At 34.3% G+C, this 61417-nt stretch overlaps 5 protein-coding genes across 6 annotated transcripts; 2 read left to right on the top strand and 3 right to left on the bottom strand.

Moving 5' to 3' along the window:
• Window positions 1–1004: 1004 nt before the first annotated feature.
• Window positions 1005–4839, bottom strand: LOC113230856 (ejaculatory bulb-specific protein 3-like). 2 transcript variants are annotated; one of them, XM_026464958.1, is made up of 2 exons: window positions 4747–4839; window positions 1005–1523 (listed from the first exon to the last, which is right to left on the bottom strand). In XM_026464958.1, the coding sequence occupies exon 2, from the start codon at window positions 1518–1520 to the stop codon at window positions 1137–1139; it is 384 nt and encodes a 127-aa protein (XP_026320743.1). In that variant the 5' UTR covers window positions 1521–1523; window positions 4747–4839; the 3' UTR covers window positions 1005–1136. The 2 variants fall into 2 exon arrangements, with proteins under 2 accessions (XP_026320743.1, XP_026320742.1); XM_026464957.1 differs by lacking the exon at window positions 4747–4839 and adding an exon at window positions 2364–2665.
• A 13060-nt stretch (window positions 4840–17899) lies between these two features.
• Window positions 17900–19274, top strand: LOC113231014 (ejaculatory bulb-specific protein 3-like). The gene is made up of 3 exons (XM_026465154.1): window positions 17900–17945; window positions 18387–18576; window positions 18984–19274. Exons 1-3 carry the CDS (start codon window positions 17943–17945, stop codon window positions 19190–19192), a joined length of 402 nt encoding a protein of 133 aa, XP_026320939.1. The 5' UTR covers window positions 17900–17942; the 3' UTR covers window positions 19193–19274.
• A 10552-nt stretch (window positions 19275–29826) lies between these two features.
• LOC113231017 (ejaculatory bulb-specific protein 3-like) lies at window positions 29827–31549 on the top strand. Its single transcript, XM_026465157.1, has 2 exons — window positions 29827–30028; window positions 31194–31549. The coding sequence occupies exons 1-2, from the start codon at window positions 29845–29847 to the stop codon at window positions 31379–31381; spliced, it is 372 nt and encodes a 123-aa protein (XP_026320942.1). The 5' UTR covers window positions 29827–29844; the 3' UTR covers window positions 31382–31549.
• A 2157-nt stretch (window positions 31550–33706) lies between these two features.
• LOC113231016 (ejaculatory bulb-specific protein 3-like) lies at window positions 33707–35225 on the bottom strand. Its single transcript, XM_026465156.1, has 3 exons — window positions 35101–35225; window positions 34508–34707; window positions 33707–33913 (listed from the first exon to the last, which is right to left on the bottom strand). Exons 2-3 carry the CDS (start codon window positions 34695–34697, stop codon window positions 33723–33725), a joined length of 381 nt encoding a protein of 126 aa, XP_026320941.1. The 5' UTR covers window positions 34698–34707; window positions 35101–35225; the 3' UTR covers window positions 33707–33722.
• Window positions 35226–44090: 8865 nt separating this feature from the next.
• LOC113231015 (ejaculatory bulb-specific protein 3-like) lies at window positions 44091–46744 on the bottom strand. The gene is made up of 3 exons (XM_026465155.1): window positions 46516–46744; window positions 45704–45897; window positions 44091–44654 (listed from the first exon to the last, which is right to left on the bottom strand). The coding sequence occupies exons 2-3, from the start codon at window positions 45894–45896 to the stop codon at window positions 44464–44466; spliced, it is 384 nt and encodes a 127-aa protein (XP_026320940.1). The 5' UTR covers window position 45897; window positions 46516–46744; the 3' UTR covers window positions 44091–44463.
• Between the last annotated feature and the right edge of the window lie 14673 nt (window positions 46745–61417).

Raw genomic sequence — 61417 nt, 5'->3', positions numbered from 1 at the left:
AGTCTCGCAATTTTATTTTAACACTTTTTCTCTATGGTCTTTTCTTTTGCTCTATTTGTACCAACACAAAATTTGTAATTTATAATTAATTGACAGAAACTTTCAAAACATGCTGTACGTACACGCTCCTGGTTGGCATTCTGGTCCAAATTTAGTTTTAAGCAAATTTATTTGTTAAATCTTTCTTGAATGTCGACTGTTGTGTTCGTCTAATAAATAAATATAAAAAAAACTACACCATATTTCATTATAAAAAGTGTCACTTAAAAAATCAATCTTATAATGTTAACACACATAAATTAAAGAACAGGGCTAATATGTGTACTTCAACTTTCAAATAAAGTTCTATACAGTTCCTAGTGAAAGAATTCGTGAAGGGAAGTACTGCCTTACCTATTTCTGCAGTCAAGCAGTAATGTAGCATTATTGCGTTCCAGATTTTAAGGATGAAGGTGCTGCTGAAATTACAGGCACATGAGACTTCTCAACTTATGTCTCAGGGTAAGACATAAGTTGACAACGCATTGCGCCGTTGGCAGTGCCCCTCAGATGTTTGCGATTTAAAATTCTGAGTGGCAGTGTAACTGTCATAGACAAGCGTGTCGCCTTGATATCATAAACAGCAAAGGGAACTTTTAAATTAGTAAATTCCACCGAAATGATAAGTGGTTCTTATGTAGGTAAGCATACAAAACTTCTATAGTAATCTACATTAATGAGAAGTACTTGGAGTTGATTTAATTTCAATAACCTATTCTCCTGTTACTCCTAACTTTTTACTTGTAGGAAACAAGCATAAGTGGAAAAATCGATATTGAATGAGTTCCAAATGCTTCGGCCTTGATCTATTTGTAAGTAAATGGAACTTATGTCCACTTACACTAAAGTAAGTCTTACACCAGTGCTTGCAATGCAATAAGCATTGGTTTAAGTAGTACTTATGTTTAGTGCAAGTGGACATTAGTGTTGGATGTTAGTATTTATTTTTATCAAGTTGTTAAAATAATAACCAAGGGCGTTTGTATTTAATGGTTGTATTTAGTAGTGTAATCTCTACAAAACCGCCTTTAATGGAACTAATACACACAAATTCAATTTCCCTAGACATTACCTAAGAACATTCTTGTTACTTCCTTTTATGCCTTAGCAGCATTAATTTTGTCCTTGTACCTTTCCTGGTAAATATTCTCAGGGTCAAACTTCTGAGAAAGTTCCTTCCATAGGTCTGGGCGTCTGTTGACTAGGTGTTTTATGACTTTATCCGAACCTTCCTTTTGTTTTTTCGTACATTTCGAACACTCATGTTCGAGGGCGTCTGGTAAAGTGGTCTTAAGTTCTTTACCGTCAGGTGTGCATCGTCCTCTGTCTAAAAGACAATCGACGTAACCTTTAAGCAGGCGATCGGATTCTAAGATTTCATCTACATTGATGTGATCCCATTTGTCAGTGTATGTGGAGCCAGGTTTGGCCCACGTTGCTGCTATACAGCATGTGAGAGCTATTACGACGAAGAGCTTCATTATCTGAAACAAGAACGCTTTTTAACATTTTCATTTTTACTGTTTTCAACTTGATGGAGAAAATTTAAAACGTTCTAACGTTCGGTTAGGGTAAGAATGATATAGAGTTAAATTTGCTGTCCATCAATAAGGCCACTATAGTACATAGTGTTATACGTATTGTTTCTATGTGTATTTTGTTTTTCTTTACGGAATGTTTTTGTATTACCTTCCTTCAAGTTGAAGTTGCAGTTAAGTTATGTTGGACAGTTACAGTTCTATATAAAATTTTCAGTTACATTTTTGGTTCAATAATAAATTATATTACACACTAACATAAAAAAATGAAGGCAAAGATTTTTCGTCCACCCCTTGCCATATTCCCATGTTCTATTATGCTTTGATCGTGGTATTATTATAGAAAACGTATCGTGGTTTAATAAGTGATTAAAATTAAAATTTTTACAAAGAGTTCTAACATATAACATTAATTCTAAAATGGGTAAATGACTACAGTAACAATTTATACATTTATGCTAATAATGTTGATTACATTAAAGAATTGACTCGATGGCGAGCTCAGGCAACTTAATGCACCTCGAGTGTGACCGAGGGCAGTATACAGAATTGGTGGCCAACCTTCTTCACTAGCTGAAAAGGCATTACAAGAAGAAGACAAGAGTCTTTCCAAACAATAATATTTTTTTTCCGTTGCGAATTTTTTTTTATGATACCAAGTGACGGGACAAACAAATCGTGCTCCTGGTGGAAAGCGACACGCCTGTCCATAATAGTTGCAGTGCCACTCAGAGCTTTAAATCGCAAAGATCTGAGGGGCACTGCCTGGCAGCTTATTCGCCTCACCTTGACACATAGTTGAAAAGTCCCCTGTGGCTGTATTTCACGAGCTCCCTTACCCATCAAAACCGGATCGCAGTAACGCCAACATAACTGCTTTGGCGGCAGAAATAGGTAAAGTGGCAGTACTACCCTGAATGAACTCTTTCACAAGAAGCTCTACTGCTACTAAGCTAAATATAACCGTAATGAAAACTACATTGAATACTGTAAATCAAAGCCACTCATCGAGACAAATGGTTTGAGTACGAATCAGCCCTACTTGTAATAAACAACGCATTTGCATTTTGGTAACTTTCGAGATATTGGCACCTAAAGTTTTATTCTCACCTAAAAAATGTCAATTACGCTGATTTCGCTTAACAATAAAACTGGAACTAAATAAGATATAATAAAACCTTATAGACGGTTGTAGATCTCGTTTCGCTGATTCCAGACGGCACAAATTATATAGGTACATATTATTATATTGGTATTTTTAGGTACTTTGTTTTATGAACAAATTTTGAAGCATAAAAGCAGGCAAGTATAAAAATACAATCGTATACTTATTGTTACTACATTTGAGAACTGGTATTAGAAAAAAATATACTTGCGAGATGACGCACGAATAAACAAGAAATAACGAGTTGCAGGAACGAGCTGAAGGATCGGTAAATAATTTACACAGGTTGATTCTAAAACTCCGAAGTATAATTATGTGTATTATAGTCAGATTATATGATATATTCTATAGCAAAAGCTTTTAAGAAACAAATTCAAGTTATCGTAGTAGTAAATTTTATTTAGTCTTCAGGATAGGCTAAGGCGACTAATACTGCCAGATCTTGGATTTTAATTTTGCGTTTAATTGTGGCCTTTTTCAAACTTTGAAAATCATCGCCGCAAAATTTTGTTTTTTATTCGGTTGTACAAATTCGTGACTGAGCTTCAGATCATCGAAGAAACACTACTACTGTCAATTTTATACCTAAACACATTTATTATTATATATAATAAAACAAACACGTTTCTACTAGGAAATGTGCAATTCCCACAGATGACCGAGGGTCACTGGTTTATAATTGTACCCTTCCATGTGACGCTGACTCCTTCATCATTATTAATTACCATCATTACCATTGTCTCATTGTTTTTATCATACACAATGATTGTATTGTCGTTTGGTAGGTCTAGTGTACGTAATTTGCATGGAAGTAACTTCATTAACATCTCTTGAACTTCTTATAACAATCAAGTGATATTTCATATAGGGTTACTTTTGTACATGGGTACAGGTGGAAGGTTTAGTTGTGGATGAAATCAAAATATTCGTAAAGAAAAGAGGTAAGAAGTAAAAAAATATTTTCATATTGTTTCCAGCAACCGAAAATTTTATATTTTATATCTCTAACAAAAACATTAATTACCTGTACCGTGATGGTAGGAAAATAATAATTATGAGAGTACAGCTTAATACAATTCTGAACTGTAATTATAAACATATTTAAATTTAAATTAAAACAAGTTAATTAAAAAACTGATAATAATTGGGGCTGTGGATAAAAAAATATAATCAATTTCATCTAGTGACAAAATAATTTTCTGAAGAAATGACGTAAAGAAATGTAATCGTGCAAGGGCTCATTAGGAATTCAAATGGGAATACCATTGAGATCACCAAGTGTAACAAAACCCGCACTGTTACACCTAAGTACCATAATCTACCCAGTTCATGGCCGTTGAAGAACATGTGTGTCAGTGCAAAGATACTAATAAAGGCACGTGTTGCTTTGGCCTGTAATTTAAACGTTACACAGCACTTTATGCTAATTTCTACGGCGAACCTAAGAGGCAGTTTCTGCTAGTCTAGTGTTCGTAGTGAACTACTTTAGGGCTAGAATTGTATTCTGTTTATTTGCAGTGACGTCACTTGAGAATGAAATAAAACTATGGTAAGTGCAAGACGTTACGGTTGAAGGTACTCAAAATCAACAGATCTGTGTTCGTTATATTCAAAGTCAACAAATCTGTGTTCGTTACGCGATTACAACCAAATAATTAAGAATGCAAAAACGATTTTACTACTCAATCATAAGTTTAGTTAAGTAAAATTAAACTACATTATCACTGTGTCGTTAACTTGAAAAATCAATTCGAAAGATAACTACAAACGATGATTATGTTATCTGAAATCCTAAAATATTCTAAGATAACATTCTTTGAATGACTCATAACACAATTTCTTTAATAAGTCTACATGTAATTAAAGCATAGTTCTATAGATTGCTTATTATTTATTGACAAAAACTCTAATATATTTATTAGTAGATAAGGTAAACATCTGTCGATAAGTATTGTTGTCGCAAATGAAAATAATCGATATTTCAATAATCTCGCCGTCACTCACCGTTATTTTCCTGTGCACGGTGCGACCCTCGTCAGTGCTATGACAATCTTAGAAGCGCCAGGACCATTTTATACTAGCTGCAATTAACATTGCACTATTGTATGACGTTACATGACCTGCAATCAGGACATATCGATTCTCTAAGACAATGGAGGTTGCTCTAGCGGAAAATATGATTTTTATTTTTCCCAATCTTTGTCAATCATCAACTATTTATTACGTGTTAATTTTGAAATAATGCAGTTTAAAATACACTGGATAATATCTGGAACGTCACTTGTTTAAGCAAGAATAATTTACGTAAAACAAGACATCAGAATAAAATAAAACCTCCCTTTTCTGTAGTGACGCATTATAGTAACACAAAAATAAATTACACAAAACAAGAAATACAAAAATGGTCATAAACAAAATTAATTATGACAATGGTCATAAACAGAAGAAAAAGAGGAGCTGGACAAGGCAAGTACTTAAATGGAGACCCCCAGCGGATATCAAAGGGCGCGGCAGACCAACGCAGCGCCGGATGGACAACATCCGACAACACGGAGGTCGTGACTTTAGGAGTCGGGCACACGATCGCCAAGAGTGGAAGAAGAGGGAAGAGGCCTACATCCAAGATTGGATCCGACAAAAGCCGCCATAGTCAAAATACCACGACGTGGGACCGTATGGGGAACTACAGCAAAAACCCTCTCATTGTGGGAGGAGGCCAGTGCTCAGCAGTGGGACTATATAAAGACTAAGTATTATCATTATTACTAACATAATTTTAAGTATTCGTGTCTGTGAATTGAATTATTTGGAAATAAAGGATTTTTATTTATTTATTTTATAAAAAGACTTGTCATTTGTAACACGTTTTGAAATTGTGGATAGTACCGGGAATCATTGATATGCACTTTAAAAAGCACGTCAAAACGTCAAAAACATAATAAACGTCATTACAACGCGATAATATGTTACACTTGTCGTATTGAAGTTAAAATAAAGAAACTCAAGAACTCGAAGGATGCATGGTACTTTGGTCAAACAAATAAAAAGAGTCGTCGAGAGGTTTCCGGTTAGTAAAATATAAACTTGAATAGACGATTGAAGTACTAAAACAAATGAGTCAATTTATATTATTATTCTGTGCGATGCAAATAAAGATCTTCTTCCTGGTTATATTAAGGAAAAACGTTTCCGAATTTCCTTGTACTACAAACGCTTAATGAGTTTGTGTACAGCGTGAGATTAATATCAATCTTGTAGGAATTTGATACAAGGGCATGTAAGCCCACAACTTTAATATACCTGTCTATAAAATGCAATCGATGCTTGTGGACCGATTGGTGCATAAGTATTGTGATATTGTGAAGCTTCATTGAATAGGATTCTCTATATAGAACCAGTCTAGGTAAATACCACCACACTAACTCTTTCTATTCCATAGTAGCACTGCTGTGTTGTGGATTGAGGGATAGGAGCATCGAGTACATGGTAGGAGAAATCAGTGCAATTACAGGTACATAAGACATAGTGATATTCAACAAACTTAATATTACTTTTTTACTTTATATTACTTTACTTTTTTTTTACTTAATATTACTTTACTTAATCTCTAGTCAGCCGCTGGTAGCTATAAAGGTAAGGCCTGAGCAAAGAAAAACTTTCATAGATTTCTCACAGATGGCGTTACAGCAAAAAGTCATCACAAACCAAAAACAAACATCTGCAAAACCAAAACCAAACAAACACATAGAAAAATTCGTAAAGTCTGCTGATTCTAAGGCCCGCCGACCCGGGCAGGATGGTGTCAGGAATTAGGAACATGTTACAAGCGACAGTTGAATGCAGGTACAACTTGCGCAAGCTTGAAGTGTACATTTCCGTAATACTATTCCATTGTTTACTCAGACATCCAAACTTGATATGAATAATAGAGTTATATTTACAGTTTCGTTTGACTCTACGGTTTCTGTTGCTCACACTTTTATCTATTTTATTATTATTATTATTGTTATTAGATTAGAATAGATTATTTATTTCTCACATATTATGTTTTATTAAGGTATAACAAATCATATCCAGATTACGAAAAAACAAATTAAAATTTTAAAATTAAAAATACATTACTATTTTTTAAGTTTATAGAATCCCACGTTGTTTTACTACCATGATATTCTATTTTTCTCTTGAAATTACACCACTAGTTTGTTATAATTATTATATATAAAATTATTAATACATTTTGTTGACTTATTAATAATTTTATAATTATATACATATATTTTTCTTTATCAAGCTTCGTCAACAGTTGATAAGAAATATACGACACAAGGGAATAGTACAAAAGCATGTGTTATTATTAATTTTGAATTTACGTTGTCATGATTTTTTTTAAAGTAGGTTGCCTTCAGGCAATGGTTGCTACCTACTCCAATGAAAATGGCGTCAAATCTATGTATATGTGAGTTATTTTATTTATTTGTTGTACTAATTTTGGGTCAATTAAATAAACTGTGGCTTGAGAATGTAGCAGTTTTTATTTTTAAATAGTTTGTTTTATTCAACTGAAGACGATCTAACCATCACAAATATGTATGTGTAAAAAAATGGGAAAAACTTAATATTAGATACATCCTGTGTTAAGACAAGATTGTAATAATATACTCAAGAAGGAATCAATCAAATTTATAGCCATCGTTAGTCTAATGCTTTTTATGGTAAAGCGCTATTACAATGTTTTTGAAAATGCCATAGTATATCAAAATGTAGAATAACATATTTACTAAAAAAACCCACCTCAAAAGTTTATTCATACGTTTTCGCTGTTTTATTTTCATTGGATTTAAATTCAATGAACCGGATTCATTCTCTCAACACTCTTAGAGCCAAATTTGAATGGGGCCATTACTGAGGTACCTCTTTCCACCAAAAAAGAATCATCGAAATAGGTTAACATTTTTTTTTAGATATTTGTTGGAATAATCGCGTAACTGACCAATTGGAAATATCCTCCTTTTTTGAAGTCAGTTTAAAATGAAGCTATTCATCTTCTCTATGCATCCATTTACTAAAATAATATAAGTGAATTTGTATTGAGTATAATTGCAAATAATAATTCAGTTCTATCCAAAATTACGCACCATCATCCACATTAGGGATAACCGCAGGGGTGAACTTATTCGCGTATACAGCATCACCCTGCAGAAACTAGCTCACCCACTCACTTGAGAACCGTGCTTGTACCAAATAAATATAAATTCGCTAGACACTTGCACAATTTTGTTTCAGATCTAAATAAGCGTACCTATATTACATATCTTTTCACAACTAACGCATTTTGCAAGCAAACAATGTCAATTTCGCTGATTTAATTTCACAATAAAACTGAAGGTAAACAGGACTGCTAACAGATTGACTGCATGTTTTCAGGTAATGAGTGAAGTTATAATCAACTTCATGCAGCCGAGATCTCGACTGCATGAAGTTGATAACGACTTAACGCAATAATTGCATGCCGTCGATTTTGGCTGCATGAAGTTTTGACGCATGCAATTAATGGGTGAAGTCGTTATCCGAGACCTCGACTGCATGAAGTACTCGTAGATAAAGACTTCACGCGTTAACTGCATGCAGTTGAAACCGGTTTCATGCTGCCGAGATCGACTGTATGCAGTTGATGCGTGAAGTCGTTGTCAATTTCATGCAGTCGTGGTCTCGGCGAATTGATCTACAATTTAAACGAAAAATGCATACACCTTGTATCGAGTTTGCATGAAATAGGACGAGACTATTATCATAAGTTGGTATCTTTTTTCTCTCTCAGAAAAACAACACATTATTATTCATAATCTTGATCGTTAAGATCTCCTAACGTTGTTTCTAACCTTCATATGTTGTTGTTATAACAAAGTTTGAAGGTATATTCGAATGATATGCAATTCGTTGTCAAGATTTAACCTAAAATCAGAATAGTAATCGTAAATAACTTTCGAATACAAGATTTAGTGAGGTGCAGAATTATGCAGGCTTGCATTTGATAAGACAATCGAATATTTAACATTTTTTACACAAATCGGCTGTCTATTTAGATTATATACATTCAAAGAATTATTACAGCTAAAATTAAATATTATTTTGTCATCGCTACAAAATGTATGCAATAAGTACCAGAATTTCTGTAGTAAAAATAAATAAATTAATTATATTATAATAATTTTATTATTCCCAAAAGTGTCAACATTTTTGGTAAACGAATGTATTAGTTTCTTTGTGTTTTTTTTGGTTTTATGTATTAAATGTATAAGGCAGGTAGGGGTAACAAACTAAGACCCTTGGAATATAAGTTCACAGGAGCCATTTTTTTTTGTTTAGCCACTTACGTTAGTAAGTCTTAGATAGTAAGTCTTAGCTATCGCAATTTATACATTGAGTTAAAACGACGACTATAATTAACATATTTGTAATCGGCTACCGGAAAGTGCGCGAAACCGGATTCATCCCAGTTTGCCACACTTGGAGGTGGAATATTTTCTTCAAATTTAAATGGGACCACTATCGAGATTGCTCTCTTTCCAACTAAAAAAGAATCATCAAAATCGGTTCACACCGGAGTTATCGCGTAAAATACATACAAAAAAATACAGTCGAATTGGGGACCTCCTCCTTTTTTGAAGCCGGTTAAAAAAGACATATCATTTAAACAAACAATAATCGACAACCTGGCATAAGGATGATCATTGTCATTTTTCCATAGAATAATCGACTTACAATTGCCATAGATTACGTCTCTATAATACAATATAACATGAATAAAGTGTTAAAACGTTCACAAAAACGCTTAATGACACCTGTGTGGTTGTTATCCGAATGGTTTTGGAAAGGTAATTCGTTGTAGGAACAAAATGTTCATCGGTTTTGGCATCTCAACGATGTTATAACTTCAATAAAAATTGTACAATCATTCTGATTTAAGATAATATGATATCTCCACTTTTATTAAGATTTTAACAGGTATGCCCACTATTAATTTTCTTGTGATTTATGACCTGAATAAAAAATATATACTCAACGGTTGTCAATAAAATAATCATTATTATGTACAGGCCATGCAATGACGTGGGGGGGTGGTAGATAGAATTAATTTAGTTACGTATTCAATTGCGAGATTGTAGAGTACGTACGAGTTTTTGAAAAAAGATTTCTTTTCTGTAAATATATAATCTTTGCAATCGAATTTTTAAAATTTATCAACCAAATAGTTTACTCTATTGACAGTTTAATGTTCTTGCTTTTCCACAACCTCAGCGCGAGCTCACGATTGCTATTGATAGCAATTTTTGGTGGAAATAGACTGGCGATATTTCAGTTTTCGTCTCGCCTTGCCGGTATAAAAGCACTTTAACACATACACCCAAAGTCAAACAATTTTGATTTGTTGTTTTGCGTTCTCAACTGTTTACTTTAATAAGATCTGCCAGGCAATTTAAACAGGCCCCTAAAGAGCACCAAATGAGTCACAAGATCAAACCTCTGCATCACCACTAATAAACAACTTTTTACCATAATAATGGCAAGCTCGGAGTCATCCACGTGATTTGTGCGCAGAAGCCTGACAAGTGACGTCAATGTAAACCCTCCATTAAATTTGCACTCACATTCATTTACATCTAACCTTTTGTTGTTTAATTCGTCTTGATCTTCTTAGAGTAGTTTTTAATCATTTTCGTTTTTCTTTTTCTATTTTTCCGTCCTATTTATGTCTGTACAGGATACAACCATCCTAAAAATTTTTCGCTAAATCGCTAATTAGCAAAAACCGTTTAACATTCAGTCACATATCTAGTCATTGTTAAGAACATTGTAGACGTTCTTATATAACTATTTGCAAATAAGGCAGTTGCAGTTCAATATGATTGGAAATTGCTTCCGTGGTCAAACGGTTACCAAGAAGCTGGATTGCCATGTTCGATTCCCGGCCCGGGAGAAATTTTTGTATGGCCTACATTTATTTCTTTAGTGAATTTGGGTGTAATTTGTGGTTGTGTATGTATATGTCCATGGTATCCGCGATACAGGGTTTCCCTACTGCTGGGTTAAGAGTGTGTGAGCGTTATCATTATTATTATTATGATCACGGAACATTCCAAGGAATATCACCCAAATGAATTAGCGGAATATGTTGTAAACATTGTACTCCTTCCATAGCTTTTGAGTACATTGACTATTCTATCTGTACAGTGGTCACAGTATAGTTGTTATTGGATTCACACGGTGTGGTCCATGTCATGGATTTATCTAAAGATATATAAGAAAGATGTATGTGGTCATATTACCGGAATGAATAGAAACGCAAAGTTTAACATCAAATTAGTTCATCTAAGATGCGATTAATCACCGAGTACCTACATTATCTAACGGCCTTGTTATTAAATGACTAATTAGCAACTACATAATTAATATATATACAAGGCATCGAAAGGGCCACTTAGTTTGCATTAAATTACACGATGTTTTAGGAATTACAGATTATTTTTATGATAACAAGTGACGGGACGAAAAGTCGTGCGCCTGGTGAAAAGCGACTCTCCTATCCCCAACAGTTGCAGTGCCACTCAGAGCTTTAGGCTTTTAGCTTCTGTAGAGAAGATACATGACTGCTATAAGCTTCGTAAAGTTGGTTAAAGCATTGCTCAGACTTTAGAGAAAATTCTTAAAGGAGAAAACTAAAGACATGTGTAAGGTTTATTCATCAAGTATCATCAAGTTTATTTTAACAGCAGTAAAGCTCCTTGTGAAAGAGTTCGTCCAGGGAAGTACTTCCACGTTAGCTGTTTCTGCCGCCTAATGTTCTCATTCCTGCGTTCCGGCTTAGAAGGGTAAGGGTGCTGGTGAAATTACAGGTACATGAAACCCTCAGATCTTTGCGATTTAAGGCTCTGAATGGCGCTACTCAGAGCTTTAAATCGCAAAGATCTGAGGGGCACTGCCAGTACGCCCGTCACCCTGAGACATCAGTTGACAAGTTCCATGTACTTGTAATTTCACCAGCACGCTTACCCTTCAAAACCGGAATGCAGTAAAGCTCACATTACTGTAAGATAGCCGTACTTCCCTTGACGAACTCTTTCACTTTTCTATTACTCTGAATGAAAGCTAAAAAGGAGCTCTACTGGTACTAAAAGCATGATGGCATGAGTCCTTTTTTTAAATTCATTATGTCAATAAATTTTATAATGCTGACGCTAAGGCTCAATTTATATTGCGACGGACTAACTAGATCCGAGCTAAAATCTTCAGCTGAATTCATGCTCGATAATGCTCGCGTATTCCGTGAAAGGTTTTGGCTCGTATCTAGTTTGTACGTTACACTATTGAGCATAAAGTTCATTATGCTGTGTACAATATCGTTACAAAACTTCGCTTCCATTCCGTTCCGCTGCAATATAAATTGAGCCTTAAGGAGTAAATATAATCCACAATTTATTTTGTACATTACATCTAGCCGTGGTAGCCTAAAGATTTGATCAACCGTCTCAAGCAGGTCTTAGGTTCGAATCCGAACTTGCACCTTAAGAGTTTTTCGGCATTTCAGTGCGAAATTTGATTTGAAATTTACCATGAGCTTTTCGGTGAAGGAAACCATCGTGAAGAAACCTGCACACGTCTACAACACATATCAAAATCAAAATTAAAATATTATTTATTTCATAGGTAAGCAAAATTACACTTTAAATCGTCACATTTACTGCTCATTTCTAAGACAGATTCAGAATGAGAAAGAAACTCTAGGGGTTGCTCTTTGTAAATAACATTTGTACACATTCAACTTTTACAGTATATATTTTTTTTTCAAACATCAGAGATCGAGCCTCCATGAGCTAAACGGGTTACTACCACGGATTTTTGTTATCCAAATACGCAGAAGTTGTATAATAACCTTTAGTATAAAGATTTTGTTTTACTATATTTGTATATCTACCGGAATCTTGTTATAGAAGCGTATACATTGCCCCTTAAATGAATCTGTATCTTTGTGAAGACGACTATCAAGAACAGCTAGTTTATTTTTATTCCTCATACTAATGTTATGTCTGTCACTATTTTTCACAAAAAAATTATTATTCCTCTTAACATAAATTATATTTTCATAAATGTACTGTGACGCTAGTATAAGAAAGTTAATTTCCTTAGTTTAAACTTATCTCTCAAAGATACTCTGGGGCCCAGATTGTAAATAACCCTAATCGCACATTTCTGCAGGACAAATATTCTATTGATATCGGCGGCATATTAATGATATGTGAAGTTCCCAATCCGCAATAGGCCCTAGTGAGGATTAGAGCACAAGTCCTCTCATTGTGAGAGGATGCCTGTTCCCAGCCTAAAATAGGCTAATCATTACTATTATTATACATATAGAACTGCGAACAAATACTACCTCACATTTAATCTTCTTCGATTAGTTATATCTATAGGTAATTAATTTTTCCTTGAGAATGCCTATTGTGACTGGGTGTATATTTGTTGATTATTTATGCATGCTTTGTGGTTTATCCTTTATCGTCACATCAACGTTATCTAGATCTTGTCGCGAACAGGTTAATTGGCGTTTATAGTATCAATTAGTTAATTGTGTAAAGGTAAAGGAAGTAATAACTTATGATTGTTTTTGAACTAACCTTGTGATGCGTGTAACCTAATAAATGCATGTATGAATTTAAATAACTTAAATTATTAGATATTTAATTCGTACCCTTGTTAATAAAGTCCAATGTAATCATTCACCAAAAATGCTTTTATCGAAAGAGTAGAGTCGTCTGATGGCAGCTACATGCTTGTCCATAACAGTTGCAGTGCCACTCAGAGCTTTAAATCGCAAAAATCTGAGGGATGCTGCCATTGCGCCTGTCACCCTGAGATATAAGGTGACAAGTCCCATGTGCCTGTAATTTCGACGACCTTCGTGGTCGAGTGGCTTGCACAGTCAAGCCGGGTCAGTGTAGAAACTTAACTGCCTCCGTGACCGAACGGTTACCATACGGTTCGATTCCTGGGCCGGGAGAAATATTTGTATGGCCTACATTTATTTATCTCGTGAGTTTGGGTGTAATTTGTGGTTGTGTATGTGTGTGTCCATGGCACCCGCGACACAGGGTTTCCCTAGTGCTTTGGGATCAGAACAATGTATGTGATGTTGTCTAATATTTACATTTATTTATTAATTTCACCAGCACTCTTAATCTTCGAAACCCAAACACAGTAATGCTGACATTACTTCTTGGCGGCAGAAATAGGTAAGGTGGCAGTAATTCTCTGGACGAACTCTTTCAAAAGGAGCTTTACTGCTACTACATTTTTATCATCCAGTCACAATGACAATGAGAAAAAATATAAAATATAGAAAGGTGTTAATTAAAAACCATAGAATGTTTAAAATTTATCGATTAATTTCGATCGCAGAATCTTTAAACACAATGATCTTATATATACTTGTATAAACCTACTTCCTGAAAAGTTGAAATTTGTGCAAATTATGCTTTATTACACCAAGAGAGCGAATTATGTGCATTGTCTGCAAGTGTCTAAAGTAAGTTATCGTTTACAAATTTTCATAATATGGATAATGTTTTATAATGTTTATATATTGATATAATCATATATTATATGTTATATATATATATCGTATGTATATTTTATATTGTGTGTAAATAATGTATCATAAATATATATAAATTTTGATCGTGTCTGTTTTTATTAGTCATATTATGCACCCCTGTTATTTATTCTGAACTCAGGTCTCCGGTTGATTGGTAGAGAATGCCTAATGGCATTAAGTCCGCCATTTGTAACTACTTTGTGAGCAATGAAGTTCAAATAAATAAAAATAAAAAGTTTAAATCAATAAAATTGTCTATTTGAAATATCATAGTCCTAAAATAAAAGGGTAATTTTCAGATAACTTTCCTTCACGTGATTTCGGTGCCATTTTTCATTATTTAAGTATTCTAGTACATTATCTTGAAATATTAAATAATATTCAAGGTTAGTACACTCGAATACTAAAATGAATTTTTATAATAGATACCTGTTTTTGTAATAGATCTAATAATGTATAATAAATTTTATATGTGTGTTGGTTGTATTATTTTTATTGACATCACGTTCTATTGTGCATTGAATGAGAGAGAGCCCTTGGGTAAGAAGTTTAAAGAAATTAACGTTATTACACTAGCATCACAATACACTTATGAAAATTGAATTTATGTTGAGAGGAATAGTAAATTTTTTATAAGAAAATAGTGATAAACGTTACACTAATATGAGGAAAAATAAACTCACTATTCTTGACTGTTGTCTTCACAAATGCAATGTGCGCTTCTATATTAAGATCCCGGTTGATATTCAAAATTTGACATGCACGAGGTTTTAAATCAAAGGTACTTGAATGACAAAAATCCGTGGTGTGATATTTTTATGTCATCGCGATTGCCACGACCAGTGACTGCAAAAAGGTTAACACAGTGCCAAACATGACGCAAGGTCACAGCCGATTTTAAAACATTTTGACTGTTCTGCACAGTTATTATATCAACGTAAAAATTGAGTGCAACAAACGAGATGAAAATAAATAATAAAAGTATAAATTATTAAATATATATGTATAAATTATTGGAAATAGGTGAGGAGAACATTTTTAATACAGTTTAATACATGAGGGAAATTAGAAATATGTAAACAATATAATAACTAATAATATTATAAATAATGTAAAATACGTGAAAACAGAAACTACAAAAACCCGACTTGTTTTGCTTCATCGAATCAAACGACAAAGATAATTAGAAATAAAAATTATTTGAGTTTGAGTTTGAATAACGTTCAAAACCAAAAACTGCTAATAATTTTTGAATTGATTACTGAGTGATGTTATACTAATTTTATATTAACTCTGAACAAATTATCAACATTTGGTGTTGATTATCTAAAGCAATGTCCAAAGTAGTTCGTGATTTATATTTCTACAAAAGTATTTAAGATTGATCCAAAAGGTTGTCAAAGATAAATGCAGGAGATTCCCGTGTGAAAAATTTTAGTCTCAGACTCACTGTTGACAGTGAACCTACCTGGCAAGCATGGTTAATATGGCAAATTTACCTTTTTTAAAGATCTTTAATCAAATTAATGTAGAGATCAACAGTCCATATCTACCTAACACCATTAGTGATCATATTGAAATTTTTGTGATATTATTGATATAAATTTATCTATTATAATAATAACTCTACACACTTATAACCCCACACTAGGGAAACCCTGAATCGCGGGTGCCATGGACACACACATAGACAACCACAAATTACAGCCAAACTCACGAGAGAAATAAGTGTAGGCCATACACATATTTCTCCCGGTCGTGCTTTTTTTTTGTATGCAATGTTACGCGATTATTCCGACATTTGTGAACAGATTTTAATGATTCTTTTTTGTTGGTAACAGCGTACCCCAGTAGTAGTCCTGTTCAAATTTGATGAAAATATTTCACCTCTACGGGTGGCAAATTAGGGGATGAATCCGGTTTATTTGAGTTTCACCCACTTTCCATTCACCGATTTCAATAAAACCTAGCATAAAAATAAGGTCGGTGTATTTTAATAAAAATATTGTAAATTATAATTTATTTTTTACACAAGCACTTTCCATAGCACTTTATATGGACCACAATACACCCAAAAGCAGACATTTAACAAACACGTTGCAAATGAACACCGCCAGAACAATAGTCTCTTAATTTTTTTTTCAATATGCCTTAAAAAACTCAATTTCATGCACTGAGAAACATTTAATTGGATGTTACTGAATTTATATATTATAAGGAAATTAATTTAACCTAATATGTATGTATTTAGGCAGTACGTTTTAAATGTCATACTTACATTTACATTTTTTCACTGCCCTTGTGGTTTCAGACGTCATTAAAGTTGATTTCAAGAAACAATAGTAGCAAAAAAGTAATTTACAATGCATAAAATCTTCAAGGAGGCACCAAATGATCTTGGCCATACGGAAGATTTGGACAACTGTGTTTCCCCCTAATATTTTTTATATGTACAGGATGAATTGTACAGCCTTTGAAATTGTCGAGGTCGACACACATACCCACTTGAGCCCGTGAAGCTGGGAAGACTTCTGTGGTGTAGTTCTTCTACGACCATGTCTTTAGCGGTCCTTGATTTTTCCATTCAGTAGAGTATTTTTTGTCCGCACGACGTGCCGCATGAAATACGTTATATTGTCCTATTCGTGCATGTTTTTTGTTTGTTCTCGTTTACAACTACATCCACTTTGCGCCCTTTGGGTTAGATAACGTCATAAAACTTACCTATCACCATCTTAAAGTTAGTTTAGTAATTTATAGCAACACTGAGTCATATAGTCAACCAAATTTTCACTTTTTAAACTGAGTTAAGATTGTGTTCTGGAACTTTCCATGCATTTTATTTATACTTGTCATTTAAAGTTTACATTTACATACTGATCGACAAATCGAAGTTATATTGAACCATACAGGAAAGCATATTAAAAAGACTAGAGAGAACTGTATGTATCACGAAATAAGATAACAGGCGGTTTAGTTACTAAGTAGTAATTCTGCTAATTAAATTTAGGACAGAAATGTAACGTTCACTCGCACTAAACTTAAGCACGTCTGAAACTAATGCTTAAATTAATTAGACCCTCTTAACATAAAGCATTAATAGTGACTTTTGCATTGCAAGCATTGGTGTAAGTTTAGTACAAGTGGAATAATTAAAAACAAAGAGAACTTCTAACTTAATGGCTGTGTTTGTGAAAAATGGCGTTGAATGATATTATTGTCCGATGTGCTGTCGACTCCATTAAGGCTAACCCGCCATTTAAATTTCCTAAAAAATTCAAAGAACAACTTTTATCATCTTTAAATAAAAAACAATGCTCTTTTGTTAAACGTACTATAACGTACAAGGCTTGTCACTTGCTATTGATGTGTTTTTGTCGTTGTGATAAATTATCGTCCTGTATAGTGTGGTTTTTGTACATTCGATGTAATGTACAGAGGGGCAAATTAGACGTTTGATGCACGAAGTAGCTGCTATAAATAGAGACTGTGGACATTCATAAACCATGCTCGGTTGGTTCTCATTATCATTTACTTGAGAATATTCGAAATGGTAGGTTCAAGGTAGTTTTTAAATATTAAAAATTTTGCATTTTGTTCTCGGACTTTTCTCTATTATATTTTTGTATTTGGTTTGCTGTTTGTGATCTGTGATTCATGTTAGCAGTGATATAATTAATGTGAATTTGGAATTGATTATTTCACTTTGTAGTTTGATCTGGTAGAGCATTATTTTACTTTTCTAAGGTCTGTTTAGGAATGTCTTAAGTCGACATTCTAGATTGTGCTAGTAAAAAAACGATGTTGATTACAATCATACTTTTGCGCTCCTATAATTATATTATATTTTGAACACCGAGATGTGCTAATCATCTAATAGATTACAGATATTTTCTCGTTTTCAAAGAAATTTCGAGACACTAATATAAATGAGAGAAGTTCGACCGTCCGTGAAATTTAAGTCGAATTTAATTGTATTTTTCCAATTTTCCAGGCAGTAATTCGCTATGTGGTGTTCCTTAGTTGCTTAATCGCAGCCGCCATTGCTCAGGAAGAAAAATACACCGACAAATATGACAACATTGACATCCAGGAGATCCTAGATAACAAGCGGTTGTTGCACTCTTACATTGACTGCCTGATGGAAAGAGGAAAGTGTACTGCTGAAGGGAAGGAGCTGAAAGGTGAGGAATTTTGAATATTTTTGTTATATAATTTTGTAGACTAAACTTTTGCTTAATAAAAAAGTTTTGTGGATAATGTCTACATCTATTTATCGAGACTGTCTAATCTATTCAGTCTTGTTTCATATACGCTTTTAGTGTCAATAAATATGCTGACCTAAATGTTTCTTGACACACCACTCTATGTTGTGCTTATGTGTTTCACTCGTGGCTCACTTTATCACTTTAATTATTTACATAGAACTATTTATAATTCCGTGTTCTATGTTGCAATAAAAAAAGTTTTCGTCAAATTTCATCTGACGTCTCTTAATGATTCACGTTCATGTATTTTGTTCAATCTAGCTAAAGAATAAACAGATATTGAATTGTCGATCATATCGTAAATAAATGTTTTATTCCACCAGAACACATAGTAGATGCCCTGGAGACCGGCTGCGAGAAATGCACAGAAAATCAACAGAAAGGTACACATAAAGTCATCGAGCACTTGATCAAGAACGAACTGCCGGCGTGGAAGGAACTGTGTAAAAAATATGACCCTTCAGGCAATTTCCGCAAGAAGTACGAAACCATCGCTAAGGAAAAAGGCATTGAAATCCCCGAGGACAAGTAAACAAAATTAAATGAAGAACGAAGAAATAACCATAGAGTTCCTAAGGTGATGTAGAACTTCTTCTTAGTCTTTTGTACTCCCTTCTTTTTAAATAAAGGTTATATTTTGTAATTTTGTGTTTTGTTTGTTAACCGACTTCAAAAAAAGGAGGTTCTTAATTCAACTGTATATTTTTTTTGTAATATAACATTGTAATAATATAACATTGTAATAATATAACTCCGGTATTTGTGAACCGATTTCCATAATTCTTTTTTTGTTGGAAAGGGGATACCTCCATAGTGGTCCCATTTAATTTTGAAGAAAATTATCCACCTCTGAGCGGGCTGTTCACGCATGAAGGTTCATTTTTATAAATAGCGCCTAAATGTATAAGAAGCTATTATTTTAATGGTGTAAAGGAGGGGAGGTTCTTTCTTCCGTTGGATGAGGTTACCAAAAATAAGCCAAGTGAAATTCCAAATGGTTCAGAAGATTTTTATTTTCACCTTGTATGTCGCCAATACAATTTCACCTTATATGCGGAAGGTCCGGGTAGTTGTTCACAAAAGGGACTCGACTCCTGGAAACCGTTCCGCGAGATAATCTTTCACCCTATATGAGCGTGCAAAATATCAGAAGATCCGGGTAGCCATTCCCAATAAGGGACTCAACTCCTGGTTGCCTTACTGAGCTCTCTGTATTCTCAGATTTCTCTTCACATTAACAAAATTGTGTTAGAGTAGTCACCATTCGAGGGAAAATCTTAACACCGCGATTCAGAAATAACGCTAAATCAAGGATCAATCAGGGTCAATGCCATCTAGCGGATTCTTGGAGAACTAAAAGTGCAGAATTACATAAAGTAGATTTGTTACAATGGTTGATTTTGCTATTCTCCAATTCAAGGCGTTTTTGTTTCTCAATATACTTTGGGTATTGAGAACCGATTTTTATTATATCCTGAGTCAAGTCCCGTATAGTGGCGAACTAGGTGATGAATCCGGGCTTGCTCACTTTCCGATTTGAATAAAACTTGGTAATTATATGTAATTCCATGTACTTTTGAGGTCGCTATTTTTAGTACCCTGTACTGAGATTATTATGTAAGCACGTTGTCGATGCGAACTTGGTGTGAATAAGTACGTATAATCAATTATTTACACAAAAATAATTTACATTGGCATAACGTAACTTAATTTATATATGTTCGTACTTTCTCACAAAATAATCGATAATCAACCAATTTTGAAAAATTCGTGGTAGTCTAATGGTTTCACCTACCACCTCTGTAGTATAAATGGGTTGATGACGACGATAATAATTATGATCCAACATTGTACGCGAAACTTTATTTTCATTAATTTGTAACTTGTGTATATGTTACAAATATATATGTAACGATTTCGGTATGCTATAATTAAGTATAATAAGTAGCACAAAAAATGTAATTATCAAAATTCATGTTTCGACCTACATCTGGGAATCCAATTTGTATTTCTTGTCGCTTGAGAAATTTAACATCGACAACAAAAACCAAAAGTAGATAGATAGATAAACACTTTATTCACTGATATAACACAAATACAGATTAAGCATAAGAGAAAAAACAAAACATGTTTGTCATAGCAGTGAAACGGCACTGACTCAGCATATGCCAAAGTTTCCTAAGGCGCTGGTTTTCAGTCAGGACCAACGAGAGGGATTAAATTATTTGAAAGCAAAAATATAACGACTATGAGTAAAGTTATACATTGACAATAATTATATACATAGTAAAGTGTAAATAGTGCATCTAAAATGACCTGTTTGACATGTAACTGTCACACGTGAGCAAATGTGAATATAATTACAGCTATAGGAGTAAATTGTGAATGTAAAGAGGTTTTAATGTTGTGTAATGTAATTAGTATTATAATATAATTATACACATAATAAGAATAGATCAAAGTAACAACAAAATTCGATTCTAGACAGACTTTGAATTTGAAGTAGGTATATTTTATTATTTTTAAATGTCTAGATATTAAAACTCACTACGGCACACATCTTGTGTACATTTAGATAATCTTAAAGATTAGCCTGCATATGAACAATGAAAAAAAATTATGTAAACAGACATGTGTACTTCAATAGATAAGTTGTATCATTAATAGTCGATACAACCTCAGCTTGAATTCAATTTTTTCCCGTACTGATAAGGTTCATTTTACTTAGGGATTTGCATTGTACGGCAGCTTTATTTCAGACTTTATTTTTTTACAAACGAAATCAAAACCATTTGAAAAATGTATATCGTACCTGTAGTATACGTGTTCTATTTAGTTCAGTTGATATAAAAATAATCACAGGTGTATAGGTACCAATGATTATATTTACAAGAAAACCGCTACGTTTTCTTGTGTCGCAAAATTTTTTACGAATCGTGTTTTCACACCGTAGAGTAATCAGGGTATATCCTCAATTTCACTATATATTTTTTACAAAGTGATTGATTCAACAATTTACTGTTATGCGGAAATGAACCAACGCCATTACATTAGATTAAGCTTAATTTAAAGCTGCGGGAGTCTAGAGGCATATAGGAGACAACTATTTTTGGAATCAATGTAGAATTTGCCCTCTTGGTAATAAGGTCACGTCTGCAAAATTACAACTTTTCGGTAAAGAAATTTAAATAATTTACGAACAAAATTAATCGGTACGTTTTTTATAAATGCTTAAATAGAAGAGATATAAAATTTCACCTATATACATAATTTGTTTCATGTAAGTCGTATTGTTTTTATGACTGTTATGCTGTTATGTGATAAAAATACTTGTGACGTACGATCACTTATGACTTTACTATACGAATTATGAAGTTATTATATAGATTTTAAAATACTTGTGTTGATTCCGTAAACGATTATCACCACTTTTTTATTTTAATTTTAGATTTTAACTGTCTCCGAACGGTCACCATACCGGACTGCCACGCAGAGGTCCCAGGCTCGGAAGAAATATTTGTTTGGCCTACATTTATTTCTCTCGTGAGTTTGGGTGTAATTTGTGATTGTCCATGTGTGTGTCCATGGCACCCGCGACACAGGGTTTCCCTACTGCGGGGCTATGTTGAGTATGTGCGTTATTATTACCAGTTACAGGTTTTGTAGTTACCGCGGTATGACTTGTTTTTATTCTCCCGGTATTCCGTGTTGTTACAAGCTCAATTGTTACGATTTAAGAATTTGTAGAAAGTTGTAGCAGTAGAGCTCCTTGTGATGGAGTTCTTCCAAGAAGGTATTTCTGCCGCCAATTAGTAATGTGAGCATTACTGTGTTCCGGGTTAGTAGGGCAAGGGTGCTGGTGAAATTACAGCACATGGGACTTGTCCACTTATGTGTCAGGGTGACGGGAGCAGTGGCAATACCCATAGGCGAGTTAAAGCTCTGAATAACACTGCAACTGTTATGGATAGGCGTTTCGTTTACCATCAGACGCACGACTTGTTCGTCCCATCACTTCGTATTATTAAAAAAATAAAGTAAGAAAATACATTTATTTGACTACCCAAAGTGACATCTTGTTTGGAAAAACGAAACAAAACAGAAAAAAGTCATAACTAAAACCAATGATGTTATAAAACATTCAAACGTAAGACACAAATAAATAATTACAAAACGAAACAGAAATAAAATAAAATAAAATTAAATTATCTACCCTCTTTCGCTGCCGACAATTGACTCCCATGACAACACTAATGGAGTTCAAAATGGTAGAAATCATGCAATCAATCAGGCATGTACTCAGTTTGAAAATTTCGTTGAAGGAGTAAATGTGTTAAACAAGGCTAGTGACGCTAAAACACTTCGCCAGGATGAGATAGCTGTCAATTGCTGCTTGACCGTCAACCTAGGAGCGCTGTTTAGTATGTAACTGTTCTGAAATATTGAACGTAGTATAAAAAGTCGTACTTGTGATAATCGATAACTAGCAATTACAGTTAAAGAAATATACGATAGCAGATTAAAAATAATTTCGTAAAGAAATCTTGTAAAATTTTTGAAAAAATTGACGACTCCTTGTTTTAAGTTAATAGCAAATTAGAAAATCATTAAGTTTTTCTTTATTTACCAATCTCTACTGTAAATGTTAGGCGTTTTAACTTTTTGAAAAAACAAGAATAGGAGACATACGCAATTTTTGTCACTAAAGTAGGCTCTATATTATACATTAGTTAGCCAATCTGAACATTCAGTATATACTATTAGTAATTTTGTAGTATTAAAAGTAAATGTTAAAATTTAATCAGGGTTACACCGATAGTTTCCGAGATTGAGTATTTGCTAATGATTGTAATATGATGAATACATAATAAGAACAAATTTTACTATGGGAACAGTGAAAGCGAATTCAGTTACTCGACCCAAATGTTGTTCCAGACGTATGCTGTTGCCCATGGAATATAATTTGAGAATCAATCATCAATCAAACGTCAAATCAAATCTGTCTCCGTAGCCGAACGGTTACCGTACTGGACTGCCAGGCAAGAGGTTCCGGGTTCGATTCCCGTGCCGGGAAAAATATTTGTGTGACCTACATTTATTTCTCTCGTGAGTTTGGGTGTTAATTTGTGGTTGTCTATGGTGTCCATGACAACCGCGATATAGGGTTTCACTAGTGCGGGGCTATGAATGGGTGCGCGAAACAAAAAATCATTCAGAAACAATTAAAACAGCATTAAAATTGTTGGACTGTTGGAGAATGTAATTATATGTCTTAAGTACTTTGAAGTGTCAAGATGTGCTAATTATTCTCACGGTATTATTAAATTATCGTGATTACCAATAGAATAATCTAGTAAACAGATCTGTTACAGGAAGCAGGTTGTTTAGAGATCCTTAGACATAGACAGGTGTATGCATTACTCGATACATGGTTGTGACCTGCATAATGGGCATTGTTAATTTTTTTTTTTCAAACTATCTATTTCAAAATCCATTTCGAGGAATAAGGTTGCTGAATAATATTTTCTATGTATTTGTCAATATTACGTTGAGATTTTTTTATATTTTTCAAAAAATAGTATTGACCTTTATTTGACATTCAATGACGTCGTCAGTGGCTGTACATAGGGTGCACTATACATTTCCGTTACTGGCCACTTACATATAAACAACATTTAAAAAGTAATTACACATTTGAAAATGGAATTCTTTGGCAATAGAATACAGTTTGTTTCATCTGACTGTCACTTGTTTCTACATTGTGGCGTCATTTTAGAAATTAGTTATCTACATCACCATGGATTTAACATGTGAAAATTTTCGTAGTATGATTTTCTACGACTTTAAATGTAATCTAACAGCTCAGCGGCGCTTTACTCGGCTTCAAACTGGTTTTGGCGATGAAGCACCATGCAAGACGACTATTTACAGCTTGTTTACAGAATTCAAACGTGATCGTGTGAATCTCAGCGACGAATTATGTGAGGTCGCCCGTCCACTGCCGTGAACAACAAAAACATGCTGATGCCGATGCTGTGCGCCGTATGACCAAAACAGACAGGCATGTGACATAACATAATATTCGGGCATCTTTAAGTATAGGAATGACTCACATACAAGCAATACTACACAAACATTTAGTTATGAAAAAGCTGTGCTCTCGGTGGATCCCACACAATTTGACTGAGGCTCAAAAAACGGATCGCGTCACTTGGTGCAATGCAATGCTTACCAGATTCAACGAAGGGGCGTCAAATTTGGTGTGGGTAACATAGTAACAAGTGACGAAACATGGACTTATAGTTACGATCCCAAAATAAAGAAGCAATCGAGCGTATGGGTCTTTCGAGATGAGCCGAAAGCAACCAAAGTGGCGCGCGTGCAAAGTGCCTCTAAGCGGATGATTGCTTCTTTTTTTAATAAAACTGGATACGTGGCTACTGTTGCTTTGGAGAATCGTTGTACCGTGAATAGTGATTTGTACACGACTATTTGTTTGCCGGAAGTTATTGACAAACTCCGTAAAATAACCGTAAATGCAGTATCATCTCTTCGAGAGTATGGAAAATATGTTTCAGAGACTATCACGGAGGAGTGGCATAAATCTTTTCAAAATTGGTTAATTCGTATGAAAAAGTGCATTAACGCTAGCGAAGAATATTTTCAGAAATAATAAATTTATTTCTGACCATTTATAGTATTTTTTTCTTATTCATTCCGGAAACTTACCTATAGTGCGCCCCACGTATAATGTTTTATCCGTGCGTAATGTAAAGCAAAACGGTAAAAAAAAATTACTAATACATCAGAATAGTCAATTTAGGTAATTAAAAAAAATCTGATTTGCACTTCTTATTGAAAAGAAATTAAAAAACCTGCCACTTGTATTTAAAGTAAGTTATTCAAATGTTGAAATGATTTCGATGTTGAAATTTTCGCTGCACAAACAACACTCAACTACAAATATGTGCCATATTTGCATGCGATACATCCAAAAAAACATACAATCGAATTGAGAACTTCTACTTTTTTGAAGTCGGTTAAAAATAAGAACAAGCAGAGAAAATTTGACACTGGCGCGGCGTCAAGTTTTGGGACACATGTGAATTTTATAATTAACACGGCTTCAGTTGCAAACCAAAATTTAGCAGATATAGAACCTTCCTGTACCTGTAGTACTTAAATAAATATTTCTCTACATAAAATTATGTAAGGTCAGATAGGGTCAGAGGAATATACTTTATTTCGAGACAAATATTATGAGCTCTAGGAAGAATAAATAATGTTATATATGAATTTCGAAATACTCTAATCTTGCCCTGGTTTATCAGCTTTCCATGTTTTGACAATTACGCTAAAATTAATATTTACGATGTATCTGACAAAAACTTTCAGGTTGTGCTAACGTTTCTCTTCCCCCAAAAAATGGGGTAAGAGGAACTGTCATCGTATTTCATATAATGTATATTTAAATATATACGTAGTTAATTCCTAAGTAAAACTTTTTCAATCGAATTTGAGCCTAAAACTATTTAAATAATTTATAGTTATCAAAAAAAAAAAACAAGTGAAAAACGAGTTTTGGGGCAAGAGGAACATACAGGTTAAGGTCAGGGGTGACAATTTAAAAAAAAGCGAATCTGTTATAATTTTTTTTATAACATCAAGTGACGGGACGAACAAGTCGTGTGCGCGATGGTAAGCTACACGCCTGTACATAACAGGACACATTTTTTTCGTACAGAGCATAACAAAAGCATATTTTTAACCACTCGTTTACAAATCAACACATAGAAAAACAATGTTTGGTCCAAAAATAAATTTATAAACAAGATTTATTGTTCTCTAGTCACCAAAACCACTCTACTTTGAAAACCGTTCCACTAAATCAATTGAAATTTAGTATAGAAGTAGTGTGACCACGTAGCTAACGTTCAATGAGCCATTTTTGTGTTTGTTCTTAGATTACGCCATTATTTTAGAGCTTATGTAATTTTTTTTTCTTTTCGACTAAAATATTAAATTTTCTAAAAATTCCTGACTGAAAAAAGAATTTTGCTGCAGGCCTTAAAAACTACCTTAAGATGTGTGATTGTTTACACATAAACACTACAACACTACATTATTGTTTCCCCGGTGCTCCTCTTACCCCATTTGACCTTAGAATGTTAGATGTTTTATTCTTAAATAATTCGTTTTATACTTTTATTTTGGCCTGTTTTCAGGATTTTATATTATCGGATAATGTGCATGTTATTGTGTAACAAATTAGCAGATTCTTTAAACAATATCCTTAGGGTGTCCCGTATATTTTTTTGTAAGATCGTTATTTAATAGTAAATACCTAGACCATTTGATTTAGCAAAACAGTTTTTCCCGTTGCTCCGCCAGTGACTCGTCTTAAAGGATTATTTTTATAATTATAAATAACAAACTAGTGAAGTAAGTTCACAAAAAAATGTATATAGGATAAGATATTAGGGTTATATTTTGATCGTCCAACAATCCTTTAGCGCGGGATTCTTATATTAATTAATAGATAATAAAAATTAAAAGTAAAAATTTCTTTTTAATTGTCGATTCGCGAAATAAGCATAACATTTTCAACTTCCTTTTGTTCCAAATCCAGGTTCTTCAAGTATTGCATCGATTTGTATTTGAAGAAAATGTTTTGTGTAAATAAGAAACAAATTTGAAACAAATACAGTTTGTTTTAATGAAAGAAATGCATAAAATACAATAAACGTGCACTCATCACATCTAACAGCACAGATTCAACGTGATGACTTTTCTCATCACAGCTAGACAAAAATCTACAATATGTTTATAGTACCAGTCTTGTGTACTATACAGAAAGTTTAGCCCGGTCCACCTGTGACGCTGCCTTTACAATAACACAATATCGTAGAAGAAGCTTTTGAATTACAGCTAAGAGCAAAGTAGGTATTATATAGGATGTCTTTTTTAAAGATGGAGTAAAATGACATTTGCAGGGTTGCCAGTTTTCATAAAATTTGAAATAGTCATGTAGGTGTTGTCGACATTTTCATCGTTAGATTGTGAACCAAGGTAATATTTTGCCAGAAATGTATGATTTGTGAATGTTACGACGATCTAATGATTACTAATTGCGTTATTGATTTCTTCATTCTTATTTAGACAGTTGGCCTTCTATTAACGAAATATTTTTTTATGCATATTTGATTATCTATATTGAATTAAAATTAAAAACTTTAAAATACGTGTCGTCTTTGTATTTTTAATAGTGTATATTGTATTCGCGTGTCCAACATTCAGTCGACAATCGAAAGAATATAAATTTGTCGACTGCAGTCACTAGCTGCTTGCAACACTTGCGCGATGAACTGTCATTTTACTCCATCTTCAAAAAAGACAAACTATAGATAGATATACAATATATTCGCTAATGTGACATAAACATAGATTAAACGAAATTTTATCGCGGATAAAGTACTCATCTTCTAACAACAAAAAATGTTTTTCCATAACTTTTTACTGTAGACTAGTTTTACTCTGTTGACTAAAATCTCGGTATATTATACCTTAGACTGCAAATATAATTTCAAGCAATTTTTCCGAAGGTCAATTCTATTTGCGGTTACAGGGAAGTAGTTTAACTTACTGGTTAACCACAACAGCACAACAGGTTACAATTATTTCAATAAAACCTACGGCCGTAACACATGGTTGTAGTAGCAATAAGATTATTCCTCTTGTAACAACAACACCTCTACAAATTCTGAAGTAGCTCGAATATTGCCTTCAAGCCGAATTGAGACACGCACCCTTGATGTCATAACGCCACATCTGCAACTTTTTAGGAGAGAGATTTAACGATTCTACGAATTAAATTAGTCGGTAACTTTTTTATACTTAAACAGAGAAGAATACATAATTTGTTTCATATAGTTCTTATTATTTTTAAACTACTTTAAAAAAGGAAGGGGTTCTCAATTCATTTTTTTTTTTTTGGTGGAGAGAGGATACCTCTGTAGTGGTCCCATTAAATTTGAAGAAAATATTATACCTCTAAGGGTGACAAACTATGGAATGAATCCGGTTTAGCGTACCTTTCGGTGACCGATTCCAATTAGCGCACCTTTCGGTGACCGATTCCAACAAAACTTGGCAAATAGATTTAATTCCACGAACTTTTGAGGTCGGTTTTATTAGTAGGTACTCTGTACTGAGATTTATGACGTTCATATCCTGAAAGCACTTTACCTATTTCTGCCGTCAATCAGTAATGTGAGTATTACTGAGTTCCGGTTTTGAAGGGTAAGGGTGAAATTACAGGCACATGGGACTTGTCAACTTATGTCTCAAGGTGATGGGCGCAGAGGCAGTGCACCTCAGATCTTTGCGATTCAAAGCTCTGAGTAGCATTGCAACTGTTATGGAGAGGCATGTCATTTACCAATAGGCGCTCGACTTGTTCGTCTCGTCACTTAGTATGATAAAAAAAATGAGACTTGTCAACTTATGTATCATGGTGATGAACGCAGTGGTAGTGCTCCTCAGATCTTTGTGATTTAAAGATTTTAAGGCACTGCATCTGACATGGACAGGCCTGTCGCTTACCACAGGCGTCCTACTTCTTCGACCCTTCACATGGTATTATAAAAAAATGGAATAGTGGTATAGGTAGTTACAGGCACGTGGGACATGCCAATTTATGTCTCAACACTTTGAGACATAAACTGCCACAGGCACAGTGGCAGTGATCTGAGGGCAGATCATTTCGATTTAAAGCTGAGCGATACTGCAACTGTTATGGACAGGCTTTGCTTACCACCAGGTGCAAGACTGGTTCGTCCCGTCACTTGATATTACAGAAAAACTTTTAGATATGATCACACGTGGCTCTGTTATGTGAAGTGTACTTCGCTAGTATGAAACGACGTATTATTGCTTGTCATTAATTCAGCATTTCAAAACTATGATATCCAGAGAGCCTACAGAATCCTTCCATGCATATCTGAATTCCTCTTAGCCGTAATCAACATTTGTATTAAATCAGGCATTGATACACAGTCAAATCGTTAGGACTTAAACAATGGAACTAAGCAATCCGTTGCATTTTCCGCCATTAACACCAATAAGTAGTTATAAATAGGACACATTATAACTTGAATCTTTCAGTGAACCGGAGAGTTGATCAGGATGAAGTTGTTAATACTTACAGTTGCACTTGCTGTAATTGCTTTTGTTGTTTGTGAACAATATACGGATCGATACGATGATATAAACATTGACGAAATTTTGTCCAATAAAAGATTGCTTATTCCTTACGTGAAATGCTTATTAGACAAAGGTCGTTGCACTCCGGAAGGCAAGGAGTTGAAAGGTATGTAAACTTCGATAAAGCGTAATTCCTAAACGACTTCATATCGTATGTGTTCTATGTTCACCTACTTATAATAATGAAATATTAATTAAATATAAATAAACATTCATATTTGAGTTCATGAAAGCAACACTGTTTTTGATTCCTTCATAATTAATTCTATTTTATTGTGTATTATTCATTAATGTATTTTATTATAAATTAACTTTCATTAACTGTTATTAATTTTCAATAATTGTTAGTATAATTTTTGTTATAATATTATGTTATGTTATTGATAACATTATGGAATGCTACACTATTGTATTGGGATGGTCCTGTCAAAATAGTTGTATGTATGAAATAAATAAAGCAATATTGAACGAATTACCATTAACAGTACTTAACAGGATGAAAAAAAAAAACAAAAAATCAATTGAAAACCGTGTTAAAACGATTTTTCAATCAGATTGATGTGGCTGTGAGGCCGGTCATCACAGTGGCCGACTGCCATAGAAATCAATAAATATAATTAAGTAATTTGCAACAAATAACTTAAAACTTGCATGTTCTTTTAAATACTAAGAACCTGTTTTCCCTTGTCTCATTGTATTGCAATGGCATTGTCACGCCACCTTGAGCGTCTCAGTCGGAAGTCATATAATCTTAAAATGTAAAAATTATATATGCTACTAAAGTCTGAAGTAGTAACTTCAGACTTTTGTATCATATGGGTGTGTATAACTTAGAAGTTTTTTTTTTGTAGAAAGGGTTTGCGGGACATTTCGTAGATGTTTCACGTTTTAACGACTGTTTTAAAACATTTACGGTGTGTTTTAAAATTAAGCTTTTATTATAATTAAGTTTAAAATTTTAAAACAGGATGTGAATATTTTAAAATAATCATGGAAACCTAAAACATGCTTCTCTGATTTTGTTTTCAAAATGTCGCTTACACCCTTTCTACAAAACACCGAGGGTATATCCTTGCGATGTATAATATAACAAAGATGTATGGAACATACTCAGGTTGTAATAAAGCATTAAAAAAGTTAACTCTTAATGTAATTCGAGCCTTAATGTCTTATTAATATAATACAATTTTGCAGTGTTTCCTTGGTAATTGAGGGTCGTGCTTGCCATGTTCATTGCATACCAAACATTAAACTCATGTTTTTGTTTCCAGTACATATCAAAGACGGAATGCAGACGTCGTGTTCAAAATGTACAGAATTCCAGCGGAAGATGGCTCGCAAAGTTGTGAAGCACCTTAAAGATAACGAACCTGATTATTGGGAACAGCTGAAGGGTAAATATGACCCTGAAAACAAATACGTCGAAATTTATGAAGCTTTTTTGGCTTCTGAAGATTAAGTAGATTAAAATCCAATCAAATAGCAATTTCATTTCTTGTGTTCTGGTTGGTTTATATTTCAATATAAAATTATTTATTGTATTTTTTTATGACGACATGTCTACAAATTTTTAAAGATTTAATTTATTTGTTCCAAACAATAATACAAAATAAAATAATTGCTTTTGCTTCATTAAAAATAAAATTATTTTTGAAAATTAATTATTTTGTTTCAATTTTCTTAATAACAGGCGAAAGTTCCAAGACTCGCTTGTTATAAACTTTAGATTCACATTTGATTAGGCAGACACTATCGATTGGTCGACGCACTCTGCACGATCCTGATAATCCTCTCTTCACTTGACTTACCTACATTAATCAATATTGTCGTACAGTATCTTATTTCTCTTAATATACTTTGAGTAGTGAGAACCGATTTTTATTATCTCCTGTGTCAAGTTCCGTATAGTGGCGAACTAGGGGAAGAGTCCGGTTTCGCCAAGCCTTCCGGTAAGCGATTTCAATATAACTTGATAAATAGATGTAATTCCACGAGCTTTAAGGTCCATTTTTTTAGTACTCTGTACTGAGATTATTTAAACAAATGCTTGCAAATGTTATCCGCTTTAGCACCGCAAATGGCGTGGACAGTACAGTACAGTAAAAGCCCTTAACATAGTGTAGCCGTGATAAGCCAACATTGCGGTTTTATGAGATACTATTTGTTTTAATTCACGTAGAACAAAAACAAATATATTTAGCCTACTGCACACATGATCAATTTGTTGTTCCCAGTTAAGATATTTATCCAATTTTACTCCTAGGAAACTAAAACAGTCTATTGTTTCTACCACTTGATTATTATAGTACACTTGAATAGGCAACGGATTACAATTAAACGGCCTAAACTACATAAATTTTGTTTCGTTAATGTTTATATTTAAGTCATTAGTTGCATTTAACCATTCAATCACTTTATGCAGTGCTTTATTTATTTCTATCTCAAAATTGTCTCAAGTTGTTATGATTCTGAAATTGGAAAATTATTATTTGTGGGAATGACGATATCAAACAGTAATGAAGATACAATAATAAAAGAAGAGAAAATAATTAAGAAGTCGTCAAAAAGAGAATTCAATGTCTGTAGAGAACCAATTACAGATGAACATTCCCTGCACTTAAAAATTATATAACAGATTTAAATTACACGAGTTCATCCTGATTCACAACGTGGGAACGGTATTTCCATGGACTATTAGTTATTGGTGTGGAGTTTAATAGAGCTGCTAGTGCGTTTCATTGTAACCAAGCAGGTAATTAATACACAATGTTTGACTACCTCTTCTTGTCTTGTTGTTCTTCTGGTATCCAGCTTATATGTCGTCCCGATATTTGTTAAAAACCTGAACTAGGTACTTAGGATCTACCAATCACTGATATAAGTGCTCTGAAGTTTGTGATACAGTACACTAAAATTCTAGTAAACATAAAGTGAAATAATATATTATTATTTTTAGTCTATAGTTAAATAATGGTTCTTTTCACCTCACTAGCTCCGAAAGGCTTTCTTTCTCATTAGAAATCTGCATGCAAACGCGTTTTTACCACGCTAGCGTGGAAAAGATTTTTGAAATTCGAACTTGACGATGGATAGTGGTGCACCTAACTTTTTCTCTCGATGAATAAAAAAGGTTGTTTAAAGGTGATGAATAAAAAAATGACATGTTCAACTACGCGATTCGTCGTACATTATTTATGTAATATAAATCCGTTGGTATATTTTATTCATATTATTGTTGACATTAAATTGACTACGATAACTAATTTTGTTTATTAAAACTAATTTGTTATAGTTCAACTGTTTTTCTGTCATCTACCATTTTGCTCGCTAGTGAGGTGAAAAGTTGCGTGTTTCGGTCGGCAGCAAAGTTGTTTTGCGTCTCATGACTTGAATCCTCCACTTGCTCACGTTTCAATACAAGCACTTGTGTCAAACAACAACTGTTTGTGGTGTTGTAAGTACACAACTCAAAACATATCTATCTAATAAAGTAAAAGACAAAAATCATATCTCAGATAACAATTTATTACTCTTTTTTTATGACACTATTTTCTATAGTTTACTGGTGATACATAGATAAATACTACATTCTTTGTACATATTTAAAGACAGTTGTTTCTTTGAGAAAGCTTCATATCAAACAACTAAAATTTTTCGTCTAAAATCATCATTGTCTGTTAACGTATTAATAGATGGAAGTTTATTTTGTAATTTGAACCAATATTGGGTATCACTTTATTGTTTAGGCGAGTGATTACCCCAATATGGGTTATCATGTTTTTCCTATTTTACAGGTCATATTACGCCTTGATCTTTCTGAGTTCGTCTTCGTATTTCTTGGTGTACTTGTGGTCGGGGTCGTACTTTTCTGTGAGCTGGTTCCAGTACTCGTTTTCGTTGTTCACGAGGTGACTGATAACCTGGCGAGTCTTGGTCTTCTGAGTATCGTTACATTTCTCACAATAGGTTTCTAGGGCTTCTTTGATGTGAGCTGGAAATAAAAATATTTTATTAATAAGTGTATAGTAAATCCTTCGGGGACTATACGTTTTTCAAACACATTGGCCCAATGGTGATGGTAACCTAAAACCTCTTCTAAGACGAGACTCCTGCTAAGTAATGGGACTTGAATGATGTGGAACAATATTTTTTTTTATAATACCTAGTGACGGGACGAACAACTCGTGCGACTGGTGATAACCGACACGCCTATCTATAGCAGTTGACTGCAACTTTGGTTTGGTTTGGTTTGGCACTAGCCACTCAGAGCTTGAAATCGCAAAGATCTTAGGGGCTTTGCGACTGCGCCCGTCATCCTGAGACATAAGTTGACAAGTCCTATGTGACTTTAATTTCTCCAGCACCCTTAACCCTTCAAAACTGGAACGCAGTAATAGTCACATTACTGCTTAGCGGTAGAAATAGGTAAGGTACAGTGCTTCCCTGGATGAATTCTTTCACAAGGAGTTTTACTGCTTCTAAAAATGTTTAGATTTGCAAAAACGGCATTTTGATAATTCTGTGCTTCACTTTGTGTACACCATGTGTACTATTGTCTTGTGGTAAATGTATATTAAGTACTTACATTTAAGTTCCTTGCCCTCAGCTGAGCATTTTCCTTGGTCAAGCATACACTTGATGTAAGGCGTCAGGAGACGCTTGTTGTTGAGGATCTCGTCAATGTTAATGTTGTCGTAGCGGTCGGTGTACGTCGTGTCAGGGCGTGCCGCAACAATGGCGACCAGGGCAAGGATGCAGACAATGATGGTCTTCATTTTGGATTTGCTGAAATTTTTATTGAAATGTTATTTTTCTGTGATTTTATAGAAGAATGGTTAAATGTGGAAAAAATCGCATTATTGGAAACAAATGCTGATTATACAAGTTTTATAAAATGTATATTTAGGATAGAAACTTGATAAAAAAGAAAATTCTAAAATGCAATAGTGTATGGAGTTAAAACCGAGTGTTATTAAATTGTCAAATAAACAGCTCGTCAAACATCATGAGTACTTTTAAAAACAAACTACTACACCATCCACTGGTAGCATCTATAACAAATATTACATCACAGATTAACTAACATACTTGGTCTTAAGTAATCCACATAACGTTTCTTTAGGAATGGTGTATGTGAACTGCTTATCCCACGCTCCTACCTTGTACTAAGATACTCACATTTAAAAGATTATGTTTATGCTTTCACGTGTGTACCAGATGAGTGGTCTCGAGTGATTATGCCTCTAGCACGATCCACCGTTTTTATATATGCAATCATCTGGATCATCGACTCTTAAGCTGCTGAGAAAAAAAAAACAAAAACAAGTTTTACATTCTCAGAACTTGTAGTTGTGCGTTAAATTTGCTTAGTACAGTCGTGGAACATTTTGCTAGGCAGTGGGCAAATCCCCCTGACGACGTAGGTGTATGCGGCGTGTTGTTTACTTATTACTAAGGCCACTGTGGGACTATTATCTTGAAAATTATTAGAAGATATTTAAAAGATAAAAGATAAATTTGGAAAAAAGATTATACACTACAAAGGAGTTATATGAAATTAAAAACTAACTGTGCATCAAATAAAAAAGAAACCGACCTCAAAGTTGTTGTCCGTTTTTGTTGTTTTAATATCATTGAAATTACATCAATGTGTCAAGTTTTATTGAAACCGGTTAACGGAAAATAGGTGAAATTCAATTACCCGAATACATTCCCTAGTTTTCCCACACTTAGAAGTATTTTTTTTTCAAATTTGAATGGGATCACATATAGAGGTACTGCATTTTCAAAAAAAAGAATCATTGATGTATTTTAAAGATTTTAACAGATTGTATTTTACGATGCAAACAATAATAATAACAACTTTATACTAGAGAGATAGTTACAATATTTTACTACTTAGTGATTGATTCCTGACTAGTCAGGTAACATCCAGACTTTTTAAAAGAAATTTATTTACTAAACATTGAAATCGATTCACAAATATCGGAATAATCGCGTAACGTACATAAAAGAAATGATAATAATAAAACAGACGAATTGAGAACCTCGTCCTATTGGAATCGGTTAAAAAGCGACGTAAATGGTTTTTAAATTTAAATAGCCACCTTTAATGCAAAACAAATTCTAGGAGAAAAAACAAGTTTGCGTTGATTTCTAGATTTAACCAATACTCAGAAAACATTCAACAACCATAGCAGTATAATTTATATTTATTGTTTATCTTCCTTTGGATGACAGCACTATTTATTTTATTACTTTACTACGGACTCTAAAATTGAGCTCCATTTTGAACTGAAGGGTTTTAGAAACGTTTGACGTGTTTGATTAAAATATGCAACACATCTCCTCCTAGTGAGGTGATCTGATCTGATCCTACTAGGTATCAATTTGAGAAATTAATCATATATTGTTTGTAGCATAATCCCCGCGATACAGGGTTTGCCTAGTGCGGAACTATGAAAAAAAAAACAAAAAAATACACACGTAAGATTTTTATTTATCTTACATACTCGATATTATGACAGCCTCAGTGGCCTAACGGCTTACACTGTGGGCGCTCGATGCGGAGGTCCCGGGTTCGATTCCCGATAGGACCAATTTGGGAAATGAACTTTACTAAATTGATTCTTGTTTCGGTGTTCTGGGAAGTGCCCCAGAGTGAATTCTGTTACTCTGGTGCTCATAGTACAGGGAATTCCCTAGTTTGAGTCCAAGCAATTGGTGAGGTTGTCTACTTCGACGGCCTAACCATTTGCACTGTCGATGTCGGCGCTGGATGAGGAGGTCTATGATTTGATTTCCGAAAGGGCCAATTTGTAAATGAAATTTTCTAATTTGGTTCTGGTCTTAATGTTCTGGGTCTTTACCCAGGTAAATATCGTTCCTCTGGTATTGATAGCGCACGGATTTCTCTAGTTTGCGAACAGGTAATTGGTGTTACCTGGCACATTACACTTTTTACTATAGATATATTAATTTGTTTAAATATTCAAAAACCAAGGATCTGTAACAAACGCATAGAAAAATTCGTAAGGTTTGCTGACTCGATCTGTAGCTACAGATTAGATCAGATCAGTTGATAGAGAGGTTGCCCTAGATTAGCAAAACAGATGCATGATTCGACACCTGTCAGATCGAAGGAATTTTTCTTCGTGTTTGAACTTTGTATTAACATTTCGTCGGTAGTTTGTGGCGCCATTTCGAAAAAAAATTTTTGTGGAGTATATTTTACTTTTTCTCGACTGTTTTAAACTATTAACGTCCGGTTTTAATTTAAATTTTAAAACTTAAACTTAATTAAACCGAAATTGAATTTTAAAACACGACGTAAAAAGTCGTTAAAACCTTAAATATGCTCTCATGAAACATTTTTCGAAATGGCGCTATCCCCCTTTCTACAAAACACCGACGATTTAAAAGTTGCTTAGGAAAATATTTAGTTCACAGAAATTATACCGATTCATACAGAAACAAAACCACGATATACCAAGGTCAGCGCAAAAGTCGTAGGAAGAAATAATACTCCGAATTGTATTTTTGCAAGTTCAAGCAAAAATCACCTCACGTTTAATGTCATACCTACGTGATTAATAAGTTGCAATTATTGATTTATGTAATCATAAAAAAATACATTGTGTAAATGCACTATTCAAGACATTGAACATAAAGCAGTAAAGAAAAAAAATACGTGACAGTTGGAACAACTCGTACGCCTGGTGGTAAACGACATGCAAACCATAAAAGTTCACGTGCCACTCAGAGCAAAATATTGCAAAAATCTGAGAGACAGTGCCACTGCATTCGTCACCCCATGTACCCACAGTTTCTTAGCACTCATACCCTTCAAAAGCAGTTCGTAGTAAGCTCACATTACTGCTTAGCGGCAGAAATGTCTGATGGCTATAGTTCCCATGGACGAACTCTTTCACTTTTTCTTCTACTGTTACTAAAATTTTTCTGCTATCGCCTCCGCTTATGGCAAATTTTCCACGTTATTGTGGATTTGAAGATAATATTTCTTTTCGTATTTGTATGTACATAGGGCGCACTATAAGTTTCCGGAACTGGCCACTTACGTAAACAATATTTAAAAAGTCATTACAAATTGTGAAAATGGAACTCTTTGGCTGTAGAATACAGTTTGTTTCATCTGAATCCACTTGTTTTTACATTGTGGCGTCATTTTAAAAATTGGTTGTCTACATCGCCATGGATTTAACTCATGAAAATTCTCGTAGTATGATTTTCTACGACTTTAAGTGTAATTTAACAGCTCAGCGGAGCTTTGCTCGGCTTCAAACTGCTTTTGGCGATGAAGCGCCATACAAGACAATTATTTATAGCGGCTTTGCAGAATTCAAACGCGATCGTGTGAATCTCTGTGACGAATTTCGTGATGGTCGCCCGTCCACTGCTGTGAACAACAAAAACATCGATGCTATGCGCCGTATGACCAAAACAGACAGGCATGTGACATAACATGACATTCGGGCATCTTTAGGCATAAGCATGAGTCAAATACAATCGATACTACATTTGGGTGTAAAAAAACTGTGCTCTCGGTGGATGCCACATAATTTGACTGAAGCTCAAAAAACGGATCGCGTCACTTGGTGCAATGCAATGATTACCAGATTCAACGAAGGGACATAGGTCCCACACCAAATAACAGGTGACAAAACATGGATTTATAGTTACGATCCCAAAACAAAGCAGCAATCGAGCGTATGGATCTTTCAAGATAAGCCGAAACCAACCAAAGTGGCGCGCGTGCAAAGTGCCTCTAAGCGGATGATTACTTCTTTTTTTAATAAAACAGGACACGTCGCTGTTGTTGCTTTGGAGAATCGTTGTACCGTGAATAGTGATTGGAACACGACCATTTGTTTGCCGGAAGGTATTGACAAATTCCGTAAAAATAACCGCAAACACCGTATCATCTTGCACTACGATAATGCCAGTTCTCACACGGCCAGACAGACAAATGAATTTTTGAAAGTGAATAACGTTGACCGAGCCATTCCGCGTACAGTCCCGACCTGGCACCTTGTGACTTTTATTTATTTCCAAAAATTAAGAACCAATTACGCGATCAACGATTTCCATCACCTGAAGAGGCTGTCGAAAAGTATGAAAAATGTGTTTCAGAGATTGTCAGTGTTTCGGTTTCAGTTTCGGAGGAGTGGCATAAATGTTTAAAATAGGTTCATTCGTATGAAAAAGTTCATTAACGGAGAATATTTTGAGAAACAATAAATTCATTTCTGATGAAGAAAAAATACTAAAAATTAGTATTTTTTCTTCATTCCGGAAACTTATAATGCGCCCTATGTACCTATATATTTTTTTAAAAATATACATAAATATACATATCGTTTGGAAACCTCGTTTTTTGTGTTTGTCATACGATCAAATGATTTGGTTGCGTTTAAAGACAAGGTTTAATTTGATGTCAATGACCAACGAGCCGTTACGTCACTAATAGTATAATTTAAATATTATTTATGTGAATAGCTGTAATGGCATTGAGTAAAGACGTCATCCGGTTTAGCCTTATCATCCAACCTCAACTTTACCACTTGGCAACGGCTGGTGCCGAAAAACTTGATTTAACTTGTCTATTTTCCATTTCAGGATATAGGCACTTAAAACTTTATAGATCTTCGCGTACTGATTAAAATATTTTTTTAACAGCTGATGCATGTTGGTTTAGTAATTTTAAAAATTTTGTAAATTTTCATCGTTATTTCTTATTAAAATATCTCTCATTGAGAAATTTAAAGATTTAAATAATGACGAAAAAAGCTATACAAAACAATACTTTCGTAATACTGTTTTGGTTTGTCGCTGTGTATACATGTACAAAAGTATTAACATCGGTGTTGTGAGTAACAAAATTAATGATAAAAGATCCAAAAACCTGCTCATAAGTTTGTGCGTCATATTTGCATTTAGTTCTTCTTAATATATAAAAAGTTCCATTTCAAAGCTGGAAATATTCCTCCGTGTTATTCATTATTCAGAAGTCAAGGTCTAGGTTGTAAAACTACTTCCTCTGTTATGTTGCATTTTTTGTTGTAACATTTACGTACAGGTAAACAAACGTTAACGACACAACAACGAACTTTATTTAAGCTAACCTAAGCTTGCTGTCCGGACTGGACGGAATTTCAATTTACATGTTCGTAAACATCAAATTTAAAGTAATTAACTTAATTGAACTTTTAGGTACTCTAGTCTAGCCCATTGTAAAAAAGGATCTTACCCTAATTTCTGATACAGATAGAGTTTAACAAAAATTGGAATCGTTTTCACTGCCTTTTAACATAATTCTTCGACTTCTTAGGTTTTCGTTAAATTATTTTTATATAGTCATCAGTGACCATGATACCTGTAAAGAAACCGAAACATTAGTTTGTTTGAAAAAAAAAGTAAAGACGATTTTAGATTCGAAAAAAATCTGGAAAAAATAGTTTCATTTATAATTACTTACATTCTTAAATATTTTTTCACTATTTTTACATACGGATATGGAGCCCTTGTTTACAGAGTTTACTTTTATTTGAGTAAAGGAGCCACTAAAGAGAGTCCAAGAAACTCAATATCTTCAGTTTAGGTAATTGACACACAACTTTATACTGACATGGCCATAACCCTAAACTTAATATTTTATTTTTATATTATTACATCTTTGCTTATACTCTTGTTTCAATTTCTTAACTAATAATGCCAGTATTGGTAAAAGGTAATTACATTCCTTTTCAGTAAAGCATTTTTGAATTAAATTGTTTGTTATCAAAAGTATGACTAGCCGAAAAATTAAAACTGTTCCCTGATTTCGTTTTCTTCTATGATGCGCCTTCTCATCACTTTTAGGTACATAGTAAATTGTTCTTCAAGAAATAATGCAAAAATAGAAGCTGCCTAACTGTATCTATGTACGACTATCTCCAATAATATAGAAACATGATACGCAGAGAAAATTGCATAAACAAAATTTCAAAGGATACTTCAATTTGTCCGCGACAGCAAACTTACACTTATTTTTCTTTTATCACAGCCTTAAAAATAATTATCAACCACTTTTTTTAAACAAGACTACATTAAGTACTACCTATATCAAATAGCAGAATACTACCGTCTAATTATAATTAAAATGATGTGCTGTGTTGTGGTACTGTATGTACTATGTGGATGTATATAAAAAAATACCTGTAACTTTTTGATCGCTTTATAGACTACCACTACTATACGCGAATTTATCTAAAGAAGTTCTAAAGAAGTATTTTGATCGTAAATCATAAAGTATTCGTAGTTGGTGCCACATGAATCAAAAAAGTAATTTCATTAAATTAATTTTAGCAATAACTACGTGCAGGCATTGGACGCTGAATGACGTCTTTAGTTTTTATTACATGTTTGTTGGTGATATTTATTTTTGTTACTAAGATCAATATTTATACAAGCACAGACAGGTCAGTAATCGTGTCGTCCATGTGTTGAGTGAGTTATCGGGCGATGCGATTTCAAAATATAAAAGCGGAATGATGTAGCTCGAACTTCAATTTAATAATTAGATCTAAATATATTTATGAACGGTACGAAACAATAGAGATTAATTTGGATAAACAATAGACGTCGCCAGTGACAGCTGAGCCCCCCTTCCAGTATCTGGTCTTACCTCAACCTGCGTTTAGAAATAATTTGACTCGAATAGTAATAATAATAACGCACACACTAAATATAGCCCCGCACTAGGGAACCTCTGTGTGGCGGGTGCCATGGATACACACATAGACAACCACAAATTACACCGAACTCACGAGAGAAATAAATGTATGCCATACAAATGTTTCTCCCGAGCCGGGAATCGAACCTGGGACCTCTGCGTGGCAGTCTAGCATGGTAACAGTACGGCCACAGAGGCCGAACTGTTACCATGCGAAAGAGGTTAATTAGATTCGAAGCGAATTGTCGTTTGGAAATAAAAAAAATTACAACTTGATACAAATCAATATAGCAATCGGCACCACCGAACCGATTCTCTCGACGCTCCGTCATAAAACTTATCTATTTGTTTATACCTTCGTTTGAAGCCTGTCTGAGTTTTCTTATTCATTATATTAAGCTGGAAGATGTATACTGATGTAAAGCAATCATTAATGCACCACCAGAACCAAATTCCAGAACGCACAATTATATGTATGTAGGTCGCTTGCATCCAAATGTCACAAAGAACTATACGACTTTTACAAAGTCCACCTAGATCGACCTTGATACAATCTTGGTGGGTTGCTGCTCAAAGACCTCTACTATATAAATCATTCACGATCATCGCCTTTATTAAAGAGAAAACCAAATATAAATTTGTCTTAATCGCCACAGTAGCTTGGTAAATTCTCAGTGAAGCTGCTACATGACAGCGAAACGCTGCTCTACCGCTGTATCCGCTTTTTACAGATTTGTATTATATTTATTTCAAAAATCAATTCAATTTTCATTTATCATGGTTAGAATCCTAGCTGATTTAAAGTAAAGCTGCAGTTACACGAGCTGCAATACAACAATTACTAGTTAGGCATTATAATAATATGTTAGTTGCGATTACTGTTACTAAGAAGTCGGGCGGTACGTAAAAACTCATATCTGATATTCTAACTGCTTTTCTGCAGTTACAATGCAACCGAAAAGTCGCTCGTATCACTACGCTCTAAGTCGATGAAAGAGCGCTATTACCCAGGAGATACCTACCCTAACCGGGTAACATTTATATGAACATTCAGAGGCAAATTACAAGACATATAAGTGCCCAAGTGCATATTTTTTTCCAAATTATACCTTTTGTTGACAATAACAGCGCTCTTTATCAACCTCCAGCCACAAAAGTCAAACCATCATGACTATTATATACTATTAAAATTACGTTATTAATTATTAAATACTATTAAATTATGATTAATCGTTACTCGATCTAATGGTATAATAATTGCAAGAATAAACTAGTGTAATGACGTTACTGGAATTAAATAGTTTCAAAAGAACTTTAGTTTCCATTCTGAGTCATTCGTTGATCAACAAGTAGACTGAAAAAAAAAAGGAATTTAAGAACCCGATCTTAATTTTTTTATGATACCAAATGGCGGGCCGAACAAATCGTGCACCTGGCGGTAAGTGACACGGCTCTCCATAAAAGTTGCAAAGCCACTCAGACCTTTAAACCTGCGGGGATTACCGACGGGTGCAGTCACCCTGACATGTAAATTAACAAGTCCGATGTGCCTGTAAGTTCACCCTTCAAACTTACCCTTCAAAATCGAAACATAAGTAATGCTCACATTACTGCGGCAGAAATAGGTAAGGTGGCAGTATTTCCCTAGACGACCACTTTCACAAGAAGCTTTAACTACTATTAAATTGTTATACCATTACATTACAACATAAAATTTCAGGGTGAAAATTTGTGTAATATTTTTTTATACAATCATAGAATAGGTTAGCGAAAGACGTAGTAGACGGCACAAGCTATTGTTACTATAAACTAAAGAGTTACGTTGTGTTATGAGTGATGATGAAACATAGAGTAGTCTAATAGAATGTCCTGAACCGTCCGCCTGTTGCTCTCGTAACATGTTCTTGTGGTCCTTACAGTTTCTCTTTTGTTGCACTATAGTAATGAGCAATATTACTGGGTATCAATATTAATGTATCGATTCACCTAAACTTTTTTAAGAAGTTTAAGGGTCGTATTCCAGACCTCTACTCAATGCTCAAGTCAGGATTTGAGTATGGTTTAAAGCACTCGAAATCATACTCAAGTCCCTGCCATTAGGGTTGTATATCCAGTGCTTGTGTGTCCAGTGCAATCCTGACTTGAGCATTGAGTAGAGTTCTAGAATACGACCCTAAGTCTTGTTCTAAATGAATGCTTATGAAGTACATTCACACTACAGAAATTAATATTGTACCTTTTCACATAAATTAACATACGTAGATTGGCTGGATCCTAAAAGTTAATCAAGTAACAAACAACGTGGTAAAAATACTAAAGTAAAACCATTGAGGTAACAAAGTAAATAATTTATTCTGTATTATTTTAATGATACTTCGGTACGCGCACAGTCGATCACAGATACATTGTATCATTTGTTATTTATGGCACTAGATGCAAGGTTATTAACTATAATAATATTTGGCTTTTGCACCTCATTCAGCTTTTAGAATTTATTTCCTATTTGTAATCGAAGGAGAAAAATATACTCTTCATTTCTACCGTTATTTGCACCAGGAGAAATGGATGATAGAGAAACATTCAAAATTAAAACCAAAATTACTTTTTACCAACGTGTCGGTGTTTTCACTTGCAAACCACTTCATATAAATGCTAGATTTTCATTCGCTATTAGAGAAAAAAATTTAAAAACATAGATTAGTTGTAGTATGTAAAGTAATATAACATTTACGGTAACTGAATTTTCGATTGCCTGCATACAATTTTTGTAAAAGTTTAAAATAATTATGATTCAATGGCTATTAAATTGTTTAATGACGAGCAGCGCGTAGTTCCTGTTCGTACTGTTTGGTGAATTTGCCCTGCGGGTCATATTTGTTTGTAAGCTGCTTCCAATATTGTGGTTCGTTGTTGATAAGGTGACTGATTACTCGTTTTGAGCCCCGTCGCTGAGTTTCTGTGCACTTTGCGCAGTGAGTTTCCAGGGCTTCTCTGATGTGCACTATAAGAAATTAATTATAATTAAAAAACGTCTCCGACGTCTTTTTCGCATGCAGGAGGAATACGAAAAAATCAGGACACTATATACAGTTTTTTTTTAAATGAGACAGTATGAAGAAATCAGAAACCGTAGAAGATATAAGGAAACTGTCTTGTGAAAACAATTTTGGCATAGTCAATATTTTGCTCAAGCGCGAGTTGTCCATAGAAATGAATAAAATTGATCAAAATTATTTTTAGTGCTCATCGACTAAGTTTCATGAATGGGTCATTTCAGTGTATGGGACAAAAAAATCAGATCAGCAGAAGTTGGTCAAATTTCATTTCATGAAATTTAGTTATACAAAATGAATAAAATTGACTATTTTTTTCATGCTGGTAGACTCTGCTTCTTTGACTTCATTGTAAGGGTCGAAAATAATCGGGACAACAGAAGTACGTACAATTTAAAAAAATACTATACCAAAATTGTTTTCACAAAAGAAACTCAGTGGTTCCTAAGGCAGTTTCCTTGTATCTTCTGTGGCTTCGGATTCCCCCATACTGTTCCATTTGAAAAATAATACTCTGTGTAATATGTACTATACAGATTGTTTTTGAATAGTTAGGTCACAAGTACGCTCGCGAAACCTTTTTTTATGATACCAAGTTAACCGGACGAGCAAGCGTGTGCCAGGTGGTTAGCGACACGCCTGTCCATAACAATTGTAGTGTATCGGAACTTTAAATCACAAAGATCTGATAGGCACTGCCGATGCGTCCGTCATCCTGAGACATAAGTTGACAAGCCCCATGTGCCTGTACTTGCACCAGCATCCTTACCCTTCAAGAATCATGTTTAGCGGCAGAAATAGGTAAGACAGTACTTCCCTGGACAAACTCTTTCCCGAGGAGCTCTACTGTTATTAAACACGCAACTCTGCGCATTGGCGTTACGTTCATTAAGTCTTTTCTAGAAATAAAAGTATAGCGCTAGTTAGCGCGCTTGTTCGTCTCTTTACTTGGTATCATAAAAATAGAAGATGATGTCATTTTGACAAAAATACTCACATTTAAGCTCCTTGCCCTCTGGCGAGCAATGCCCGGTTTCCAATGCGCATTTGACATACGCGATGAGGATTCGGGGGTTATTCAAGATCTCATCGAGGTCGAGGTTGTCGTACCGGTCGGTGTACTGACCGCTTTTCCCGGCCAGCGCCAGTGCCACCACCGCGAGGAAACAAATGACGACAAATGACTTCATTCTGTAATCACATTATTTTTTCTTCAATTATACTTAGGTGCGGCACCAGAATAAGTTAAAGAAGATGATCAGGTGATGGGACATTACTTAAAAACATATGACGTCAAATATATAAAATATATGATGTCAAACGACTTTCAAGGTAAGGAGAAGTAAGAAATGACATACATAATACATATACAATAGCAAATTGTCAAACAAACAGGAAAATAAAATTGCAAATCAATAAGTTTTTCTTCGCGTATACAAAGTAATGATTATAATTAAGATTAACTATTGTTCCAAGAATATAGTAGATACCTAACTAATGTATTAAAGAAACAAAAGACATAATGAATATCATTATACACTTGAACTTCGTCTATCTACATGGTATTATATAATTGGCAACTGCAACCAAAAGTTTCCGCTAGGTCAAGTTTTGAACGTTGTCTTTTAAGAAATCAAAATAATTTTGAAGCCGATAGCTAAATATGAAGGCTCCATACCGTGAACAAAAACAATTAGGTACAAAATTATATTTTTTGTTCATAGTATTATAAGTATAATTATTAATATAATTATTTTTCACTCGTGTACAAATGTACACAGAATAGCAATGCAAATGAGATGCACTTACCTTAAAGTTAGCTACTGCACACGATACTAGCTGTCAACTACAAAGAAACGTTACAATTTGACACTGGTCAGTGCCAAGTCGAGTTTTTATACTAAAATATAAGCACATTTGGGCCTAGAACTCGTTTAAACACAATTAACGAAAGTTTCGTCACACGTGTAATTAATTGCTGGACAATAACGACCACGATTTGGGTTTTTAATTGTAATTTACGGGAAATACGATAATGAACTCGATGTCTCCGACTGTTGGTAACAGAATGACCGTTACACTGTATAGTTGGTGGTATAGAATGAAACTCTTGAAATGGTAGATATTTTGTAAACATTTATCGTCCTTTCTTCATATGACAATGACCATTTTTATACAAAATTGTTATTCTTTCTTGATACTGCAGGTGTGCTTTGCTATTGTTAAAGAACAAGAACGGATATACTTGAAGTTTGAGCTGTGCAGTTTATTTTCACTACAGTGAGAGGAAGACATATTGGTATAAGGTCTGGGAAATCTGACGGTTCGGGCCAAGGTGGCGGACTATAGCGTAAGCCTAAACCATGGGTTCCCACACATACACACACACACGTAGTGTAATTTATATAGGTAATTCAGGGTTTTTTTTCCAAATGCGAAAGCACTCCCTGGACAGCATCAACGCTCCGCAATGATTCCGACGCCGCTACCGCCCTTCCTAGGACTCTTCAGCGCCCACTGGGGGGGACCCAGCAGTGGAACGTACAAATAACGTAATATCACGAATTTCTGCAATAACTATAACAAAGAAAAAGTTGAGTAAATTCTCAAACTGTCCATGTACATTTTCCTAATACAATTATGGTAAAAAAAATGGAAGCGCTTTTTTATTGATATTTATTGAGTGTATTGAAAACACAGAGCTCTTGTTTTCAAAGCATATTTGGACATCGTGTTTCGAATATTATTTATTACCAGTAAGTAGGTTCTGGTAATAATATTCACAAGTAATCGAAACGTCACTTGAGCCTGTTTCAATATTTGTGTGCGCTAATACCAAGGTACAACAGAGGCCAAACAAACAACGCGTTCTACATTTCCTCGAAATTGACATGTGACAGAGTTTAAGAATGCAAACTGTAACGTCAACTGTAGCGGGTGAGGGATTCAATATTCATTTCCCGACAAACCAATTACATGAAGAAATCAAGTCGCTATCTATTTTGAGACGAACAATAATTATCAATAACATTGTAAGTTACATGACGGCTTCAGGTGTCCAACGGTTAGCGCTGGATATGGAGATTCCGGGTTCAATTACTGACAGGACCAATTTCAGAAATGAAATATTCACAATTGGTTCTAGTTAGTTCGGGAAAGGTCCCCGGAGTGAATTCCGTTACTCTGGTACGTTCTAGTTAGTTCCGGGAAGGACACCGGTGTGAATTCCGTACCTCTGTTACTCATAGCACAGGGAAATCCCTAGTTTGAAACTAGGGTAATTAGTGCGGTTGTCTGTTACCATTGTCATCAGTTATTATAGTCATAAATAACTTAATACAGTATTAGCCACAACTATAGTGATATTGTCTGTGGTGTTACAAACATAAATTACTCATATTACATCATCACATTGAATTTGCTCATTGAAATAACCATAGTTGAATTTGATTAGCTGTTAGGTAATTAGAAATAAATAATCTAAAGGCGTGATTTTCCATACAGCGTATGGAAAATCACGCAGGTAGATTAATATAACTCAACTTAAACTTGAATGCACTTTTTACTTAATATAGCAATGACGCAGTTTGGACCAACGGTAGGTATGCATGACGTCAAAGGAACCTGTTTTATTTTTAGTCCAAGACATCCAGTACATGTTCTACACATGAATATCTAACTTTATCTGTATAAGTAGAGGTGAAAATATTAGGGGAAGTGAAACGACATTGTTATTTAGCAATCAGTTCGTATTTGTTTTTGTATGATGATATACAATATCGACAAACTGTCAAACGGTCGACAACTTATAATACCACCGTCTCTCCAATTTCTACCAAAAATGAGCATTGCTGTGTTCTGCGAATTATACAGAGAAAACCCCATCAGTATTGTAAAAAAACTTTTAATCGGTGCACAAATAATTTACGAGCTGTTAGCTAAAAAAAACTTAAAATGATGTTTTAATGCATACTTTTTATTAAAGGCCATATGACTAACCATAGTTTTATTGAACTAGTCATATGACTAATATCATACGACAATAAGACTAATTAATAATTATAATCACAGTTTATAATTTATTTTATTGATTAATTAATGTTACATTTTAATTTTAGAAAGATAAGTGTTTAATAGTAAACACTGTGTCACAAAAATGTGCATCCAATAATGTGACTAGCTAGCTAGCTGGCTAGCGTCCTGTGGCACTCTAATTTGCTAAACTTGTATGTTGTTATGAGTACGGAAACGTAACGTGTGAAGTTATGAGTACGGTAACCTGCTGAAATAAGATCAGAATTTTTTATTACACCTCGGCGATAATTTTAACATTCTGCAACATTTTTTCAATTTTTTCAATTTCTAATTAATTAGAAAAAACAAAGTTATGAAAATCGCGCTGCTCAAAAAATCTTATTTTATGTATGATTACCATGGTCACGGTTGACTGAGGTGGTACAGTCTTCAATCAGTTATGTCTAATATTTTGCAAACCACCCTATTTTTTCACTATAGTTACAATAGTTATTAATTAAATACCTTATTTTTTACTTTACAAATAAAACATTCCAATTTACGCTACATTATGTTTTACAGATTATTTTATTGAATGAATTTTTATTAAGTTCAATTTATTATTAATTAATAATAGAAATTAGAATAAGCTAAAATAACAAAGATTAGAAAAGCATTTCTAATCTTTTCTTTTTCTAAGATTTTCTCATATATTTTGACCTAGCAAGATCAAAATATATGAGAAAATCTCAATTAATACATCCTTTTGTTATGTAGATTGATTTGAAAATGCATAATGTAATTGTTTATATTAAAATCTAGAATTGTTAACTCTGTTTTGATTGAACTATAGAAACGTTGTGTTGTCTTTGTCAAAAATTTAACTTATTTTGACCTTTTGCCATTTCCAAAGATAATGTAACCACTACAGTGTCATATCCGTCACGTTTTATATGATTTTGCAAGCAACACCTCTATCTCAAGTAGAATCACCTGACCACACGATGTATATCGAGCACTGGGAGTCTATTTTACTCGACTTATATATGTCGATAGTGAGATTCTGAGTACAGCAAAAAAAGCTATTCATCGCATTGGATATGTGTCCTCAATATTTCTCTACTGTAAACATTGTTAGAGGTCAAAAACTGTTAGAGCGGTTACACATTGCGTGTTTTAGCAGCCGATACAAACGCGCGATTGCAACGCGACACGTGATATTTTTAGGCGGTTGCATTGATACAAACGCGCGACTGAATCGATGCAGTCACGACACACGTTTTTAATCATTCAATATAAGCATGTTGAATCAATAACAACATGGGTCGCGTTTGCATCGCGATTGGATCACTGCGCTGCTTAGGTCACGCGTATGAGCAACTGCGTCGCTACTCCATCGCGACTGAATCGCTACAGACGCGCTGCTAAAAGTCAACGTGTGTGTAAAAAAGAAAAATTTGAAAAGCAGAACACTGTTTAAGTGCCCTGTAGTCTATCTAATACACCGACTGTAGTATATTTACTATCTATAACTCGCAGCGACATGTACGTGTATACATAATTACACGTCAATTTTAATGTTTTTGTCCATGTCCGAATATTTGATCGATGACGTGAGTTATAATTGAAGACTCTTCCTAAGAAACGATCAACAACAAGTTATCGGTTTAAGTCCATGTAAAAGACTTCAACGAGTGAGGTTACTCATAATTAACATGTTCAATTATTGTTTTTGATTGAACATTACTTTTTATGGACTATTAAACGAAACAAAATAAATGAAGTTTGAATTTTGTGTATCTTTTTAGTCTCTATTTTCTAGAAGTAGTATCTAGCCCGCACTGGTCAGTGTGGCAAATTAGGAGACATTTTGGACTTTCATAATGTCGTATATTTATTACACAGGGTGAAAATATTTTAAATATTGTAGACATTTTGCTTCATGGGGATGTCCCCATGAAGCAAAATGTAAAAGTGTATTTTGTTTTTAAAAGTAAATAATATTCACTGCATTCAAAGTCTCTTAAAAAGTTATGTGCCGTATTTGGGAATCCAACCGACAAAGTGAAAGAAATCCTGTATTTTTATGATGCCGATCGTAAGAGTCAATTATGAAACAAAAAACCTATAATTATTTAAGGTACTTTCTCTCCGTGTCGCATAGACGTGCGACACCCTCCATAAGTATCTGCACAAATATTTTTTTCTCTTTCTATATGTTATTAGTCTACAATCGCCACAAAGACGCGATCCCAAACTTAGTTAATTAATTTAATTAAACAAACTTATTTATAAATTTTATGCCTTTCAAGGTTATTCAGTGTTACACGCTCGGTTAAGTCAATTATTATTTTCAGTACAATGATTATGTAGCGTGAAACTGCTCCGAAATATAATGGAATCTGGGAATCTGGAAAATAATAAGAAGTATAACGCGGTGAGAAACTAATTAGTGATAATTATTTGGTAAGGTGAGTAAGGGATATTTGAGCACCCAGAGCAGAAATAAATTAAAAACTTTTTTCGAAATTGATTTAACCAGACATCGAACATGTACATAATTTAATAGGAAACTGAAAATCTTTACATAAAAGTGCGAGAAATTTAGTTTCTTCAATGCACTGGTGGCTCTCTGTGCAAAACCCACTCGATACAAAGTCAAGCGTGTCCAGCTTGACATTGAACATAGGCCAAATTCCAAAGTGCCAAGTGTGCTATGCTCTTGACTCTATTAGAGCACAATGTATTTCTAACATAAAACAGGGTGCTTAAGTTCTTGTCCCAAAAACGGTAATAGCATTTCTTTATGCTAAGGCTGCTGTAACCACTTTCTATCAGGGGAACGCACTATGGGAAATAGTAGAACAACAGCGTATCAAAAATGGTTTTGACCAATGTTTTAATTGAGATACACATGTAATTTTATTTGACAGTTTAAGTGTCATAATTTATTATATGGAAGGTTTTTTAAGTTAGATAGGTATGTTAATTTAATAAAAATACATCCAAAATGTCCTTTCCCTTACTTATCTCGTTGTGCCGTATAATTTTGGAACATTCGACGTCGCAATTCGTAATGATTTTGTTAGATAAGCTGTGTGTTGTTATATATTTCTATAAAGCACATCTAACGTAAATGTCAAAAATAGTTGACAGTTTTCAAATTTGTTGAGTAATGGAAATAAATCATAATTATATATGCGGACATAAACCTATCTTTGTCAATTTCATCAAAGGTTTTGACTGTTAGCGAAGCTTACCGAAGCTTCGAATTTTGTATTGTTTCATAGCGTAGGTATTAATTATCAAAATTTTATAAAAATTGTTAGACAGTGAATGGTACCCCTTAGATTGTCAATGGTTCAATATCTATATTCTTTATGAACGTTAATCCGTTCACTCTCTTGCTCACTTCCTCTTCTCTCAGCCGGACTGCCACGTTTATCACGCGTAATATAATTCTAGATTTACTTATATTAATAATTGTGATCAGTTTAGATTATTTACTTAAGGACTATGTTTGGTGAGCATTTGTGTGAAACAAATCCCAATAAACAAATTTGCAGCCAGGCGCTATTTAATTTCAGCACACATTCCCTGCACGGTCACGTCTCGATAACTTCCACAGTTCTTGGCCTTCTTGGCCCAAGTTCTTTTAACAAAAATCAGCTACGGTTTTTTGCAGTTTCAAAAGATATGAAAGAAATCATAACAAATGTCCCACCGCAGAAAAATGCCCATAACAATGCAACGCGATAAGATAATATTCATTCGGTTGCATTTATCTTATTTATTAATATTATTCACACTACGCCATTACTATATAATGCTCTGACTATATAATACTTCAACTGGAAAACGGGGAATACCAGTATGTCTTATGAAAATTCTTCAGAATATAGTAAGAAGCGGAAAAATACTACACTACATAATGAATATGGATTCGAACACTCCTTTGGTGCATATATTCAAGGACTGCGATCAAACGAAGAAAGTAATAAAGCAAAACTCGTGGAGGTTTTTAGATTTGTAGATACAGATAAAATAATATTAGTGCTAAAATTAATGGACGATTGCAATAACATCCAAACGCTGAGCGATCAAGAAACATTAAGTGTATTTATTGAATTGAATCTGACCAGGGCTCAAAATTTATATTTTAAGGATATTATGGATGAACGGAACTGTTTCTTACTACCATTACAAAGTACAGAAAAGTAAATAAAATTATTACCCACCTGCATCAGCTATTGAAATTACAAACATATGAGCAAAAATGTTATAGCGACTGGATTTATTAGATTTTGCATGTTTCGTACAACCTTTCGTTTCAAGAACGGTCTGCTACGAGTGACGAAAATTAACGAATGAAACAAAAGAAGAAAATTATGGTACAAAGACGCTGACGAGAAGAATTTGGATTAATAATTGATAAACCACGACAAGGAGGTGGTAATACAAATGACGGCAACACAGCGAGGCTTTTTTATAATGCAGTATGCTCTGCTGAAATAGCAGGAGTAGATGAAATTTTGATAAAGCGACTATGTAATCCTTCAAGCCTTATCGCCTGGCATAATGATAGATTCTCAAAACTATGGGGAATGTGCTTTGGAAACTGCAACTAATAAATATGATTGGTATTATATTTTCGGTACACAAAATATTGTAATTCACAGAGAAGGTATAATTAACCATTTTGCAGTATTACCTATCGGACAACTTTCAGAACACGCTTAAGAATCTCGTAATAAAGACTACAAAAAAATTAGATTACACCACGCAAGAAAGTGCTCAAGATTTGCTACAAATGAAGATGTAATTCACACGTTACTTTGTACTTCTTGTACATATATTACTAGTAACCATAAACATAAGTAACTATAAAACTTGACGAGGAGACGCTACGTCTACTGAAAGTGGACCAACTCGTGACTGATTCTGAAAAAGATATTATATAACAATAATAATAGGCCATGATAGAAGAGAGAGGCTAAAGTCTTAAACAGATATCCGAATTAATAATAAACATGATTTCATGTTTTTTTTGCCTCGTATTTTTATTTTGTATTATTTTAAGTAGAATTTATAATAATTTTCAATTTAATTCATTTTATGAATAAAGAATTATCGTAACGCGGCGTGTCAATTTTTTTAAAATGAATATTAAGTAGTATTTACCAGGGAGAGATTTACGATTTTGCAATTTTTTTTTCTCTCAACTACGGATAGTTAAATACAGATAAACATGTATAAGCGTTTACAACCGTCATAATTCTTACTATGTACAAAAAAAATCAAAGGTGTATCTCGAAAAACAAAAAAGTTACAGATTTTTGAACCGTTTTTGCGATTCCGATTCCGATTGACCTAAATTTCCCATGGTGGAACGGTTCGACTATTTGCCATATGGAATGCCAGAAAAAAATTGTTTGGTACATTCACTACGTCATTCTTATTTTAAAATATAAATTTTAATAAAGGACACGTATGAGGAAAACCATAACGTGGTAGTTCACCGGAATTGTTTATTGTAGTCACACAAATAAACAAACTGCTACGGTCAGTAGATAAAGACTCGCGTATGTTTTTTATTTTACTTTTTAACGTATCATCATGACATACCTCTATTAGATGTCCAAATCACACACACATATTAAATCATTTATGGCATGTATTACATGGCAGACCCATGTTAAATTAATATGGGTCTGCCATGTAATACGAGCCCTATACTCCACCTACGATGGGGTCGGGCTTGGCCTGCGGCGCGTGGTCGCTTTCAGATTACGGGGTGTGCTTATGCTCGTCGGTGGCACAGTGATTAGTACTATGGGCGCTTGATAAGGAGGTTCCAGATTCGATCCCTGTTTTGATACAATTTATGACCAAAAAAATGTAAGTTGGTTCTGGTCAGGGTATTCTGGGCATTGCCCTCAGAATTATCGTGACTCTGGTACTCATAGTGCAGGAAATTCCCTAGTTTGAGACCAGAAATTTGGAGTGATTGTCTGGCATTTTTTCCCTAAATACTTCTCTTTTTGGCATATCTTCCAAGAAAAAGAATCTAACAAGGAGACGGTCAAGATACAACGCTATAAGTATCTTATTTCCACTAACTACATCGGGAAGTATGCCTTACATTTTGAACAATGTGAAATCTTGTACTCGTAATTTAGTCTCCGTATACTACCTACGTAAGGTGGCATGCGGACGCTTCGGGCTTCGCCCTCCGCTAGACCTCGGCCTACGGCCTCGGCACTTATGACTTTAAAAGAATTAACATAATGGCGGCCATATTGACAAATAGCAAAAAGTAAATTTTGACTTCAAATTATTGTTAAACACCCATAGAGAACGCCAGATGCCGATTTTCAGTAGAATTAGAGCAAATTTCTATCCTCCGCTAAAAAGTTTGTAAGGCAGCCATATTGAAAAATGACTAAAAGTAATTTTTAACCGCAAATTATTATTAAACAGCCATAATCTCTATGTGGGGATCTCCCCCACATGTCTTCAGCTGAATTGGAGCAAATTTCTATCAGCGGCCAAAAAGTTTGTATAGCAGCCATATTGAAAAATAGCGAAAAACAAATTTTGCTGCCATGCCATAGACAGACATGCCGATTTTCAATCGAATTAGAGCAAATTTTCATCTGCCGCCAAAAACACTTCTATGGCAGATATATTAAAAAATGGCGATAAACTAATGTTGATCACAAATTATTATCAAGCACTCCTAGAGACATGACATGATAACTTTCAAAGGGATCAGAACATTTTTTTTCTACAGCCAACAAACGCTTGTATGGCGGTCATATTTGAAAATGGCAAAAAACCAATTTTGAGCACAAATTATTATCTGGCACTTCTAGAGGCCTCCACATGCCAATTTTTTTTTTGCTGAAAGAGAGAGGGTTTCTTTCGGCAGCTACTTTTTAAGCGAAAGAAACGCGCATACGGCAGCCATATTAAAAAATGGCGAAAAAAACTTTTGGCCACAAATTATGTCTAAGGACTCCTAAAGGCCCGCACGCCAATTTTGAAGCAAATATTTCTTCGGCCGCCATTTTGGATTCGCGATCTTGAATTTTTTTTCATACAGGCAATTGACCACTATTACCCTCTATGACATTCCTTCCAGCACCTCCTATCTATCTTTAATAGTTTCCGTGATATCTCTAAGAATTTTTATGGCGGCCATCTTGTTTATGAAAATTTCGAAATTTTTTTACTTTCTGCGGAAATTGACCAAGGTGCATCTCATAAAAGTGTTCAAAAATATTATATTAATATTGATGTGTAAGGATGTGTTGATAGTGAGTAAATTTTTAATTCTTCAAAAGTTTTTCAAACCCTACACATTATTTTTATATGTAAATAATAATAATGATGATTATATGGTCACATAAAGGCGCATTACCTTGCTCTACCGCACCAGTCGTGACCCGAGTGGAGGTTAGACACAATATGATGCGACGATTCCTCGATCATCCTATTTTATTGTCATATCTGAAGAGAGAGTTTGGGTCTTAGCCCGCCGCAACAGCCGGATGCACGGGGGCTTTTCCAGGTGATGTGAACCTTCTTCGACATTCTGGTTTCATCACGATGCGAGAGCTACTTCTACTAAACATACGTGAATGTACGTACCTTAGAAATTCTTTAATTTCTAAAGTACGTTAAGCCACTTCAGGGATTCGAATCGTAGACCACTGCGCTGCCACCGATCGTCGCAAACTATTACTCACTCACTCTTACCCTTACTCACTTACATTTATTTAAAACGAAGCTGTACAAGTGATTACATAAAAATAATTTAAACGAAGTATTTTACAGGAAATAAGATGCAAGATTTTATCTTGAGGATTGTTATTCTTGACAAAATTAAATTGTAACTTGACATATCTGTGATTTTTTATTATTGTGGTAGTCTAATTGACATTATATGTACCGTGTACCATGCTATTTGCGAAACATATTTGCACTGGGACTGTCTCTTGTAACATCTTCTACTATATATACCATATGAGTTTCTTTACTCATGTGGTTATATTATGTTTAAATTTATTTTGCATCATTATTGTTACAAATAGAAAATCACCGTGAAACTCAGACATATTAACTAAAATGACGGATAACTGGCATATTGAAGTCAAATTTTCTGCGCGCTTCTAGCCAGTCCGTGGTCTCTAATCATAAAATTCCGCGGCGACGACTCGACAGAAAAATGATTAAGGACCACGGATTGAACTTAAGTAAAAATAATAAAAATTGGACTTAAATATGTGATCTATCCGTTAGTTTAGTGAATATGAATAATTTGATAAAAAAATTCTTAAATAGAACCTATATATGATTCTTTCTTTGTTTAATAGTAAAAGCCTTGTCTACTTCTGCAGAAAAGTAGTAATATGAGGATTACTACCTTTTGGTTTTAAAGGCTAAGGGTGCTGGTGAAATTACAGACACATGGGACTTGTCAACTTATGTTTCAGACTGGTGCGGTAGAGCAAGGTAATGCGCCTTTATGTGACCATATAATCATCATTATTATTATTTACATATAAAAATAATGTGTAGGGTTTGAAAAACTTTTGAAGAATTAAAAATTTACTCACTATCAACACATCCTTACGCATCAATATTAATATAATGGATGCAATAGCAATGCCCATTAGAACTTTGCGATTTAAAGCTCTGAGTGGCACTGGAACTGTCATGGGCAGCATATCGCTTACTGCCAGGCGCACGTCTTGTTCGTCCCGTCCTAGTGACATATCATAAAAAAACTGTTTGTAAAATATAATGGAAGCATGTGGATCGATTGGTGTATCGATTGTGGTATTGTGAAGCTTCATAGAATAAGAGTCTTTGTAAAGAGCTGCTGTGTTCAGGATTGTGAATAAGATAAGCCAGGGTGGCACTGGAACTGCTATGGGCAGACGTATCGTTTACCACCAGGCGCACGACTAGTTCGTCCCGTCATTATCATAATAAAGCTTACTTTTTTTAACCGACTTCAAAAAGGAAGAGGTTCTCAATTCGACTGTATTTTGTTTTTTTTTGTATGTATGTTCCGCGATAACTCCGGTATTTGTGAACTGCTTTTCATGATTCTTTTTTTGTTGGAGAGGGAGTACTTCCATAGTGGTCCCATTTCATTTTGAAGAAAATCATCCACCTCTATGGGTGGCTGTTCACGCATGAAGATTCATTTTTATAAATAGCGCACAAATTTTACTTAGGAGCAATTATTTTAATGGTTGATTTTGCTATTTCTCCAATTCAAGGCATTTTTCTCTCAATATACTTTGAGTAGTGAGAACCGATTTTTAGTATCTCCAGTATCAAGTCCTTTATAGTGGCGAATTTAAGGATATTTCAATAAAACTTAGCAAATAGACGTAATTCCACGTACTTTTGAGGTCGGTTTTTTTAGTACTCTGTACTGAGATTATATTTACTTATGTAACCTTAATATTAACGTTAAAGACGCTACTATACGCTAAGTTATTAGACTTTAGTCATGTTGTACTTTATCGACAACGGAGCGGAGACCTGGAATACAGGACCTATCTAATTATGGCACAAGGATCTGTACAATAAGTATATGAACGTCTAGTACGCTACTCTAGAACATTAGTTTTCCTATTCAATAGGTTACATTGTAGATAAATAATAAAGATTTATTGCCGTTATTGTTTATTCTGCATTTTTTTTTCTTGTCTGTTTCAATCGTTGTTTTATTTATGTTAGACAATCATAACAAAATTGCTCATGATTATTATTACCTAAACTTTGTTCTGAGAATCATAAATTAAATATTTATAGATACAACGTTTTTGTTAAGTAGTTTTACAACGTTAAATCATAGATCCAAAATTAGTACTGTAATACGTATTATTCGACGTCGAACTTGATGTCGTATTTTTTATAATGCTCTCATTTAAATTTTATGGCCATTAACGTATGATGAAGCCAACTCGCAAAAAATATGTATAAAAAGAAGTAGCCAAGTAAGATGTTAATTTGCTGAGGCGTGCGCACATAGGAAAATATATAATAATTTTTTTTCTTTATGAAAATGTAAACGCGCATTTGACCTCCATCTCATCTGATGGAAAGTGATGATGAGGTTGACGATGGAGCATGCACACCTAAATAATACCTGCTCACTCTCGCCTTGAAAAGGTCCAAGTTATAACGTTCAGGGAACAAATCTATAGGCAGGGAATTCCACTCCATAGCCGTTCGCAATATAAATGTGGAAGCGTAACGTATCGTGCGAATATAAGCCTACATCTAGTCCGCCGGTGATGGAAAGAGAAAGGCGGAATTAAAACGTGTAATTCCCTCACACACTCTACATGCAATCGCTTGATTTTCAGACTACGGTTCAAGCATGATGACACTTATTCTGAATGGTCTCCTTTGACTTCAGGGGTGCCTCAGGGTGGTGTACTTTCACCTCTTCTCTTCTCGCTGTTCATAAATGAACTCACAAAACGAATAACTCCTCCGTTCCACTTATACGCTGGTGACGTGCAAATTTATAGACACTTTGATGCAGCTAATACCCTATCCGCCATTGAAGATATAAATAAAGATCTTCTTGTTGTGAAGTCTTGGGCTGATACGTTTGGTTTGCTTATAAACTCAACGAAATCGCAGGCGATAATCGTAGGTAGCAACAGACTTTACTGTAGGTTGGACATTGATAATCTCGCCAAGGTTTCGTATAATGGAGTGAGTCTTGCATATGCTGATAATACAAAGAACCTGGGTCTGATAATCGATCATACACTGTCTTGGAGACCGCAGGTAAATGAGGTTAGTCGACGCATGCATTTTTCATTTCTCTCATGCGGCTTGAATTCTTCTTGCCATTCAATACCAAGGTTCATGCTTGCTCAGTCTTTACTACTTCCTCTTCTCGACTATGCCGATGTTTGTTATTTGGATGCTACGGAGGAGCTACTTAACAAACTGAAGCGCCTACAAAATCTGGCAATCCGTTTCATATTCGGTTTACGGAAATATGACCGTGTCTCTGAATTTCGGACTAAGTTGAAATGGCTACCAATCCGACTTCACCGAGATATGCACGTTCTTTGTCTCCTTTACAAAATTGTACATTACCCCCAGCTTCCTCATTATCTGTGTTCCCGTTTTTCTCCCTTATCCCCCAGTTCGCGCCCAAAACGTACCTGTGACACTAGATCACTAATAAATCCCCAATTCAACTCGAAATTCTTCCACAACTCTTTCACGGTAAGTGTAACTCGTATGTGGAATAAACTGCCTGCTGGCGTTCGCGACAGTCCATCAGTGGCATCTTTCAAACATAAATTAAAAGAGCACTACCTGTCGAACGCGTTAGATAGCTAATAGGTAACATATATTATAAAGTAGTAATTTGTTTAGATTACAATATATATTCTGCTTATGTTTGTATTTATGTATATAAAGTTCATGTAGGTGTGTATGTCTGTCATATGTACTTGGTATTTGGTGTAACGGGCTGGTGTCCGCAACTCGACGACAAGGCGCCTATTTTGCGTGTGGTCTGTCATATATATATTATCATCCTTTTATCATCCTTTATATGTATATATATTATTTTTATATTATAATTTTTTTTTTACTCACATTTAAATTTTAATTTTATTGTACAATAATTAGTCCCGCAGACTTCATTTTTCACCTAGGTTAGGGTTGGCTGGAAGAGATCTCTTCTAGAGATAAGCTCACCTTTGTATATATCCTTTATAACTTGTGTTTCATGTATCTTTTCTTTGTGCAATAAAGAGTTATTATGATATAGTCTGAACAAGCAACTTTGCGGCGGTGTTCAAGACTCTGCACCTTCCCCTTTGTTCCGTACATTTTGGTTCAGTAGGTAAAAATATTTACTATAGAAAGTAAACATCCTGAAACCGCCGTGAAACGCAATTCTTCTACGTCTTGCATATGAGTTTTTTTTAAAATAATAGTAATGTGCCCAGACAGCCACATCACTTACCCGGTCTTAAACTATCGAAATCCTTGTACTATGAGTACTAGAGCAACGGACTGAATTCACTCTGGGACACTATATCCAGAACACCCAGACCAGAACCAATTTGGAAATCAATGTTAATAAAAATTTTAGTAAATTACTTTTGTAGTACTAGACTAACAAAGTATGTAATTGCTTCCATTTTTATTCTTACTTTCTCATTGAACTGTACTATAAATATATGTACAGTAAACGGAGTTAATATAAATGACACATAAACAAGTTCACTTATTTAATAGTAAACGGTAAGCCATTCTACCCTCTCCATACATTACGCGACGCTAATTTTGTTTATTGAATATCACGATGGTATCCCATGACACCAATTATTTTTGGTGAAACTACTCCTCTGTTTTGTTATAATTACTAATACAAATATCAAATATAAAGAAAAATTCATTCGATTTGCCTAGATTCGAACCAGCGCGCAGCGCCGTCATCATACCGTGGTTGACGCTCTCCCAACTGAGATGCAGAACGAACTCAGTTGCTTTTTGCAGATCTTCATTTTTTGGTTTTAACGACTTTTTTGCCTTTCATGAATGTCGAAGTAAACGTTAATGGTATAATCGCCAGTAATAAAATGTGTGCTCATAGAGAAATCAAAATTAATTCAATTGAAAAGATACGTAGAGA

This window comes from Hyposmocoma kahamanoa, unplaced genomic scaffold, assembly GCF_003589595.1.
Source record: "Hyposmocoma kahamanoa isolate Upper Pololo Valley unplaced genomic scaffold, ASM358959v1 64, whole genome shotgun sequence".
NCBI classification, from domain to species: domain Eukaryota; kingdom Metazoa; phylum Arthropoda; class Insecta; order Lepidoptera; family Cosmopterigidae; genus Hyposmocoma; species Hyposmocoma kahamanoa.
This window is presented reverse-complemented; position numbering and strand designations above follow the sequence as displayed.

What these genes read in the sequence shown, in the direction of transcription:
- LOC113231017 (XM_026465157.1), top strand. Translation starts at nt 29,845, where the DNA reads ATGAAGTTGTTAATACTTACAGTTGCACTTGCTGTAATTGCTTTTGTT. An exon ending in GGAAGGCAAGGAGTTGAAAG is followed by an intron (nt 30,029 to 31,193) that starts GTATGTAAACTT and finishes TTTTGTTTCCAG; the next exon opens with TACATATCAAAGACGGAATG.
- LOC113231015 (XM_026465155.1), bottom strand. Translation starts at nt 45,896, where the DNA reads ATGAAGTCATTTGTCGTCATTTGTTTCCTCGCGGTGGTGGCACTGGCG. An exon ending in AGAGGGCAAGGAGCTTAAAT is followed by an intron (nt 44,655 to 45,703) that starts GTGAGTATTTTT and finishes AATTTCTTATAG; the next exon opens with TGCACATCAGAGAAGCCCTG.
- LOC113230856 (XM_026464957.1), bottom strand. Translation starts at nt 2,420, where the DNA reads ATGGGTAAGGGAGCTCGTGAAATACAGCCACAGGGGACTTTTCAACTA. An exon ending in CTTTTCAACTATGTGTCAAG is followed by an intron (nt 1,524 to 2,363) that starts GTGAGGCGAATA and finishes TTCTTGTTTCAG; the next exon opens with ATAATGAAGCTCTTCGTCGT.
- LOC113231014 (XM_026465154.1), top strand. An exon ending in TGAAGGGAAGGAGCTGAAAG is followed by an intron (nt 18,577 to 18,983) that starts GTGAGGAATTTT and finishes TTATTCCACCAG; the next exon opens with AACACATAGTAGATGCCCTG.
- LOC113231016 (XM_026465156.1), bottom strand. Translation starts at nt 34,697, where the DNA reads ATGAAGACCATCATTGTCTGCATCCTTGCCCTGGTCGCCATTGTTGCG. An exon ending in TGAGGGCAAGGAACTTAAAT is followed by an intron (nt 33,914 to 34,507) that starts GTAAGTACTTAA and finishes TTTTATTTCCAG; the next exon opens with CTCACATCAAAGAAGCCCTA.